At 39.2% G+C, this 72,089-nt stretch overlaps 1 protein-coding gene across 5 annotated transcripts; it reads left to right on the top strand.

Moving 5' to 3' along the window:
- The first annotated feature begins 30,817 nt into the window (after positions 1-30,817).
- On the top strand, positions 30,818-71,029 carry Cxhxorf66 (similar to human chromosome X open reading frame 66). Of its 5 annotated transcripts, XM_087600806.1 has the most exons (4): positions 30,826-30,966; positions 61,542-61,647; positions 66,753-66,906; positions 69,988-71,029. In XM_087600806.1, the coding sequence occupies exons 2-4, from the start codon at positions 61,617-61,619 to the stop codon at positions 70,925-70,927; spliced, it is 1,125 nt and encodes a 374-aa protein (XP_087456932.1). In that variant the 5' UTR covers positions 30,826-30,966; positions 61,542-61,616; the 3' UTR covers positions 70,928-71,029. The 5 variants fall into 5 exon arrangements, with proteins under 5 accessions (NP_001419948.1, NP_001419947.1, XP_087456932.1 ...); NM_001433019.1 differs by lacking the exon at positions 61,542-61,647 and having other exon boundaries at positions 30,818-30,966; positions 66,774-66,906; positions 69,988-71,026; NM_001433018.1 differs by lacking the exon at positions 61,542-61,647 and having other exon boundaries at positions 30,818-30,966; positions 69,988-71,026.
- Positions 71,030-72,089: the final 1,060 nt, after the last annotated feature.

The following is a 72,089-nucleotide window of genomic DNA, read 5'->3' as shown; positions in this document are numbered from 1 at the left end:
AGTTTCACAAAGGAAGAAACAAAAGGCTTATTCAAGGTCCTATAGTCTCTTAGCCTAAAAGGATTTTTAAAACACAGTGTCCTCTCTCCATATCCATCTCTCTACAGTAGAACAAATTTTAGACATTTTAAAGTATTTACCAGGTTTTCAGATCCCTATTACAAATGTTCAACAAAACAAGTAGTTCATTATTATCGTGAAGCCAATAAAATGTCCTAATTGTTAGCAGACATTGAAGAATAAACTGTAATTGTACTTGCATACTAAGGAATTATTTCTTTTTAGAATGTATTGAAATGCAGTTCACCCTTATATCATTTCTACAGATGCCTGAGAAAATGTTCACTTCATCTACACACTTACCAGGGAAAGAATCCTAATGATGCTTCAAAGACAGATTCCTAAGACATCATGCTCAGGAGTTACCATTGAAATCCCTCAACTGGTCTTTTCGAGAGCATTTCCTCAAGGCTGCTCTTATTCTAAAGAGGCATTTATTTTTCCATCAAGGTTCTCTCTCTTTTAATGAAGCACTGAAGCATAAGAAACCACTCTTAAAGTTCTTAATTTAGAAACTTGGAAAAGAAAGTTGCTGAATATGAATGTGGTGCTCTGAATTTGATCCAGGATCAAGGAAAACCATTCACTGAGCCAGGTTCACCTCAGTGACCCCAATTTCCCTCGTTCAAGTTTCCTTTCTTGCTCCATGTAACCCCTTTTCTTATATATATATATATATATATATATATATATATATATATATATATATATATATATATCCCATATCAACCATCAATCAAAAAAAGGCCCTACAAGTTTCTCACAGATCAACGTCACAGAGGCAGTTTCTCAACCGAGGGTCCCTCTTCCCAAGTGACTCTAGTTTGTGTCAAGTTGACAGAAGAAAGAAAAAAAGCTAACCAGCACTCTAGTTATTTTTATTAACTAGTTTTCACTTGTGCAGTATATGTCAGAAGTACTCTATAACAAATCAAGGAGTTAAATTATATTATTCCCCCTTTGTATGGGAAAAACTGAAACTGAAAGATATCTCAGCTTGTCTAAGCCAGAGCCTAGTTTCAAGCTAAGGTTTGACTCCAAAGCTAGGTTAATAGGTTCTCCATTGTACCAAATGGCCCGAGCGCCGTCCCTGGTAAATTTACATACTGACTGTTTATCTACACCAGACATGGCAGCCCTTGTGTCAGGGCTTCTCTTCTTTTCTACTTAGCACTCTCACTCCCTTCAGGAGTGCAGGAAGTCCATCAGGAGGCTAGCTCTCTGCTACCCCCTCCTGGTGTGACCTAGAACATATCCCAGTGTAGGTGGTACTAAAAGGTGGCACTGACCAACCAAGAGGACTTGTATTACATTTGACCCTCACAAAGATTTCCCAGACACTGAGGCTGATACCTATTTCAGACATCACACGTTTAAACAAGTTATCTCAAAATCACCCATTCTCTGTATTTTCCTCCATGGAAAATTAAATGATATAGTAGAAGAGTATTTGGACACTAAAAACAGTGAATAGTGGAAATTGTCTTCTTGTAAAACTTAAGACTGGATGAAAAGAATATAAAGGAAACTTGTTTGGGATCTAGATTCCATGCTGGCATTATATGAGGGAAAGCATTTTTTTAAACAAGTGCACCTACAGAACGTTGAGAATGACATCACCATTCTTACCCTTGAATAAGAGGAAAGGTTAGGATTGCAGGAGCCTTTACCAGGATGTTATGTTGGCTTGGCTTTTTTTTTTTTATTAACTTGAGTATTTCTTATATACATTTCGAGTGTTATTCCCTTTCCCGGTTTCCAGGCAAACATTCCCCTCCCCCCTCCCCTTCCTTATTCCCCTCCCCATCCTCCCCCCATTCCCGCCCTCCCCCCAACAATCTAGTTCACTGGGGGTTCAGTCTTAGCAGGACCCAGGGCTTCCCCTTCCACTGGTGCTCTTACTAGGATATTCATTGCTACCTATGAGGTCAGAGTCCAGGGTCAGTCCATGTATAGTCTTTAGGTAGTGACTTAGTCCCTGGAAGCTCTGGTTGCTTGGCATTGTTGTACATATGGGGTCTTGAGCCCCTTCAAGCTCTTCCAGTTCTTTCTCTGATCCCTTCAACGGGGGTCCTGTTCTCAGTTCAGTGGTTTGCTGCTGGCATTCGCCTCTGTGTTTGCTGTATTCTGGTTGTGTCTCTCAGGAGCGATCTACATCCGGCTCCTGTCGGCCTGCACTTCTTTGCTTCATCCATCTTGTCTAATTGGATGGCTGTATATGTATGGGCCACATGTGGGGCAGGCTCTGAATGGGTGTTCCTTCTGTGTCTGTTTTAATCTTTTTGGCTTGGCTTTTGTTTGTTTTATTTATTTTTATTTTTGGTCAACTTGACACAAACAAGAATCACTTGGAAGCAGAAACATCAATTAATGATTTACCTCTGTCAGACTGCCCAATAGACAAATCTATGGGATTATTTTGATGATTAATGTGAAAGGACCCAGCCCACTGTGGGTAGTGCCACTCCTGGGCAGGTGGGACTGGGCCGTAACAGTGAAGCCGAGCATGCCAGGAAGCAGTGATCCTCCGTGGGGTAACTTCAGTTCCTAGTCCCAAGTTCCTGATGGAGTTCCTGCCCTGACTTACCTTGGATGATGGATTGTGACTGGGAAAAGTAAGCTAAATTAATCCTTACTTTTCTAAATTGGTTTCTGTCAGTGCTTTAACACAGCAATAGAAATGAAACTAAAGCTGATACAACAGGTATTGCTCGGTAGGTTTGTTTGCTTTGCATAGCTATGACTTCCCAAGAGAATAGTGGAAAGGTATTCTTGTTTATTAGCATATACTAAAATTATCCATAATGGGTTTCATTATGATGCTTTATACATATATACATACTGTGATGATTTGTATATGCTTGGTTTAAGGATTGACACTATTAGAAGGTGTGGTTCTGTTGGAGTAGGTGTGTCACTGTGGGTATGGGCTTTAAGACCCTCATTCTAGCTGCCTGGAAGCCAGTGTTCTGCTAGCAGCCTTCAGATGAAGATGTAAAACTCTCAGCTCCTCCTGCACCATGTCTGCCTGGATGCTGCCATGTTCCCACTTTGATGATAATGAACTGAACCTCTGAACCTGTAAGCCAGCCCCAATTAAATGTTTTCCTTATAAGAGTTGTCTTAGTCATGGTGTTTGTTCACAACTGTAAAAGTTAAACTAAGACACATACATATGTAATGTGTTTGATCATATTAATCCCCCATTACCCTCCTATCCCTTACCACTTCTGCTGATGTGATTCATCTTCCCAAATGGTCCCTTTCTTCTACTTTCACCTCTCTCTGTCTCTCTCTGTCTCTGTCTCTCTGTCTCTCTGTCTCTGTTTCTGTCTCTGTGAGAGAGAGAGAGAGAGAGAGACAGAGAGAGACAGAGAGAGACAGAGAGAGAGAGCAACTTCAATTAAGGTTGCTTATAGAAGCATGGGCACCTTCCCAGTACCAACCCACTGTCCTGGTTAGACTTATTATCACCCTAATATATCCAAGAGTCACCTGGAAAGAGGAAGTATCAATTAAGGGATTTGAACAGATCAGATGGACCTGTGACCCTGTCTATGGTAAATTGCATTAATTGTGAATTGATAGAAGGCCCAGCCCACTGTGCGTATGTAGTGGGGGTGTTGCCACTTCTGGGCAGGTAGTCTTGGGTTATATAAGAAAGCTAACTGAGTATGAGCCAGAGTCAGAGATACAGTAAACAATGTTCCTCCGTGATCCCTGTCTCTGGTTCCTTCCTTGACTTTTATCAATGATGGAGGTGACCTGGAGGTGTAGGTCAAGATAAACCCTTTCCTCTCCAGGTAGCTTTTGTTCAGTTCTTTTGTTTTTATCACAAGTACACTAGGACAACCATGCAAGTTACTGTCTATTACTCCTCTTCCACCCCCCAAGAGACATTAACTGCCTAGAGACACTAAGGGAGGAACAGGGCCTCATCCCCTCTCTCCTTCATATGAATGTTGTGAAGTCTAATTTTATGCAGGTCATCATGACTGCTGAGTTTATGAAGACAATAGCCATGTCCTGTCAGAAAGACAGTACTCAACAATACTCTATTCCTTTCTCTGGCTCATACATTTTATTATAATTGTTATTAGTTTATTATCATTATCACTTGGCCAAGGTTTCTGTTCATAATCCTGAGCTACTCTTAGTCTTCAAAATGAAGTTCTTAGCACAGTTAGTCCTTTGGACAAAGCCAGGGAGTGTAGTAGAATCAAAGAGAGCCACCTTGGCTAGAAAAAAAAAAGTTACCTAAGACAGAATCTCTAAGCATCTATGTTCTCATTCCAACACTGTTCCTTTTTAGAAATGAGGTTTTGGGAAGCAAAAAGAGCAGGGGTAATATAATGATGAAGACCTACCAAACAATGGAAGCCATATGAATACTGCTTTTTGATTGAATGTAAAAAATGTGCTAATTAGAGTTGATGGACAAAGGAGAGGTACCATTAAGAAAGCAATGAGGTCTTAGAGAATTAAAAGCAGGTCACCTGGTTCAATGGTTATGTGATTTTTAAAAAATGCTTGTTTGAAAAGAAAAACATGAGTATATAATTTCTGAAGTTTTGTAATAATAGTGATAAGCACCTGGAAGAGTGCCTGGCAATCAGGAGATAGCCAGAACATGTTGTGTTAGGAAAGACAAAAGAGGAAAGAAAGGGAGCTAGTTTACAGTTTTGTCAGAAAATTTTTGCTTTTGTTTTTTGTATAATTCTTGTTCTGGTGGTTTTATTATGTTATTTTTATATAATTGTCATGCTATTCATGAAGACCTGGCTTCTCTCCCTAGCACCACAAAACTCTAGCTCTTGAGAGAGTCTCTTTCTCTCTATTTAGAAAAGATAAACAACCTGTTGAAGATCTCAAAACTAGAAAGAGTCAAAATAGAGACATGAATGCTGTGGGACAGGTCTAAACCCCATGCGGGTAATCTTTAGTGTTGTCTTACATAGTTACAAGTTGGTGTTTATAATGCAAGTACATTTTTAGGCAGATTTCCCCAATTCTCTGTTATGTGTCTGTCTGTCTGTCTGTCTGTATCTCTCTTTATTTCTCTCTGTGTGCCTCTGTTTCTGTTTCTGTCTCTGTCTCTCGTGCTCTCATATATGTGTGTTTTGTAGAAGATGAAACCCCAGTCCTTACACATGTCAGGCAGGCACTGTATCTTAGAGTAATATTCCGAAGTCAGATTCTCACTTTGTGGTTGAAGATGGATTTGAACTCTATTTTCTTGCCTCAGCCTCCCAAACAGTATGACTACAGGTATGTGCTACTATACCTGGCTGAAACTATCTTCAAATAAAAAATACATGCTTACAGTACACAGTGCAAAAGGAGACATAGTGAAACATGAGTGGAAAAACATTTCCACTCTTTTCCCCCAATCACCAGTGATTTGCCCAAGGATAATCATGGTTAACAATTGATCAATTTTATATCAAAATCTTTTATATAATCATGGTTTGACCATGTGGAATTTCATAATCTATATATACCTGACCCATATTATCGGCTTCTCTATTTTTTTAAAATTTCTTGTATAAAGCATTCTTCAAAACCGATTTCAAAGAAAATTTGACTTTAAAAAAACTCCTAGTTCATTTCAAATGCTGGTTCTTTTCAGATATCAATTGTTCAATTTGGCTAATCAAACTCAGTGATATTGTATATTCTAGTTCTTTTACATTTTGTATTATAATGCTGTAACTTCTTCATACAATAAGAAGAAACATCTGTCTGATGAAAAATGGACCATTATTATTCATCTTAAGCTATGAAGCATCGTTTAACAGCTCTAAACTAATGGCCATTACATCAAATAGGTTTTATTTTAATCATTATTTCTAATACATGTGAAATTAATATGAGTGTTTGTCATTACTGAGGCTAGCACGTAATTCCAGAAGAAGCAATTAATGTCTATCAGAAGTTTTCTGAAACATGATTATCAAATGCTCGACTAATGAATCATTTGCATATGTGAAATTATAACCTAAACATTAAGCACTATTGTAATAGGATGTAGTAGGTTTAAGAATGAAAAAAGAAATCTCAGATATTAAGTTATATACGTTGTCCATTTTCCTGCCATCTCAGAATTTATTCAGAGAGGAATTCATGCTCAAAACAACAGTTTAATTAACTCAGGGGTAGCACTTCTTGTTCTTTCCAGGAATTGAAATTTTCTGTTCTCTTATTTCATTTAGTTGCATAAAAAATGAAAGTAGTCTAGAAAACTACTGAGTCTCTCATGGTTAATTGTCAAATGCAATCTCTGTACAAAAAAGAAAAGGCCATCTATCTCCGAATATTTCTTGTAAATTCTCAACAAAGGGGCAAAGCATAATGCACTATATTTCCCTTGTAGTTTTGTTGCACCTTAGGGAGCATATGCTGCTCTTCTGAAATATGCAGACCCCCCCTCATTGTACAGGGCCTCTGTGAAAAGATTGAGGGTTCTACAAAATTAACATATGAATAGGCTACCATACCTCCCAAGAAGCCGTTGCATGCAGAGGGGGGGTGTCACAAAAGGAGGTGGTCCTTTCATTTTGCAGTTAATTAAAAGTAAGAGGACCTTTTCTGACCAATTTTCTTGGGGAGTTCAGAATTTGACCTGAAAATTTGAGTGCAGAAAATATCCATGTAAACTTCAGTTCTCCTTTATAACCAACCCAGTCAACTGAAGAAGGTAAATGCGTGATATCTTAAGAGTTTGATGGTATGGATACTAGGAACTGAAAGTTAATAAAGTTGGTAATCAGCACTCTTGCTAATTGGCTAATCTATTTGGGTCACTTCAGGAAAAATGCTTTGCCTGGAAGAGGTGAATGTTTAAGATTAAGTTATTATGAGTGTTCTACACTTGTTCAGATGGTGTGTCTAGGAATGTAGGATTAGGGGTAGAAACAGCTCACACTAAGAGGAAAAGTTGAGAGTGTGCAGCGTAATAGCTAGAATCTAAGCAGAGCTCAACCCTTAAGGACTTAAGTGTCCTTTCTTCTAGGAATCACTTCCCTTGACTTTGCAGCTGTATTAGATTGTCTCTTCTGTGTTATAATGTTACAAAAGTTTCAGCATTATTATATAAAAATTTGTCCACATTTTCCCATTCACTATAGTATGAAATTTCTGCATTGAAAAGCAATGCCAAGCTCACAACTCATGTGCAATAAGTATTTCGTATAATGAAAATTTCGGTGGATCTGAAGTTGCTGCTGTTGTCATAATGAAAGAGCTGGGTTAAGAGCTAGCTAGTTTCATGGGATAGGCTTCTTGTCCACAGAGCAGTCCATTTCTTACGCAAGGCTACCAAACACCATTTTGATTTAGATGGCGCTTTGTGCTAGATCTGTATTGTACAGCACAGGATTGCTGGCATTAGTGAAAAGACTAGACGGGAAACAGACAAAGTATGCAATCACATGAGAACATGTAGAGGAAACAAGGGTAAGAAGGGGTTCTCTCTGTATAAGGATGGGAGTGGACATGGGAGAGTCCATGAAAGCAAACCAAACAACAGGAGGCTGAAAATATGATCTCAGATGAAGGCCAACAAATTGGACCACAGACCAAAACTAATCCTGAGTCTGTATTTGTGTATACTTGCGATATAAAAGTGTTTTTACACCATTAAATAATTGTGTATCAGGCCTAAGAAAAATATGTTATAGTAGGTTTATAGTCCATAAAGTCTAAATTCTTTACTCTTTGACCTTTTTCAGAAAAAAAAAGCACTGAACAAGAATTAAATGAATAAAATAAAACAAAAGCAACCAAAATCACAGGTATCACAGATATATTCACACTTTATATACTCATGCACAAATACATACCACAACACACACACACACACACACACACACACACACACACACCCCTCTACACTGTAATAATGGAATGATGGAATGCCATTTTGTAAAGAGAAATGAGTACAGAAATGAGAAATATTGGGGCCCCATGATGTTTGTAAACAGAAATTAAATCACATGTATTCATTATCAGTCAAACCACATTAAACCAAGATACTTTTTGAAAGGCACTATTTCAGCATATATTTTTAAAGTGAATTTTTTTCTCCCCTCCAGCATCAGAAGGATGGGTGTCTTATCAAGCCTCTCCTGGAATCATTCTGCTTGCCCTTGGACCTTTACCTAATTATGAGAATTTTAGAGCTCCCGAGAAGAGACTGCATAATGTGAATATATTTGAAAGATAATAACTTTGATTTGATCTCATTCAGTGGTGTCCTTTGAAATACCACCATAGAATGCTTCTGAGATGGATGTTTTAAAGATTATCTCATCCAAGTCTCTACTTATCTCAGAGAAATGTCATAAAATTCTCAACAAATTTTAAACATAATTGTTTAAAAGAAACTATGCTTTAGAGAACCTTTAATGGGACAGAAGAGATTTCCTTCAAATGAACTAAAATAAATGAAAATATCTCCATAGTTTTTAAATTCCCAGAATTCAAGCTAGATGTTAAGGGAGGCAGCTCCATCTGCTGGGCATTAAACACACTAATAAGTGTGATTATTGATAAAGGGGCATCATATGTTAGGCTGCAACAGTTTTCATGCTCTATTCTAGGTATACACCCTTTTACAATATAGCTTTACCAAACATTTGCATAACAACAAAAAATGATGCTAGGCACTATAATAAGCACATGCAATTTGCCTTCCCAGGATACTTATCTTATTAATAGGTTTTCCTCTGTTTCTATGAGTATATGTCTCTTTTACCCAGATAAGGGTGTATGTGTATGGATATATATGTCAGTGATATGTCATATTTATTTTCCTAAACACTGTATAAAAAGATTTTTTCCTAAGCCATTTAAGAGTCATCATAGACATAATTTTATGTGCAATAATTTACTTGCTAAGTTTCAATTGTTGAACATGTATGCTACTTAATAATTTGGTTATTATAAGGAAAGTCATCTTTGCATAAATTTTATCAGGAAGTCAGCTTATTTCTCAGGGACTGGATTTAGTAAAAGTAGAACATTATGGGCCAAAGGATAATACTGTATTTTAGCTATTAAAGCTGACTTGTTTTCCCAGAAGACTGCATCAGTTTACTCTATTATCAATGTATGAATGGCCTTCTTAGGACACCATGGCTAAGAGAGAGTATTGTCCTGTCTCATCTTTGCTAATTAATAGGTGAAAATTGGGCTCTTGTTTCCATTACTGTTTTTGATTAGTAGTGCAGGTGAACATGTATTCATATGTTTATTAGCCATTCATAGTTCCTCTTTGGGGACTTATTCTCTTACTGTCATTTTCCCATTTAGAGTCTTTGTATTTTCTCATTATTTTGTGTCCTTTAGATCTTAAAGACACTATGTTTTCTCTCGTGTTTAAGTTAATATTTTCCTAGTTTATTTTTGCCTCGTGTAATATTTAAAATTTAGAAAAAAAATGTTTCACATAGTCAGCTATTTTAGGCTTCCTTTATTACTATTTTTCTTCTACTACCTTTTCTTAGTACTGTGGCAAAAATTCAAAGCTGGCAAACACTAGAAAAGGACTCAACCACTGAACTAAATCCCCCACCCCTCTCCCACAGCTTTTAATCACACAGACATGCAGCAAGTACTCGTACTTTTATGTTCTTAATTCAATATTTATATTTTTATCCATTTGGTATTCTCTTATAAAAATATAAGCTATCAGGATATGCTTTTAAATATTTCTGCTTATCGACTTGCTCTTCCCTATTTGATTGAAGTGTTAATTTATCATCAGCCTCTATTTTGCATAGCAGTGTCATTTATATTCTTCAGTAAGTTAGAGGACTTCCAGATTTGTTAGAAAGATCTAAATGCTCCCACAGCTAGTAAGTTGGAACAAACAAGAACTAAAACCCAATACTATGAGGAAAAAAGTAACACACCCAAAAGAATGATGAATAACTGTCAGCAGACCTCATAAACTTACATTTTTATACATAAAACACATGTGGCTATCCCACAACATAATCACAGGGTGATTACTCATCCTTATTGTAAACTATTTGTCCCTCTGGTTTTTAACCTCACCAGAGTTCTGCCATGAGAGTCAAAGAAACTGGATTCTGTTCAATTTGCTAGTGCTAAGCAGTTCTGTGTCCCTAGAAAAGTCAAATCCCCACAAGATTTCATTTCTTATCTATATAACAAAAAATTATGATCATAATAATTCTCTTCACATGGGTTTTTCAGTAAAATTAAAACAATTGAAATGGTCTTTTAAAAGTTCAAAATTCTACAGGATCTTATAGATTTCCCAGCTAACAGATGAAAAATTTTAGGTCATAAAAATGCCTAGTAAAATAAATATTTTAAAAAGTCATCAATCAAGAATACATGCCAGTAGCTCTTTGAAGCTCTAGAGGTAAACACAGGAGGATCAGGAGTTCAAGGACAGTGCTAGCTACACAGTGAATTCAAGACTAGCTTGGGCTACGGAGAACCTATCTACAAAAATAGCCAATAGGGCTGAAAAGATGAGCTCAAGGTTAAAACTACTTACTGTTCTTTCTAGTGGACCTGACTTCAGTTCCCAATGTCCAAGTCAAGTATCTCTCAGCCACTTGTAACTCAACCTCCGGGTGATCTGAACCACTCTTCTGGCCTTCAAAAGTAACTGTGTATCCGCGGGGCACTTGTGTGTGTGTGTGTGTGTGTGTGTGTGTGTGTGTGTGTGTGTGTGTGTGTATGTGTGTGTAATTAACATTTAAATTAAGCAAAAAGAATTTAAAAATATACTACACTCAGAATATTTTTAACTTGTTTTTATTTTTCATTATATAAAAATTTAAACACATTCAAAAGTGAGGAACACTAAACTCCATGATTAATAACCTAGGTTTAGTTATTAGCAGCTCTATGGTTTTTGTTTTCAATATTCTCCAACATTTTCATATTTCTATTTGAAAAAAATCAAAATACTATGTGAATATGATCCTTTCCTCTGCTGACAAAAATAATGGAGAATTTTTACTTGATACTGTCAAATTCTGAGGAAATGCTAAACCTTAAAACACGGAAATAGCCAGGGAGTGGTGGTGCATGTTTTTAATCTCAGCATTTGGCAGGCAGAAGCAGGGAAATCTCAGGGCGTCGGAGGCTAGCCTGGTCTACAGAATGAGTTTCAGTACACCAGGGCTACACAGAGAAACCATGTCTTGAAAAGCAAACAAACAAAAACAAAAATCTGAAAATATATAGACACATGCTGATATTTTGCAAGGTATTTCTTTTTATACTATTTCAGAAAATTACGTCTCCAGTCTCAATAATATATCAGTTTGCCAGTCCCCACCAAAGGCTATAAATTACAATTGTCTGTGGTGCAATGGTGGGTTCTAACTACACAGATAACAGGACAATGCTTTCATTTTTAGAATGATGGCATTTATAACACCAAATGCTTAAGTGGTTTACTACATCGGACCACTTATTTAGCTGTAGTTCTAAATATTGAGTAAGTTATTTCTGACAAAGTGAACAAAAGCAAGAATAATTAAAATTACCTTCTTCAAGAAGGAATGAAAGAGAAACAAAAAAAATTAATAAGAATAATCTGCTCTGTGGTGCCCACTAATAAAGTAGAAACGATTATCTCTATAAACCTGGGTCCTGTCATTTTCTCCTTGGCATCTGGTTTACAGAGCTCACTGACATCTGTCATCCACAGCTCGATGATATACATCCATTTACCTTGAGATTAGCAGAAACTAGTCTGGTTGTTACCTATAAATAGAACAGGCACCCTTTTTACACAAACTTTCTAGAATGAATCCTTATTCCTTCTATTTCTTGTTTCCATGATACCTCAACCAACTTTACTTCCTAAATAGCACCTGAAAGTTTTGCCTGTGTGACTACTTCCAAAACAATGGAAGAAAAGAATAAATACAGGTAGTAATAGAAGAGAAGTTAGAGAGACCATTCCCTAAGGGGGCAATGACATTAAGAAGACATGCAAATGAACTTGTATAAACTAAGGGAAATGTGACTAAATGAATAAAAATATGTTGTCACAAGAATCATAAACTAATTGTCAAAAACGTTGAATGCTATATACCAAAGGCTGATAGTGGTAGTAATTACTATGTCTAGCACTATTCGTGTTGTATTAGGCTCAGAGGTAAGCTTATTAACCTTCTTGGGTAAGTAATAGTATTATCCTCATTTAATGAATAAAGAAACTGGGCCTCAAAAAGGTGATATAATTTGTCCAAGGCTATAGAGATAAAGAGAGAGCTAGGATCCCAATCCAGATAATCTAACTGAAATTTCATATTCTTTTAAAAACACTTTCTGTACTTTAGAAATTTCCTACAATAGGCACATGTTACCTTTATTTTTAATCCTGTAGCATTCATCGTGCATAGAAATAATTTTGTCATTACATCATTAACTGTAGTTAATTACTATTTCTATTCAATCATCTGTATGTCACCTCAATTAGACTGTTAAGAGCCTGTGTCTCAGGGAGTGTCATGTTTTAATGCATATTATAGCTGCTCTGTGAATACTTCTTAAATGAATGGGCAATAGAGAGAAAAATGTATGAGTGTGAAGCAAAAGAATCACAAAATAAAGGTTCAGGGGAGTGATGAAAGAAATAAATGAGGAACAAAAATAGAGGCATAGAAACATATAATAATCAAGAACAGGAGATATACCGGAACCTAGGTAGCCAGATAAACACATAACTAAATCAGGGCAAATAAGACAGCAAGCTCACTATGTAGAACCTGTTTCAGTGAACTAGAAAAGTAGGATTGGAGCTAAACTGCATTAACAAAGACTAGTCACAGTGAGAATGGAGATGCTGAAAGATACAGTACCTTGAAAATTAAATAGAAAAATTGTGTCAAAGTACCTTGTAAGAGAGAGAAGTAGTGAAATTGCTTTCCTGGCAGAGCCTTTCCCTTCATCCAACAATTAGCCTGAGATACTTGAGAGCTCATCTCCATAAATTCAATAGGCAATTGGGGCCACTTTCTCTTCTGCGGCCAGATGCAGAAACAGAAATTACAGTCATTTCCTATATTGCAGAAATTAGCTGGCCAGTTGAAAGCCACCTGCACACATTAATTCACATCATCAGAGGTTGGCATCTAGAAGGATCTCTGTAACATACTTCACCCATATAGAGGCCAAGTTCACATAACTAAAGATTACATCTAAGTTGGAAGTTACGCCATACTGTGAGTTGATGGTCGTTTTGTGATTTCTGTTCCCTTAGCAGTTAAAGGATGGCAAATACCTTATCTTAAACTTTACACATACAAACATAAAATAAAACCTAAATATGGCTTCTAGCAAATATCGATAGTTCCCTGTGCCATCACTGTTCATTACCCGTCTAAGAAGTAATCGTTTTCCTACAATTTTATTTGTTCCCTCTGATTTCTACATTATACAACTAAATATGTCCCCCAGATTTATTTATTTAAAAATCGTAGGTATTTCCTCATGCTTACTGCCTTAATCAAGAATTGTGATAGACTTAGAAGTGTAAGGTCTGATGATGCAGTGAGAAGAAGCATGAGAAAATGATATTCTTGGCTACTGTAAAAGTTCCTCTTCATCCGGTTCACTTGTTTAGGATCAGGATTACAATACAAGTCCATCTTCCTTAGCACATCAGTGTGGTATCATGCAAGGTTCAGGGCTTGTTGGGGCCATTTTTTCTATAGCAATCTGCACAGCACCTCTAGTACTATGACAGCTATCCAGCAGGTAAAGAGTTTCCTAGTCAGTTAAAAACTGACTTTTCTAGGTGCTACATCTAAGAGTATAGTGTCTTCTGTTAGAGAGTATTACCATGCATTTAGGAGGGGTTACCAGGGGCAATGACAGTAGTTTGTGTTTCTCTGTAGGCCTTTGGGGCCTCCCTGACCAATAAAGGCAGAAAGAACTACAATGCCTTACATCATGGTTTTCATTTAATAACTCATATCTTCTAGAAGGACCACTATCTACCCAAGAAGAGTAGCTCCTCCATTTTTAATTTATATTTTGAAATTCTTTTACTAACTTGTTCATTTCCACAAGGATTTCCCATACGTCCTCAGTTTTCATTAACATATTGGACTGGAGAATCAGTGTTATCCTACATAGCAACCTCCTCAGAGGAGGATATTCTAGTTTCCTTTTGTCTTGAAGGGCTAATTCCCTCAGATTGGAGTAGAGAGTTCATGGGAAGCAATACTACTAGAAGCAGGAAAGTGACTGCATCTGGTCAAGAACAGAAGGAGAAAAAAAAAAAACCAAGGAAAAGGGGTTTATCCAAATTTAGAGACTCAGTGTTCTTGTCTACTCCCATTTGGTCTCAGAAAGTAAGCAGGGTCCAGGCTGATTAGTACTTGGATGAGAGGCTCAGTGTCCTCAACTTTGCATAATATCCACACATGTCTTCGTTCCAAATGAAGAGATCTGACTTTTTTTCCCAATTAGCACAGTCATAGTATCCTCACAGTAGATAGTTTTTAAGGCCAGGAGTCTAATCTGTCCTGCAATTCCTCTAGTTACAAAATGAGATTCTACATTTCATTTTCAGCAATCTCATCCTTGTGGATATAGGAAATAAGTTTCTTCTTCAGGGCTTTTAGGTCATTATTGACACTTCAGCTAAGAACCAAATCCTTAAAGTGTTTTTAACTTTAATTATTTTGTCCAGGAACATTAAGAATAACTAATGAGCTCTGGCTCTTGCTTTCCTGCTCCTGCTTTGTCCTCTCATATCTCTCTCTCTCTCTCTCTCTCTCTCTCTCTCTCTCTCTCTCTCTCTCTCTCACACACACACACACACACACACACAATACACACACACTCTTTCTCTCTCTCTAACTCTCTCTCTCTCTCTCTCTCTGCCTTTCTCTCTTTCTCTGTCTATACTACCCTCTCAACTCCCCTCCCCATGCCCTAACTAAACTCTATTCTATACTAAAAAATGTATAACTAGCAAGCCTCAATATAATCATAAAAGTTCCAAAAATATCTTCAAATCTAATCAACTAGCTCCTTCCTTCCTTTCCTATTGAATTTTGGATTTTTTGCAATGGGATCTGTCTATGAAGATCTGTATGGACCGGCGGATCCCGGCCCGCAGCATACCACGGATCCCGGCCCGCAGCAGCTCTCTGCTCCCAGACACCGTGGGAAAGAGACCTCACCACCTGGTCAGGTGAGCACTCCTGAGGCTGCAGAGCGGAAGAGACCACCAACACTGCCCACCCCTGCCCACATCCCTGGCCCAAGAGGAAACTGTATAAGGCCTCTGGGCTCCCGTGGGGGAGGGCCCAGGAGCGGCAGGACCCCTGCCTGAGACACCCCCGGAACCTGAAGGAAACAGACCGGATAAACAGTTCTCTGCACCCAAATCCCGTGGGAGGGAGAGCTAAACCTTCAGAGAGGCAGACAAGCCTGGGAAACCAGAACAGACTGCTCTCTGTACATACATCTCGGACGCCAGAGGAAAACACCAAAGGCCATCTGGAACCCTGGTGCACTGAAGCTCCCGGAAGGGGCAGCACAGGTCTTCCTGGTTGCTGCCACCGCAGAGAGCCCGAGGGCAGCACCCGACGAGCAAACTTGAGCCTTGGGACCACAGGTAAGACCAACTTTTCAGCTGCAAGAAAGCTGCCTGGTGAACTCAAGACACAGGCCCACAGGAACAGCTGAAGACCTGTAGAGAGGAAAAACTACACGCCCGAAAGCAGAACACTCTGTCCCCATAACTGACTGAAAGAGAGGAAAACAGGTCTACAGCACTCCTGACACACAGGCTTATAGGACAGTCTAGCCACTGTCAGAAATAGCAGAACAAAGTAACACTAGAGATAATCTGATGGCGAGAGGCAAGCACAGGAACCCAAGCAACAGAAACCAAGACTACTTGGCATCATCGGAGCCCAATTCTCCCACCAAAACAAACATGGAATATCCAAACACACCAGAAAAGCAAGATCTAGTTTCAAAATCATATTTGATCATGATGCTGGAGGACTTCAAGAAAGACGTGAAGAACTCCCTTAGGGAAACACAGGAAAACATTAATAAACAAGTAGAAGCCTACAGAGAGGAATCGCAAAAATCCCTGAAAGAATCGCAAAAATCCCTGAAAGAATTCCAGGAAAACACAATGAAACAGTTGAAGGAATTAAAAATGGAAATAGAAGCAATCAAGAAAGAACACATGGAAACAACCCTGGATATAGAAAACCAAAAGAAGAGACAAGGAGCTGTAGATACGAGCCTCACCAACAGAATTCAAGAGATGGAAGAGAGAATCTCAGGAGCAGAAGATTCCATAGAAATCATTGACTCAACTGTCAAAGATAATGTAAAGCGGAAAAAGCTACTGGTCCAAAACATACAGGAAATCCAGGACTCAATGAGAAGATCAAACCTAAGGATAATAGGTATAGAAGAGAGTGAAGACTCCCAGCTCAAAGGACCAGTAAATATCTTCAACAAAATCATAGAAGAAAACTTCCCTAACCTAAAAAAAGAGATACCCATAGGCATACAAGAAGCCTACAGAACTCCAAATAGATTGGACCAGAAAAGAAACACCTCCCGTCACATAATAGTCAAAACACCAAACGCACAAAATAAAGAAAGAATATTAAAAGCAGTAAGGGAAAAAGGTCAAGTAACATATAAAGGCAGACCTATCAGAATCACACCAGACTTCTCGCCAGAAACTATGAAGGCCAGAAGATCCTGGACTGATGTCATACAGACCCTAAGAGAACACAAATGCCAGCCCAGGTTACTGTATCCTGCAAAACTATCAATTAACATAGATGGAGAAACCAAGATATTCCATGACAAAACCAAATTTACACAATATCTTTCTACAAATCCAGCACTACAAAGGATAATAAATGGTAAAGCCCAACATAAGGAGGCAAGCTATACCCTAGAAGAAGCAAGAAACTAATCGTCTTGGCAACAAAACAAAGAGAATGAAAGCACACAAACATAATCTCACATCCAAATATGAATATAACGGGAAGCAATAATCACTATTCCTTAATATCTCTCAACATCAATGGCCTCAACTCCCCAATAAAAAGACATAGATTAACAAACTGGATACGCAACGAGGACCCTGCATTCTGCTGCCTACAGGAAACACACCTCAGAGACAAAGACAGACATTACCTCAGAGTGAAAGGCTGGAAAACAATTTTCCAAGCAAATGGTCAGAAGAAGCAAGCTGGAGTAGCCATTCTAATATCAAATAAAATCAATTTTCAATTAAAAGTCATCAAAAAAGATAAGGAAGGACACTTCATATTCATCAAAGGAAAAATCCACCAAGATGAACTCTCAATCCTAAATATCTATGCCCCAAATACAAGGGCACCTACATATGTAAAAGAAACCTTACTAAAGCTCAAAACACACATTGCACCTCACACAATAATAGTGGGAGATTTCAACACCCCACTCTCATCAATGGACAGATCATGGAAACAGAAATTAAACAGTGATGTCGACAGACTAAGAGAAGTCATGAGCCAAATGGACTTAACGGATATTTATAGAACATTCTATCCTAAAGCAAAAGGATATACCTTCTTCTCAGCTCCTCATGGTGCTTTCTCCAAAATTGACCATATAATTGGTCAAAAAACGGGCCTCAACAGGTACAGAAAGATAGAAATAATCCCATGCGTGCTATCGGACCACCACGGCCTAAAACTGGTCTTCAATAAAAATAAGGGAAGAATGCCCACATATACGTGGAAATTGAACAATGCTCTACTCAATGATAACCTGGTCAAGGAAGAAATAAAGAAAGAAATTAAAAACTTTTTAGAATTTAATGAAAATGAAGGTACAACCTACCCAAACTTATGGGACACAATGAAAGCTGTGCTAAGAGGAAAACTCATAGCGCTGTGTGCCTGCAGAAAGAAACAGGAAAGAGCATATGTCAGCAGCTTGACAGCACACCTAAAAGCTCTAGAACAAAAAGAAGCAAATACACCCAGGAGGAGTAGAAGGCAGGAAATAATCAAACTCAGAGCTGAAATCAACCAAGTAGAAACAAAAAGGACCATAGAAAGAATCAACAGAACCAAAAGTTGGTTCTTTGAGAAAATCAACAAGATAGATAAACCCTTAGCCAGACTAACGAGAGGACACAGAGAGTGCGTCCAAATTAACAAAATCAGAAATGAAAAGGGAGACATAACTACAGATTCAGAGGAAATTCAAAAAATCATCAGATCTTACTATAAAAACCTATATTCAACAAAACTTGAAAATCTTCAGGAAATGGACAATTTCCTAGACAGATACCAGGTACCGAAGTTAAATCAGGAACAGATAACCCAGTTAAACAACCCCATAACTCCTAAGGAAATAGAAGCAGTCATTAAAGGTCTCCCAACCAAAAAGAGCCCAGGTCCAGACAGGTTTAGTGCAGAATTCTATCATACCTTCATAGAAGACCTCATACCAATATTATCCAAACTATTCCACAAACTTGAAACAGATGGATCACTACCGAATACCTTCTACTAAGCCACAATTACTCTTATACCTAAACCACACAAAGACACAACAAAGAAAGAGAACTTCAGACCAATTTCCCTTATGAATATCGACGCAAAAATACTCAACGAAATTCTGGCAAACCGAATCCAAAAGCACATCAAAACAATCATCCACCATGACCAAGTAGGCTTCATCCCAGGCATGCAGGGATGGTTTAATATACGGAAAACCATCAACGTGATCCATTATATAAACAAACTGAAAGAACAAAACCACATGATCATTTCATTAGACGCTGAGAAAGCATTTGACAAAATTCAACACCCCTTCATGATAAAAGTCCTGGAAAGAATAGGAATTCAAGGCCCATACCTAAACATAGTAAAAGCCATATACAGCAAACCAGTTGCTAACATTAAACTAAATGGAGAGAAACTTGAAGCAATCCCACTAAAATCAGGGACTAGACAAGGCTGCCCACTCTCTCCCTACTTATTCAATATAGTTCTTGAAGTTCTACCCAGAGCAATCAGACAACAAAAAGAGGTCAAGGGGATACAGATCGGAAAAGAAGAAGTCAAAATATCACTAATTGCAAATGACATGATAGTATATTTAAGTGATCCCAAAAGTTCCACCAGAGAACTACTAAAGCTGATAAACAACTTCAGCAAAGTGTCCGGGTATAAAATTAACTCAAATAAATCAGTTGCCTTCCTCTATACAAAAGAAAAACAAGCCGAGAAAGAAATTAGGGAAACGACACCCTTCATAATAGACCCAAATAATATAAAGTACCTCGGTGTGACTTTAACAAAGCAAGTAAAAGATCTGTACAATAAGAATTTCAAGACACTGAAGAAGGAAATTGAAGAAGACCTCAGAAGATGGAAAGATCTCCCATGCTCATGGATTGGCAGGATTAATATAGTAAAAATGGCCATTTTACCAAAAGCAATCTACAGATTCAATGCAATCCCCATCAAAATACCAATCCAATTCTTCAAAGAGTTAGACAGAACAATTTGCAAATTCATCTGGAATAACAAAAAACCCAGGATAGCTAAAGCTATCCTCAACAATAAAAGGACTTCAGGGGGAATCACTATCCCTGAACTCAAGCAGTATTACAGAGCAATAGTGATAAAAACTGCATGGTATTGGTACAGAGACAGACAGATAGACCAATGGAATAGAATTGAAGACGCAGAAATGAACCCACACACCTATGGTCACTTGATTTTTGACAAAGGAGCCAAAACCATCCAATGGAAAAAAGATAGCATTTTCAGCAAATGGTGCTGGTTCAACTGGAGGGCAACATGTAGAAGAATGCAGATCGATCCATGCTTATCACCCTGTACAAAGCTTAAGTCGAAGTGGATCAAGGACCTCCACATCAAACCAGACACACTCAAACTAATAGAAGAAAAACTAGGGAAGCATCTGGAACACATGGGCACTGGAAAAAAATTCCTAAACAAAACACCAATGGCTTATGCTCTAAGATCAAGAATCGACAAATGGGATCTCATATAACGGCAAAGCTTCTGTAAGGCAAAGGACACTGTGGTTAGGACAAAACGGCAACCAACAGATTGGGAAAAGATCTTTACCAATCCTACAACAGATAGAGGCCTTATATCCAAAATATACAAAGAACCCAAGAAGTTAGACCACAGGGAAACAAATAACCCTATTAAAAATGGGGTTCAGAGCTAAACAAAGAATTCACAGCTGAGGAATGCCGAATGGCTGAGAAACACCTAAAGAAATGTTCAACATCTTTAGTCATAAGGGAAATGCAAATCAAAACAACCCTGAGATTTCACCTCACACCAGTGAGAATGGCTAAGATCAAAAACTCAGGGGACAACAGATGCTGGCGAGGATGTGGAGAAAGAGGAACACTCCTCCATTGTTGGTGGGATTGCAAACTGGTACAACCATTCTGGAAATCAGTCTGGAGGATCCTCAGAAAATTGGACATTGAAGTGCCTGAGGATCCAGCTATACCTCTCTTGGGCATATACCCAAAAGATGCCCCAACATATAAAAAAGACACGTGCTCCACTATGTTCATTGCAGCCTTATTTATAATAGCCAGAAGCTGGAAAGAACCCAGATGCCCTTCAACAGAGGAATGGATACAGAAAATGTGGTACATCTACACAATGAAATATTACTCAGCTATCAAAAACAACGACTTTATGAAATTCGTAGGCAAATGGTTGGAACTGGAAAACATCCTAAGTGAGCTAACCCAATCACAGAAAGACATACATGGTATGCACTCATTGATAAGTGGCTATTAGCCCAAATGCTTGAATTACCCTAGATGCCTAGAACAAATGAAACTCAAGACGGATGATCAAAATGTGAATGCTTCACTCCTTCTTTAAAAGGGGAACAAGAATACCCTTGGCAGGGAATAGAGAGGCAAAGATTAAAACAGAGACTGAAGAAACACCCATTCAGAGCCTGCCCCACATTTGGCCATACATATACAGCCACCCAATTAGACAAGATGGATGAAGCAAAGAAGTGCAGACCGACAGGAGCCGGATGTAGATCTCTCCTGAGAGACACAGCCAGAATACAGCAAATACAGAGGCGAATGCCAGCAGCAAACCACTGAACTGAGAATAGGACCCCCGTTGAAGGAATCAGAGAAAGAACTGGAAGAGCTTGAAGGGGCTCGAGACCCCATATGTACAACAATGCCAAGCAACCAGAGCTTCCAGGGACTAAGCCACTACCTAAAGACTATACATGGACTGACCCTGGACTCTGACCCCATAGGTAGCAATGAATATCCTAGTAAGAGCACCAGTGGAAGGGGAAGCCCTGGGTCCTGCTAAGACTGAACCCCCAGTGAACTAGACTGGTGGGGGGAGGGCGGCAATGGGGGGAGGGTTGGGAGGGGAACACCCATAAGGAAGGGGATGGGGGAGGGGGATGTTTGCCCGGATACCGGGAAAGGGAATAACACTCGAAATGTATATAAGAAATACTCAAGTTAATAAAAAGAAAAAAAGATCTGTATGACCTAAATCTTACAATGTAATCTATGCTAGCCTTTAACTAAACTCTATCTTTCCTGCCTCAGTTTCCTGAGTACTAGGATTACAGGTGTGCACCACGTGATTTTCATAAGTGGGATTTTTTTGGTTGTTTGGTTTGGTTTGTATGTTTGTTTGGCTTGGTTTGTATGTTTGTTTAGTTTGGTGATTGCATTGCAATTTTCACTGAAGTATCCCATCTCCATCAGTAAGCTGTTTCCTCCATTCCCAGCACCTTTAAATCTAATAAGGATAAAGAGCCAACTCCAGAAACCAAACAAGTTCATAAAATGCGTCCTTAAAATTTTGTTGCTCTAGGTATGGCTGTGAGACCTGCAAATAAAGGCCAGTACCAGGGCTGCTGTGGTGGGATAGGGAGAGTTAGTGGCTGAGTATTCTCAACCTGTGTGACCTTGGGCTGGAAAGAGTTCAAGATGACCAATGAAGAACTTCTCCCCAAAAAGATCCATCTAAGTGAAACAGAGCTTATGACATGAGATGAGTTAATTCTCAGATGGAAACAACATGAAACACGTTCAAGGAAAAGTCTATAGATGATGTCCACTCAAATCATGTGACTGGCTTAAAGGAATATGAAAAAAGAACCTAAGTCAGCACCATCAGCTATCTGTACAATGGCACAACATTCTTATTGACTGGTTACCAATCACGGAAGTGCATCCAGCAAGTCTAGCAGCGGAGTGTGGCCCAGCTGAGGTCAGCAATGGTAGGCCCAGCAATCAGCTTGTTTCCCTACAGCTAAAATGTGAACTGGACCCCAGACTAAAGACAAACTGGAAGAAAGCACGAATGAACTAAGTGCCTAAAAGTTTGTTTACACCTGATAGGTAAACAAAGCATCCTCCCTAGGCCAGACTTCCATGACAGTCCTACCTTGAAAAGGGCTCCGTTGGAACAGCCAAGTACTGTTTTCACACCAAGACTCGAACTTTTTGAACCAAAAGAGTCACAAGTCGCATTCTTTTTTTTTTTTTTTTTTTGTTCTTTTTTTCGGAGCTGGGGACGGAACCCAGGGCCTTGCGCTTCCTAGGCAAGTGCTCTACCACTGAGCTAAATCCCCAGCCCACCACACGTCTTACACTGCCCAGCTTGTAATGGTGACTGTCAAACTTACCAATGAACCTTGGGCTTCAGCTTCTTTCTCTTTTTGCTTCAGGTGCCAGTGGACCTATTCCAAAAAAGGAACCACCTCTGAAAAGTTCCACTTCTGGGACACATAGATGCTTCAGAAATGTTTCTGCTTGAAGAAAAGAGAGGGAGAAGCAGAAGTCTTAAGTCTGTAGCGCACTGTGTCTTCAGATAGTTTGTAGGATTAAAAACCTAGAAATTTTAAATCATGAACTTTTAAAATACTGAGCATGTAAAATTGAAATATGTATAGCTCTTAATAGTGACTTTGAGACACTGCACATCAGTTATGCCAATAGACTGTGGACTTCATGATGCATCATAACCCAAATCAGGTAAATTTGACTTTTAAAGGGTTTACATACTAAGAACCAACTTTCAATAGCCATGCAACAATCACGGCCTAGCTATCAATATAGGTAGTGCATAGATTTCTCCTATTGTCTCCGAGCTCTGTATTACATAATGGAGCCTTAAATCTAGGTGGTCTCTATCAATGGTTTTGCTCTTCGATGGTTGTAGGAACTAAATAACCTCGACTGTGCTAATGTGAATGTGTGCTCTTAAACTTTAGACTGAAACTGCTTGGGGCATTAGAAGCATTCATCTGAAAACCACATTGTATAAAGTATTGACTAGGAAGAGACGTACTCCATTATCCAGTAAGCCATTTCTTTCATCAGGCACATGTTAAACAGCATTGTCTTTGCTGTTAAATGGGGGATGTGTTCTTTCATTGTTTGGGGGCCTTTTGTATTGAATTCTTGATATTGAGTTAAATGTGCCTTGAAATATTTGTTCTTTTTTTCCTATTCTCCATTTTATTAAATTTTATTTTATTTTTTAATTGCAAACAGATTTTCTTTCATACAATATATTCTGAATATGGTTGCTCCTCTCCCAACACTTTCCAAACCTTCTATACCTCCCTACATCTCCAAATCCACATCCTTTCCTGCTTTCTCATTTGAAAACAAAGACATCAGTAAGGAACATTGAAAGGAAGGGAGGCAAGGAGGGACGAAGGGAAGAAGATAATAAAATTAAATAAAAGCAAATAAACCTGAATAGGACAAAACAAACAAACAAACAGAACAACAAAGAGCCAAAGAAAAGGCACAGGAAACAGAGACACAGGGACAGATACAAACATACACAAATCAGAAACATAACAATAAACAAAAAAAAACTGTAGTATAAGACAAAAAAAAAAGTCCAAAAATACCATTAAGTCCATTTTCTGTTGGACATGGGGCCTAACCTTAAGAGTGGTTTGTTTCAGGCTGGAGAGATGGCTCAGAGGTTAAGAGCCCCGACTGCTCTTCCAGAGGTCCTGAGTTCAAATCCCACCAACCACATGGTGGCTCACAACCATCTGTAAAGAGATCCGATGCCCTCTTCTGATGTGTCTGAAGACAGCTACAGTGTACTTATATGTAATAAATGAATGAATCTTTAAAAAAAAAAGAGTGGTTTGTTTCCCCAGTGAACCTCCCTTGGTGAAAACTAAATTTTCATGTGCTAGTGGTTATCAGTTGAAGAGAGCATCTGGGTTAGGGATGGGGGCTTCTGTCCACTTCCCCTCTCCAAGCTGGGACCCACCAGATGGAACCTGTGTAGGCCCTGTGCATGCTGTCATAGTCTCTACGTTCATGTGTGCATCGATTGTGCTATATTTAGGCCTCATTTCCCTGTCCTTCTCCATCCCCTCTGACTCTTCCAGTCTTTCTCCCTCCTCTTTCATAGGGTTCTCTGAGCCCCAACAGGAATTCTGGGAACTTAGGACCAGTTGTTCCAAGCTCTCTCACACTCTGAACCTTGTCCAGCTCTGGGTCTCTGTATTTGTTCCCATCCACTGAAGGAGGAAGCTCTCTGATGATGACTGAGCAAGATACTGAGCTATGCATCTGGCAAAATGCCTTTAGGAATCATTTTGTTGATAACACAATAGTAATATTTGATTTTCTAAGGTGATCAAAGCTTTGACTTAAGGTCTTTCCTCTCTTCTATTTTAAGTACCTGGTATGTCAGCAACACTTCTTCTGTATGTGTCGGATATTCATCTTTGTTTTTCACTTTGTGATATTCTTCAAGATTCCTATTTTAATGGCGCCCTCTTCTGTCAGCACAGCAAAGTCCAGATACCTAGTCCTCTCTTTTTGTCTTTTATGACAGAGGTTAATAAATTTTATTAATATTTCCAACAAAAGAAACATTTTGTTTCTCTTTACTCGTTGTCTTATTATTTCCTATTCTGTTTGCTTTTGCTCTTATTCTTCCCATTTGTGCTCCTTTTTGTGTGTTTTCTTGTATTGTGTTCTCTCTCCCGCCAAAAGCATGGAAGGTTTAACCTAGATTCACATGTTTGGCAACTGCTCTGCCACTGATCTGGATCCCAAACCTTATGGTCCTCTTTTCTCTATGTGGACACTGAATTTGGCTCTCCACTGTAGTTGGTCTTTACTACTTTGTGGGTTTTTCTTGTTCCCATCCTTTATCTCCTTGGCTTCACTACCTATCACTAGATAGGAAAGAAAGGAGAGAGGGTAAACAGAGATCGACATTTCTGAATTTAATGTCTTTCTTCTTGTTTCTTTGAACAGGACCACTAAGAAACTGCAACCAACCTCCCTGAATGACCAACAACCACCTACTTCACCTCTCCAGGTATGTATGTATATATATATATATATGTATATATATACATATATTCATATATATATACATATATATGAATGAAAAGTTCCCAGAATTCCAAATGTCACGCAATTGCAGAAACTATCTGCAGCTGGCAAAACCATGTGTCTGTTAGAACGCAAGGTAAATCATGGTCAGCTTCTGCAGACAGTCTGAAGCAGCCCCATATCCCATACCTTGAATTAAAATGAAAGCACATTCTTACATGATATTTCTGTGTTTTTAAAGAAACCAAATTCCCAAATTCTCACTACACTCCCCCACCCCATTTTCCACCGAGTTTACCTTTACCTCCTCATAAACCATCTATTTCGAACATTGTGCCTTCAAATGACGCACTTTTAAGTCTCTTTCGTGTGTGTGCACGTGCATGTGCATGCCTATGCATGTATGTGTGTTGACCCATCTACATGTTTGTTTGTGTTTGTTTTTTTATTAGATATTTTTTATTTACATTTCAAGTGTTATCCCCTTTCCCAGTTTCCTGTCCATAACCTGTCCCCTCCCACTTCTGAGCGTGCTCCCCTTTTCAATTGGATGACTTCTGACTTTCCAGTAGTGGTTTTATATATGTAGGCCCATTGGCTATTACTTATCTCTTCTGTTTTCCCTTTACCACAAAGTCATGTAATAAGGTAAGGAACATGAGCAGTAATACACTGTAATTTGTTATTGTTTCTCCTTTTGCTCAGATGCATTTTGAAGTTGGGCTATTCTATCTCTTCAAGTTACTATAAGGGCACCACTTTCTATACTTTCCCTTTTATCTTCTTGTTGCTCTGGATTACTTTTGGGAAAAAAAGCTTGGAAGATCTTGTAGTCCCAGCTGCCACTGTTACCTACTACCCAGGGTTTCCCAATCACTCACAACTCTAAAATTAGAAACCTGTTCCATCCCAGCATTTATAAATACAATCTGCTTTGTTTATATAATGTTAAAGGACACCAACAGACATAGGTAACATGGTAGGGAAAATATCTCATGAGGCCTCAACCCTAGACAAACTAACCACTGGAAAACTGTGGAATAATTTTTGTTCTCTTTTATTTTTTGAAGGGGTTTTGACAATTGTGTTCACAGCCTTCACCGCGCAGCCGTCGCTCTCTAATGCCAGTGCCGCCTCATGCTGCTGAGCTCCAGGAGAAGAAGGGGAGTAAGTAAGGAGGTGCCCATACCATGGCCAGTACAAAGCAGACTTCCCGCAAATCACTGGTAAAGCACCCAGGAAACAAGTGGCTACAAAAGAAGCTAGCAAGAGTGCGCCCTCTATTGGAGAGGTGAAGAAATCTCATCGTTACAGGCCTGGTACTGTGACAGTGGGTGAAATCAGAAGCTATCAGAAGTCTATTGGTCCTGCCAAGGTTGGACCCCCAGTTCAGGGGAATGTGGGGGTGAGGTAAGGAGGGGATGGGGGGAACATCCTTATGTGGGAGGGGGAGGGGAGGCGGAGAGGATAAGGGGCTTATGGACAGGAAACTGGGAAAGGGAATAACATTTGAAATGTAAATAAAGAAATATATCCAATAAAAAAACAAAAGTCCACTGAACTTCTAATTCGCAAGTTCCCCTTTCAGAGTCTGGTGTGAGAAATTGCTCAGGACTTCAAAACAGATCTGAGCTTGCAGGTGCTTTGCGGGAGACAAGTGAAGCCTGTCTGGTTCGCCTTTTTGAAGATACCAACCTGTGTGCTATCCATGCCAAATGTGTAACAATTTGTCAAAAGATACCCAGCTAGCATGCCACATATGCGAGGGAAAACATTTCATTCTCAAAAAAATAAATTTTTTCTTTTCCTCTTCTTCCTGTTGTCAGCAGTTCTGAATGTTAGATATTTTTCCATGGGGTCAAAGGTACTAAGTCTATGATTGCGAGTGGAAACATAGGGGACAGAATCAGATACTGGAAGTTTCTCCACGTTCATTTGTATGTGAATTTTTAATACATATTCAAGATGTAAAGCATTAATGCAAGCAAAATGTTCCAGTGAACACATTTCAACACTTCAACTTTATAACAATTACAAATAAACCTGTTAAACTTTTCTGGACAACACAAGCATTTGGGTGTTTTTTAAAAATAAGCAAATTTCTTATTGAGGACAACTAAATTGTGTTTGTAGTATTTTTATCTTACAGTAGATTCCATCCATTCACTGGACTTTTCTAACACAGTTGTCCTACATGCAAGTACATGCTTTTAATGTTGTCTGTCTTCTGTGCTGCTCCTGTAAGTTTGCTATTAAAATATATTAAACTATTTTTTTAAAAAGGGTTTTGAAATTACCCTTGGCTGATCTTGAGCTCACTATCCTCATCCCTTTTACTGTCAAGTACTTACGAGTGTGGTCACCATGTCTGGAGTTTTTGTAACAGTTTGGCAGCATCTTTAATACTTATAGTGGCGATATATTGCTGCATAAAGAATGACCACAATTCCACAGGCCGAAAGAGCCAGTATTTCTTATCTCACTATTTATATAGGTCAAATATCTAGGCCATGCAGAGCTCGAGTCTTCCTATTCAGAATCTCTCATGAGACTGATATCAAAGTGTTTAGCAGAACCGGGTTCTACAGTTCTGAAGGATGGCTGAGGAAAGAATGGCATGCAGGCTAAGATTCAGTTCCTTGTAGTCTGTGAAACCAAAGGTCTAAGTGTCTATACAGCGCATTGTAGACCTCAGTAAGATCCTCGCCCTGCATCTTCAACATAGCATCTTAAGCCAATAAGGTATACGTTGGGCTCAATAGACAGGAGTTGTCATATCTTATAAGCTAATCAAAGACGTTATAGCCTATCATCTGAATCATAGTGTGTTTAAATTAAGGTGATTAATTTAACTTTATTTACTTGCAGAATTGACATATTTCTCGTCTCACCTGTAATTACTGGAATTACATCTTAGCTATTTCCTAACTTAACTGTTATCTTCTCAATATATGCCCACATTGCCTGTATAATGGCAGTATTAATATAAATAATGATAATAGCCTAACATTTGTATAATGCTTTCTAGTTCAGAAACCACATTCTATTGGTGTTAAATATAAAGATTAATTACATGTCAGAAATATGTAAAATGACTAGAAGTAATCCCTATAATCATATCATCCAGTTAAGTGTTTGTTAATAGTGTTTGTCATTTGCTTCAACTTTCTTTTTTCCCCTAATAATATGTTAAAGGAGCTAGCTGAGGATTTAACTCAGTGGAAGAGCTTTTATATAACATGCATAAAGTTCTGGGCTTACAAGCAACAGAAAGAGAGACTTAAAGACAAGGGCAGAAAGATAATCAACAAAAATGAATAAAATTGCAATTATGAAACATTATTTGTCATCCTAACTAAAAGAAAAAATGTAAAAGATTAGAGGCTGGGAAGATGGCTCAGCCAGGAAAATGTTTGCTACAGAAGCATGAAGACATGAATCCTGATCCCCAGCACCGATGTAGGAAACCCAGCACAGTGGCTCCTGACTGTACTCCCAGTACTGGGAAGGTGCTAAGAGGAGAATTCATAGAGCTAATTAGTTTTGCCAAATTAGTGAGTTCCATATTCAGTGATGGATTCTGTCTCCAAAAAATAATGTGGAGAGTAATACAGGAAGACACCTAACATCAACCTCTCGTCTCCACGTACACATTAACACAAATGTGTATGCACCCACACATGAACATGTACACCACAAAAATGTTTTTAAAAGAGAATATGTGTCGTGGTGGTGCACAACTTTAATCCCAGCACTCAGGAGGCAGAGGCAGGTGGATCTCTGAGTTTGAAGCCACCCTGGCCTACAGAGTGACTTCCAGGACAGCCAGAGCTACACAGAGATATCTTGTCTTGAAAAACCAAAAATCAAGGAGAATGAATTATACTTGTGTATTATATATACTACATAATATAAAGTATATATCAGTTATATCCAATTGTGTGTGACTACACACCCACATGCTGCCTTTATAATGGCAGTATTAATATAAGTAATAATAACTTAACATTTATATAATACACACACACAAACCTGTAACCCTCACAGTTTGGAATCTCAGTGAGTTCACAACCTACAGGCAAGAAGGGTTCCATCCACATAACTCATGTGGAACAACACAGGTTTTCCACCTGCCTGCACCAACACTTAGAGGAGAGAAGGTAAAAGATGCTAGCAGGAGGGGTATGGAGCAGCCATATGAGGGTCTAGCCTGCTCAGCATGGGTTCTAAGCTCACAGTGGTGGTGGTGGTGGGGGGGGAATCATATAGCCAGAGTTATGCTCTGAGAAGGACCAAGCTAAGAGGCTTTACCTAAAATTCTGTATACTTTTCTGCTATCATCCCAAGACCATAAGACTTGGGTTCACATGGCGATTGGGTCCTGTAGCCATCACACAGCATAGTCTTCTACTTCTCCATGTCCTGGCCAGGCCTGCAGGTCCAGGATAAATGGCACCCATACCCAAGTCAGGGCATAGGGAATGTCACTGAGAGCAAATGTACCTCCTTTACATACCCATGGTGACACTGCTGGGGGCATTTGTAAGCATTAACTCTGATGCCATCCCCCAAGCTCTGACATAGCTTTTTCAAGGGACTTATGCGGTACACACAGTCATGAATGTACATGTATCCATTTTAAGGATGTATAACCTAAAGCAATGTGTAGCCAATCACACCCACAGCTGAAACCAATCATGGATACTAGGCTGAACTAACAGCTAAGAGATGCTGTTGAACTCACTGGGCCTTTGAGCTCTCACAGATCAGAGCACAGACAGAGTCCGTAAGTAGGTGACCTGAAGGGAAAACAAGTGAGAAAAGGAACCAGGGGTCCAGAATGAGTGTGGTGGTACTGGAGGGAGGAAGGAAGAGCTTAGAGGAGACCAGGGAGGGTCTATGAGAAAGCAAGGAAGTAGCAATATAAAAGGGGCCGTGTGTGGTGACACAGAAAATATGGATATAGCTTTGGATCTTAACACTGTGAATGGCCGTTAATAAAGTAAGGCACCGCTGTGACGCCGGAGACTCGTGGTCAGGTCTACAAATGTCCTGGGTAGAGTTGCAAGTCTTGAGATTAAGCATTGAAGGGGTAGGGCTGAGGAAGAGCTTGGCTGGGCTGTGAGCAGCTAGTAGGAGTTTGGAGTGTGAGTTGGTGCAATACAGAATCTACCAGGAAGTAGGGCAGAGTACTGACCGGGGCGGTCTGGCCATTGGAATACCAGGGTAGGCATGAGCGCTGAGGAGGAGTTGGGGCTCCTAAACGAATTCTGACCGGGTGGATACGAACATAAACATTCTAGAGTGCAGCTGAGTTGTGACGCTTGTAATGTGGGCAGAGCCTTGGATCCTGACAGCGTGATTAACAGTAACACTGGTACGGGGCCTGGCTACAGGAAGAGTTAGAATAGGATGCAAATTCTAACCTAAGTGAGCAGGACCACTAGAATATATCAGGACGTGGCTGAGCGGCTTGTGAGGTATGAAGAGCTTTTAATTCTGTCATTTTTGTGCGTATTTTCTTAGATGTAAATATAAATACTATTAATGTTTAACTCGGTGGCACAGTGCTTGCCTGAGTAGGTCCCTGGATTAGAACTCGAGCACTGAAAATAAATCTACACTAAAATAGTAGCAAACTGAATTCAGTAACTTCTCAAAAGAGTTTTACATCATGACCAACTGAGTTTAACCCTAGAATGTAACGATATTTATGAAAATCGTGTGTGTGTGTGTGTGTGTGTGTGTGTGTGTGTGTGTGTGTGAAATTTTCTACTTACTATCATACTAGTTGCATGGTTCAAGTATTAAAGGGGCATAGTTGTGTGTTCATTGCTTTTCTCATTACTATGACAAATTCTCTGACAGAATCAATTTAAGAGAGGAAAGTCTTATTTGTACTAATGGTTTCAGAGAGATTTTCAGTCCATGGTGGTGGGAGAGACATGGCCACGGAACAGATCCATCTATGGCAGAGGAACCATGCAGCTTTCTCACATCCCAGCAAACAGCAAGCAGGAAATACTGCTGGAACCAAGGAGAATATGACTTTCAAGGACCTTATTCTAGTACCTACTTCCACAAATCAGGCCACCTCCTACAGTCTCCTCCAACCCTCATAAGCCAAATTGAATGCTTTCTTTTTGAAGCTACCTTGATCATGGTGTTTGCCATAGCAGTAGAAAAGTAACTAAGACAATTTTTATCTAAAATCAGGAACAAGAAAAAGATACACACTTTCACCATCTATAGTCAACAATTTATTAGAAGTCTTAACCAAAGTAATCAGACAAGAAAAGAAATAAAAGTTTTCCAAATTAGAAGGGAAATGTAAGAGTATCTATGTACATAAATCTTACACACATAGACCACCACAACCATACCTATTAGAAGTGATTATGCTGGCATGTTTAAATTCCCGGATGCTCAAAATGCTGAAGCAAGAGGATCACTTCTGCTCAGGAGTTCAAAGCCAGAATGAACAACTAGAAAACCTCATTAAAAAATAAAACTATTAGATCTAAAAGACTAAATTAAATTACAGGATATAAAATAAACACACCAAAATCAGTTCCAATTGTTAGATATCATCAATGAGTAATTCAAAAAGGAAATTGAGAAAAATGCTTCTATTAGCACTAAAAAGAATAAACTACTTGGGAATAAGTCAAAACAAAAGGTAAAAAAGGTTTGTATATTGAGAATTATATAAAACATTTCTGAAATGAAGTGGAAAAATAGCTCATGTTCATATATTGAAATGCATAATTATTAAATGATTACCAAAGGAATTTAAAGATTTAAGGCAAATTCTATCAAAACCCCCAGTGGTCTTTTTTCATAAATAGAAACACTCATTTAAAAATTTCATATACCTCTAAAAAGCTTAAACAACCAAAAAATCGCAATACAATCTTGATAAGAACAAACTTCCCATACTCACAGTTCTACTTTCAATACTTCAAAGCTGGAATAATCCAAAAACTGTAGAGCTGTCATAAGTACAGATATAAAGACCAATGAAGAGCCTCACAATAAATAGCCTAAAAGCGTTCTCTCAATAATTATTTCTCTATGGAGGGAAGGGAGTGGCATGAAGTTCACACTCACAGGATTCAGCTCCATTTCATGTCCTGGAGCCCCTTTAGTACTCGAACCATATATTTTATATTTTTCTCAGCTTACTATGCCTTTTTAAAATGCTCTTCATGAGGCTTAAACAAAAAACAAAGTCTATGATGGGCATTTTTGAGACTTCCTTTGTCAATGCAATTAATTTGAGTCTCTTTACCTTAGCCTCACGCAGATTCTTCAGAAAAGGACAAAGAGTAGCCATGTTCTTCACCAAAATAATATAAAAACTGCCTCTAGTCCACATACTGAAGATCTTCTTCACTGAAACCATTGGGCCTGCCCAATTCAAATCTTATTCCTACTAGGATAGCCCATTAAGCCCCATTTAAAGCACTCCGCTGCTTTCCAAATCCAAAGTCCCCGAAGTCTACATTCTTCCAGAAAAAAGCATGGTCAGGCCTATCACAGCAGTATCCACATTGTCATGCTTTTATAACGTATCTGTTCTATAGAAAAATATATTTCTAATGAGTTATTAAAAATCCATGCCTCAACATTTTCAGAAACTATTAAGGTTGGATGAATACTGATAAAGAACATTTTTAAAATACTCTTATAACAGACTACATGTCAAATCATAATCCTCTGGACAGTGATATTGGTTTACTTCCTCCCTCTTCTAAAAATTTGCTCAGACACGTCCAGGATTAAGGATGACTGAAACTTTTGATATATACTGCTGGGAAAAGAACAAAATAGTTTTATTTAAATGTATTTGCTTTGGGCTGGAGAGATGGTTCACTAGTTAAGAGCACTGACTGCCCTTACAGAGGTCTTGAGTTCAATTCCCAGCAACCACATGGTGGATCACAACCATTTGTAATGGGATCCGGTGCCCTCTTCTGTTGTGTCTGAAGACAGTGACAGTGTAGTCACACATACAAAATAAATTTTAAAAGTCCGCCAAGCAACCAGAGCTTCCAGGGACTAAACCACTACCGAAAGACTATACATGGACTGACCCAGGGCTCTAACTGCATATGTAGCAGAAAATAGCCTTGTTGGGGCACCAGTGGAAGGGGAAGCCCTGGGTCCTGCCCAGGTTGGACTTCCAGTGCAGGGGAATATGTGGGGGGCAGAGGGGGGTGGATGGGGGAATACCCATATGGGGGAGGGGGAGTTTATGGACAGGAAACTGGGAAAGGGAATAACATTTGAAATGTAAGTAAGGAAATATATCTAATAAAAATGTCTATTTTAAAAGTTTAAAAAATTAAAAAGTATTTGCTTTACAATAGCTAAATGGTAATTACTTTAGGCAGACAAAAAGCTAAACCTACAAACAGTCCATTTGATCAATTTCGAGTTGCAAAGCACAACAGTTTCACATACTTCATGATATATAGGGAAAAAGTGAATTCACTACACAGAGTACATGGTGGTTTGAGTAAGAAGAGAGTAGGGGTGGCTTCATTGGATGAAGTGTGTCACTGAGGTTGGTCTTTGGGGTTTGAAAAGCCCAAGCCAGGCCCGGGTTCTCTGTAACTATGGATCAGGATGTAACTGTCAGCTACTGCCCCAGTGCCTGTCTGCATACTACAGTGCTTCTTGACATTGTGATAATGGACTAAACCTCCCAAACTGTAAGCAAGCCCCAATTAAATTCCGTACTTTGAGTATGTAGGGAACAGCCACTCAGCTTTCCTCAATGTTCTACCTTATTAGGCATATCCATTTATGATTTCATTTTATTTCCTTTGCTAAATTACCAGCAATATCTGTACTTTAGCAATTAATTGAGCTTATTGGACATGTCTTCATCCTACCTAGATAACAATGACCTTTTGTTTCTCCTCCCCAGTCCTTGCTTCGACTACCATCCATCATTCTTCCATGTGGATTCTAAACCCATAGAAAATCTGCCTGTCTCTATTTGGGTTACTCCTCACATGCTGTGGCTAACAGTCACCCTAGGTAGTAATTATATACAGTGTAGTAGTCACAGTGTTTATTTTCTATCTCCCAGGATTGCTGCCCCTGATTTCTTGATGTGTTGTACCATGAAATTGTTATTGCCAATATTTTATAATAAATAATGTAAAAAATAGCAGACAAAATATTGGCAATAGCACTGTATGATTTTGCTGCACCTTACTTAGAAGCTGAAGTCCAGAAGAGAGCATGTGTAGGTTTACATATATGTATGTTCGTGATGGAACCCTCACTCCAGCTAAGTATTCATCCTCCACTGAATCACACTCTCAGGCCCTAATGTGTACCTTTATACTATTTATGAATCCCTTGCACTTTAAATGTGCTTTTGGAGTCTATCTGGGGAGTTGGCTTTGTGGCACTACAAAATTAGAATCGGAAAGTTCCTTGATGTTTGTCAAATATTGGGGGAAGGGTGTTGTATAAGCTAATGATCAATGAGCCCAGATTCTGTGAGAGAATTTCAAGGCAATATCTTGGAACTACACATGAAGCAACTTTCCAAACGGCATATAGTGTCTGAGAGACAGTTACCTAGCATTGCAGGAGAACAGATTTAGAATAGTGATCCACGTGAGGAGTGGTAACTCTTCAGACCATAGCTTCCTTGTTTTAAGCTGCGCAATGGTTTGCAGCTAAAAACCTGGCATTCAGAAGGAGACAGAATTCGAACTAACTTGTGGATTTCAGTGGGCTAGTATGGTTAATTCCCAATTCTCTGATTAATAATAATAATAATAATAATAATAATGATGATGATGATGATGTATGTTTTTTTGCAAGAACTCTTTCCTTGAAAATACATAAATAATGTCTGGCAGCTCCTTATAAGATCCTAATAGCAAACCAAAGTATGATTCCTCCAAGCTAGGACATCAGAGTTTATTGCAGAGCACTCTTTTTTTTTTTTAATCTTTATTAACTTGAGTATTTCTTATTTACATTTTGATTGTTATTCCCTTTCCCGGTTTCCGGGCCAACATCCCCCTAGCCCCTCCCCCTCCCCTTCTCTATGGGCTTCCCCTCCCCATCCTCCCCCCATTACCACCCTCCCCCCAACAATCACGTTCACTGGGGGTTCAGTCTTGGCAGGACCAAGGGCTTCCCCTTCCACTGGTGCTCTTACTAGGCTATTCATTGCTACCTATGAGGTCAGAGTCCAGGGTCAGTCCATGTATAGTCTTTAGGTAGTGGCTTAGTCCCTGGAAGCTCTGGTTGCTTGGCATTGTTGTTCATAAGGGGTCTCGAGCCCCTTCAAGCTCTTCCAGTTCCTTCTCTGATTCCTTCAACGGGGGTCCTATTCTCAGTTCAGTGGTTTGCTGCTGGCATACGCCTATGTATTTATTGCAGAGCACTCTTACAGAGCATGGGTTGGCTACAGAAGTGTGGATGAGTCCAAAGAAGCCTCAGGCAATGTCTTGTCTTCACCCAGGATACGTGGCAGTTTCCTTGTAGCTGTAAAATTAGCCAATCCCCTTCTGTTCACCTTCTCCAGTACTTCTTGAGACCCCTTGGGCTGCAAACAATTAGGTCAGAATTGCATATCAATGGCTAGGAGGAGTGACTGGAAGTCAGATGAAGGTCCAATAGTCCCTATGACTTCATCCTACAAGGAAATGTCAGCACTCTACTGACCCTATCATGATGGGCTCTTGTAAACAGGCACAGCTGATCTTATGAAGATAGTGGATGTTTTGCTCAGAGGACTGTGTTTTACAATAGGCTTTGTAGCTTTGAAGCATTGAAGATGTTTATCTTCATAACATGCTTTGGAAGGAGATGAGTACCATTTGCCTGATTTGACAGATTAAAGCTTCAAATACTTAAATTACCTACAAAAGTTTATACTGCTAACAAGCAAAAGAGCAGAAATTTGACCTGAGAACCATGTGATCACGAAGTCAAAACTTCAGTGACCATCTGTGCCACAGTAAAGTGAAGGTCTATTTTAATGGAATTCTATACCCCACGTTGGTGAATCCAAACAGGGCAGCATGAGGCCATTTTGTGTACAGGAATGTATGAATAATGAAGGACTGAGGTAAGACTAGAATGTATGAATAAAAAATGAGGTAAGAAGAGGTGTTTCTGTTTATCTGCTCTGGATAACAAACACTGGCCTAATATTAACAGTTTAGAACAACACCTGTTTTACTATCTTACGTTGTTCTCCTGTCTCTGCTGGAACTAAAGGCATGTGCCATCATGCCAGATTCTTCTAACCTTTTCTAACAGTTTCTACAAGGTCGTTTCAGCTTTGCTTAATACAATATCTCCCTTAGTTAGGGTTGCTGGTGCTTTGATGAAATACCATGGCTAAAAGCATAGTTCATTTCACTCACAATTCCACATTCATCATCAAAAGCAGTAAGTACAGGAACCTGGAGGCAGGAGCTGATTCAAAGGCCACAGAGAGATGATGTTTACTGGCTTGCTCATCCTGCTTTCTTCCAGAACCCAGGATTACCAGCCCATGGATGGTATTACTCACAGTGGGCTGAGCCCTCCCACTCACCTGTAGTTAAGAAATCACTCACTAATCAATCCCTAACTAAGAAAATGTCCTACAGGCTTATCTACAGTCCCATCTTCTAGAGGCATTTTTCTTTTTCTTTTTCTTTTCTTTTTCTTATTTATTTATTTATTTATTTATTTATTTATTTATTTATTTATTTATTTATTTTGGAGGCTCCCTTCTCTCAGATGACTTTAGCTTGTATCAGGTTGACATAAAAATTAGCCAGCACAATAACTTAGAGCTGCATTGCCTTTTACCTACTCATCAAGGGTTCATTTGGCTTCCACTTCCACATTGCTGTCCATCAGTGAAAAAAGTCAGGACAGGAACTCAAACAGGACAGGAACCTGGAGGCAGGAGCTGATGTGGAGGCCATGGAGGGTACCGCTTACTGAGTTCCTTCTCATAGCCTACCTTCTTATAGAACCCAGGACCAGCACCACCCACAATAGCCACCCTCCTCCATTGATCACTAGTTGAGAAAATAGAGGTCATGGAGGTATTTCCCCTCTGAAGACTCTAGCTTGTGTGTCAAGTTCACACACACACACACACACACACACACACACACACACACACAGCCAGTAGAACTTCTGTCTTAGTTAAGGTTTTATTGCAATGAAGAGACACCACAACCAAGGCAACTCTTATAAACAACAAGACTTAATTGGGTCTGGCTTACATTTTCAGAAATTGAGTCCATTATCATCATGGTGGAAAGCGTGGCAGAGTGTGAGCAAACAGTGCGCTGGGGGAGCTGAGAGTTCTACATCCTGATCCAGCAGGCAGCAGCACGGCACTTTTCCTCACTGAGCCCACACTGAATGGAGCCTGAGCATAGGAGACCTCAAAGCCCACCTACACAGTGACACACTCCCTCCAACAAGGCTACACCTCCTAATAGTGCCACTCCCTATGACCAAGCATGCAAACATGCAAATCTACTGTGGGTCATTCCTATTTAAACAACACACTTCCTTCTTTCTTTTTGTTTGTTTAAGAGATAGGATTTTATCCCTTATCCCAAACTAGCCCTGAGTGATGGGATTGCGAAACTGAGCTACCATGCCTTGACTTTTGTTTCATTTCATTTCTTTAGCTTTGTTACAAAGTCTTGCTAGGTAGGCCAGTTAACCCTGAATTCATGATCCTTCGGCTTTAGCCTCCCAAGTACTGGAATTAGAATCGTGTGCCACTATGTTAAGCCATCTTTTTTTATTTTTATATTTTGGTTCTCTATCATTGCATAATAAACCACCCTAAAACTACCCTAGACCAATCACCATTCAATCATCTCACATGGCTCTGTGGGTTTATTGAACTGAATTTTAAAATTCATTTATTTTTATTTTATATACATCAGTGTTTCGCCTGCGTGCATGTCTGAATGAGAGTGTCAGATCCCATGGAACTAGACTTACAAACAGTTACAAGCTGCCATGTGGGAGCTGGTCCTCTGGAAGAGCAGCCAGTGCTTTAAACTACAAAACCATCCCTCCAGCCCCTTAACAAAGTGTTATTTCCTACAGGTCTCCAATGCAATTGCAATCACATGATAACAACATGATAAATAGGATTGGCTTTGAGTATCTGCATATAACCTATGCACACCCTCCTTCACATTTTAAATATCTCTGGATTAATTGTAATACTGATTACATTGTAAATAGTATGGAATAATTATTATATTGCTATATTAGGGGAATGATTACCAAAAGAGAAGTCTGTAATATTCAGTAAGATGCAATTCCCTTCCCCCACCAAAAATAAATTGTCTGCAATTGGTTAAATCTTATTTAGAGAAAAATCAGAATCTGACAGCTCTTTAATGAGTAAGGCTGAAACTGATCCAACATACTTTCCATAGCACTCTGTTGGTTACCACCACGACATGACAGTCTATATTTAGTGAGGACAGGTATTGTACAAGAGCACACAGAACAGTTAGCAGCATGGTTCACTGGGAGCCGTCCTCAGAATCTAACTACCATAGATATCTAAAAGCAAATTTACTTACCTCATGAATACTAAAACACAGACTCAGAAAGATAGATAGTGGTCTTTTTCATTTCCTAAGTTTTACAAATGGGTGTTTACGTGAGGGTGAATGAGTATAAAGGTCAAGAAACTAGAAGAGAACTCATGAAAGACCATCTATGACCTACCACAAGTTGTGTTCATGGACACTAAGAGCAGTACTGTATGTAACAGTGAAAACCTAGCAGCAGGCTGGGGTCCACCATCAGAAGAAAAGGGTGAGTACATTCATTTTGTAGGATCCTGTATGTCAGTGAGAAGGATTACATTATACACAAGGATAAATAAAACAAGCTGTAAGAGAAACATAAAAGTATATTCTTGTTTCCTTTTCCCATTTTGTCCTACAGATGAGACCATGGGACCCAGAACCCATCCATGGTAAACCTAGTGATCCGCCACCTGCTACACTCCCAGCCCATCATTCTTATAGAGACACCTGCTTCAGAGACAAAATCTTAATAAAATAAAGGGAATGAGTCAGGTATAATGTGGCACACACCCATAATCTCTGCCCACAGGAAGTGGAATAGGAAAGATGAGTTCAGGGGTAGCCTGAACTACATGAGAACCTGTTAGAAGAAAGAAAGGAGGTAGATATGAGGCAGGGGGCAGAGCAAGGTGGAAGAGGAGGAGGAGGAAGAAGAGACGGTGGAAAGAGTAGGGAAGGGAATGGACAGGAGGGGAAAAGAGGGGAGGAGAGGGGATGGAGTCAAGTGAATAAGAAAGCAAGTCAAGAGAGGAGTTAACTCAGGCCAAGGAAAAGGGAGTGTCACAAGTCAGGAGCACACAAAGAAACTCCATGGCATTAGTAGTATCATTAAGTTAGTGGAAGGGTTCACAAATATTCAGTTTATTATTCACACACACACATACATACACACACACATGCATGCATACATTATTTATATTCTTTCATACATATACTTCACTAATGAAATTTTTATTTTACATTTCTAGTTTATAGTACTAGTTTATTTTTCCCATCTCCTATCTCTTCCACTGACAAGCACTATGAACTTGGGCAAGAACTGTGAGAAGATCCTGCCTGGCATCTAGTGGTGCTAAACAAATCCTAGCACCACTGGTGAGCATTGCATTTGGATTATGAAATCCTACAGCATGAATTGATTGGGAAAAGAGGAAGAAAAGGCTGTCTTCTTTCGTTTGTTTGTTTGTTTGTTTGTTTGTTTGTTTGTTTGAGGCAAGGCCCCTTCTAGTTCCGGCTGTCCTTAACCTTACATTTTTCTGTCCTTCCTGCACACTATTGCTAAGATTGGGTTACAGGTCTGCACCACCAAGCCCACTTTACTGGGTGCTGGGGTCATTGAATCCAGGGTTTTGCCCATACTAACCCCTATCTGTCATTTCTGATTTCAGACTCATGTTTTCTGTGTCCTGCCCACTTCTCCCCTACTCCTACAAGGAAAAAAACTGTCTTATTTTTAAAGGTCCCCCTACAGCTGTCCTGAAACTCACTATGTAAAGAAGGTTGGCCTCCAACTCATGGAGACTCGCCTTTGTCTGCTGGGATTAAAGGCATGCACCACTACTCTAAAAAAGGCTCTAAGCCCCTTTTAAACGACAGCTTCCACCATTATTCCCTTGGTGTTTATGCAACTTGTCCACATGATGGCAGACTAGGCAAAGAGTTGTGAAATGGATACTGGCCTGTGAGGAGCTCCTTTTAATGGGTGGTCAAAACCTTATAGAAATCAACCTATTACAGGTTCGTTAATGCAGCCACTAAATAAATTGAGATTGAACCACAAATTCTTGCTTCTCTGCATGTGCATAATATCAACTAGAGCACATTAAGAAGTACATAATAAAACATAATTTCTATGACTATAGATACGTCCTATAGTTTTTCACTCCTGAAACAGTGTGCTGTGGTGTGCGTGTGCGTGTGCGTGTGCGTGTGTGTGTGTGTGTGTGTGTGTGTGTGTGTGTGTGTGTAGAGGGGGAAGGAGGGAGTGGGAGAGACACCCTTGAGAGGATGCACACATAAACATGTAGATTTAACCTCAGCCGTCTTCAGCAGAATGTTCTTTCCTAAAGACGTGGGCCTAGGGATTATAATCTTTAGACCAATCTTAGTGACCCGCTTTTTATCCAATGACATGAATTTATGGCTTGGGGACTCCTGTGGTGTTATCCAGGTTTTTTTACATACAAACCACAAGAATTTACACTAGGCAGGATCAAAGAGTACAGAACTTAATTCCTATGACTGAAACAAATCAGGAATATATTGATGCATGTAATGAAATCACCAACAGGGGCAGCAATGCAAACAGCCACGGGAACAAAAGGGACTACAACCTCAGGGACTTCTCGGACTTTGACCTTTCTGCTTTTCTTTATGCCAGTTTTCTTCCAACTTAGCTTATACCTAAGAACAAGAACAGCTTTGGTTTCAGTCTTCCTAGACTTATTGTCACCCAAATTAGAGAAACCTTTTAAACTAAGTGGCTTGAAGTTTTGGGGAGACGACTTCTGATTATTCTCTTCTGAGTCACATACTGAACTATGGACCAACCATTATGTTCAGAGACAGGAAACAATTATTAGTGACCTAGTTTGAGCCACCTGCCTACTCTTGTAGCAAAAATGGGAGCACACTGTGATTGTTAGGTTTTTTTTTTTCAGCACTACTTGATTGGGATAAAAGGAAGTAATTTTTCCTCTTTGCCTGCTTTTGGGATTCTTTGCCTCCCACTGGGTTGCCTTGTCCAACCGTGATATGAAGTTATGCACCTAGTCCTATTGTAACTTGTAATACCATGTTTGGTTGCCATCCCTGGGAGGCCTGCTCTTTTCTAAAGGGAAATGGAAGAGGAGTGGTTCTGGGGCATAACAGAGGTGTGAGAGTGGAGTGAGGGAAGAGAAGGGAGTGGAAACTATGGTCAGGATGCAATAGATGAGAAAATGGATGGATGGATGGATGGATGGATGGATGGATGGATGGATGGATGGATGGATGGACGGACGGACAGATGGATGGGTGGGTGGGTGGACAGATGGACAGATGAAAAGATAGATTTTTAAAAAGAAGTCACTTTTCAAAATAAAATTCCTGTTTTAAGCAGATAAAATAACTCATCATGTCTATGAAAGGGGATAGCATAAGGTTCCACATGTAAGTTATCTATACGTTTATGATCACATTATTATGTTGTCTTAGTCTGAAATCTTAGTAATTTCATGTCAATTCTCTTTGTACTTCACTGAAATGTATATGAAACTATGTCCCATGCTCTGCACACCATCTTTACCGGGGTGGTAAGAGGATAAAGAAATGAAAGGCACGTTGACTTAGGAAAGCTGAGAAAGGGTGAACTAGGCTCTCTCATGGAGATGCCACAATATCTTGGAAGCTCAGTGTGCTTATTAGAGATTTGAGAAGGGAAGAATGGTTATTACACTAAGCTAAGTAAGGAGGCAGGGTTTACATGCATAAAACAAGGAGGCAGAATTATATACAGTGGAACAGGGAGGTAGCTTTAGCTAATATTAGCAGGAGCAGCCTCTATAGGAGAGCAGTCTCCAGGTCATAAACATCTAATGGTAGAAAGCTACAGCAGCTAATGTTTTGTATACACTGTCAGGATTCACACTTAGACCCTAGGAAGGCTTTGCCACCCCTCTGAGCCACATCCAGATAAGGCTTTGCCACTTCCATGGGGTGAGATATTGGTCCTTGACATTTTCGTGCCCATGTCAACAATGTACTCAGGACTTCATTTGCTCTCTACGGCTGTGCATCTGTAAGTCCCTAAACCTCTACCTTTTTTTTGTTTTGTAAAGGCTAATACTAGACTTGATCAGCCACCATTAACATTATGTCTTGAGCTCTTTTGTCATCTTTTCTGGCCCCAATCTTTTCAGTCCCTGATTCCCGCTTTTATTGCCATAGGTGATGTCTGGTGGCTATATTTCCTTACAAAGAATCAGAAATAGATATCTGAAGGCCTATTTAATCACCCTGCCATTCAATTGTCCTTTCTATAGTGATGACTCTAAAATGTCTGGAATATGTCACTGATTCTCTAAGATGACCATGACACCCAACAACAATAGCTATTTTTTGTGATGTATATGATCTTGTGCATACTAAATAAATGCTCTCTGACCTACATCCCCACATCCCCAGCCCCAAAGCTAAGATTTCTTTGTTGTTTCTTATGTGATGGATACCATACTAAGTTTCATACATGAATAATTTAACTTTGTTTTTATGTTTTTATTTAGAAGCTTCTATTATTTTCCCCTTCAAAAATGACAGCATAAAATACAGAAACATTAATGTCCCCAAAAGTCATCAAACTCATAAAATTGCCATGTAACCTTCATGATATGCATCTTCCGAAATTTTCCATGATCTCAGACTAGAATTCTGTCCTCGTTCAAAAATAATTTTCTATATTCCACACTACCAATTCCTTAGCTGCAAGCATGCTGCTTTGTGTCTCTGTGGATGTGATCATTGTAAGTATGTGATATAAGTGGAGTCACAGCATCTGATTTTTCTGTTACTGTAATAGCTTTAAGGTTCATTGACATTCTTCTCTAAAGTTCGATAGCGTTTTATTGAATGAATGTAACCTATTTCATTATCCATGTAACCACTGATAAACACTTATTTGAGTATTTCTACCTTTTGGCTATTATGAGAACTACTACTATGACCATCAGAGTATGCATAGTTATGAACAAAAAGAATACTGAAAACAATACCACACAAATATCCCATTTATATGTAGCATGCATGTGTGTTCATCTTGTACATACATGGATATTCAAGTTAGAGTCCAAAAGTGATTTTGGAGGGCTGGAGATATGGCACAGTAATTAAGAGCACATGCTTCTCTTGTGAAGGTCCTGAATTTGGATTCCAGCAGCTGCACTGGGTTGCTCACAACCACCTGTAACTCCAGCTCCAAGGGACACCTCTGACCTCCATGGACACTTGAACTCACATGTACATACCTACACACACTCACACATAATTTAAATAAATATCTTTTCAACAGGATCTAAGTGATGTACATCAAATATTTGAGTCATTATCTCTAGAAGGAGAATAGAGTGGGGAAGGAAATGAGTATATTAATTTTATTACTCCTATGTTGTTTTTGTATTTTTCCCAGTAAAAGAATAGAATGATATCTATCTTAAGAAATTTTAAAATGCAGTAAAATAATGATGGTGATTTTTGGCATCTGCAGACTGAGAGTAAAATATATTTAAAGAATTTCTCAAAAGGTCAGAATACAAGGGACACAAGAAACTGGAAATGACTGTGTGAGTTGAAATTTTTTATAAAGTGGACATATTATTTTCTAATTAAAAATACCTAATTAGAAGAATGTAGCCAGATGTGGTGGCTCTTGGCTGTAATCACAATACTAAGGAATCTGTGGTAAGAGGATTACAAGTTAGAGAATGCCCTGGGCTATAGTATGCGTTCAGAGTCTACATAATAAGACCCTGTTTCAAACAAATACAGTCAGCTCGGAGTAGCAGTACATAGCAAGCTCCAGGCAAAGCAGGACTACATAGCAAAACCTTGTCTCAAACTAACAACAAAAATCAAATAGGAAAAGTTTGAAGGCTCTCGATAACAATGTAATGTCAATTGAGGACCAGAGAGGGGCAGTAGAGAGCCATGAGGATGCAGTGACAGAACCGTGATTAGGGTAAAACTTCGAATTCTCAGGATAAAAGTATTGTTATCTTCAGGGTAAAGGTGCTGATAAGACACTGTGAACAAAACAACCAAATATAAAATACAAAATTAAAGATCACCAACTGCTCAGCTCTGGAGAACCAAGGGAGAGAAATCTGCATCAGATATCACTAAGAAACATGCAACAGTGACCAGATAATCTTAAAAGATTCATAGGTGTCTGGAGCCCATGGGTCTATTTAGAAACCTCCAGCTGAGCCACCGAATCCTGCATTTTACTTGCTATTGCTATAATAAAATAGCCTTGCAGACCAAAGATGTATGGCTGGGATTAGGGTAAGTACAGGTTCAAGATAATCTTTAAGATGTGTGATACGGTGCTGGAGAAATGTCTCAGCAGTTACGAGTGTTTGCTGCTCTTCCAGAGAATTACAGTGTAGTTCCCAAAACTTACATGGAGTCTCATAAATGCCTATAACTCAAGCCTCAGGGTATCCTACGCCCTCTTCTGAACACACAAGCAGGTGCGCACACACACACGATATTCCTGGAATGTTTGCACTTTTATTTTTTACAGTACTTCATTAAAATATCATTTATCTTAACAAATCAGTTGGTAGACATCCCTTAAATTATGTGCACTAGTTAAGCATCTCACTAGGACTAACCCTAATCCTGGTAACAATAAATTAATAACAACAGACAATGTAAAGCAAAACTTGAAGCTAGAAAATGCATGTGATAACAGATGCGGTGGCTCATGCAAGTAATGCTAGCAATCAGGGCTGAGACGGAAGGATCACTGTGAATCTGAGGCCAGCCTGGACTACAAAGCGAGTTCCAGGCCAGCTTGTGCTACAGAATCATACCATGCAAAATATCCTTTATTCACCTGATATAATTGTCGTCTCAGCAGGCTTACTGCTGAATAAACTCACCCTTTCTAGTTTTTTTTTCTTTCTCTGAACTCTGGCTATCTGGATCAACTCAAATGTTCTGGCCCAAACTGCTCTCCACACTGATTGACTCAATCTGACTTCTCTCAGGTTATCACTGAGTTGCTCTGCTTGGCCTCAAACTAACTCTGGCAATTTGTTCTAATCTTCTGGCTTCTTCTTATTCTCTGCCTTCACCTGCCTTTACTGTATGAACCGAAGGGAACTCAACTCAACTCCATTGCACTGCCTGCTGTGCTGACTGGATTAACTGAACTCTCATCAGACCAATTTCTACTTTATAGGCACCAGCAAAGGATAAATGCAGGTTCTATTTTCCAACGGATAGTTTCCCCTTTCATTTGCTCATAGTTCTTCCATTTTCCAGAGTTCAGTTCCAGTATCATTTACACAATGTAATTGGCCCTAGACCTCCTTAATAAAACCAAAGCTGCTATTCTCAGCTCTACTAGCACCCTTAACCCACAAGTGTTTCCCCCCAACACAACTCTCTCTACCATTGAAGCCTCCAGAACACAGAAGTCCTGCTTGTGAATTGAGTACTACCAATTCATGATGACACAACTCAAAATAACAAGAGCAAATCCATTTGAGTGCATGCATTCTGCTTCCCCATTGCCACATATCTGTAATGTATAGCCACCTCTCCAAGAGAAAGATCTTACATACAGACCTCCCTTGTCTGTATGGTGATACAGAAACCAGGGCAGGCAAAAATAGTCTAAACAAAGAGAGGCCATGTAATGTGCTATGCAAGGTAACTCCTGATATCTCTGTTTTAGGAGCTTGGGCTCAGAGCCCTGAGATGAGTCAGCTCTTTGAATAGTTATATGCTGGTCCATTAGTCATACACTGACAGAATGTGGTTTTCAGAGAAAACTCCTCAGCAAATTGAATGCTCTCTTATACAGTAGCTCTGATTAACGTCTGTTTCCCAAGTAGGATTAATTATGATTAATTTCTTAATGAATATATCACCTAGCATAGAAATAGCTTTATCGTTAAAGAAAATAATCTTCTCATTATCCAGAGAAAGGCACAGTTCCTATCATAACACATCTGATAGTTTCTTTAGTTTCTCCATTTCCTACAGTGTGCTTCCAGCCTTCCTTACTGGCCTCAGACCTCTCCCCTACCTCCTTGAAAAATGTCTTGTACTTTTCCATTGCACAATCCCATTTTGTGCATATATGACATTTTTCTCTGTCCATTTTTCTGTTGTTAGATGCCAAGGTTGGTTCCGTAACACAATTATTGTGAAAAGAATGTTCAATAAATATTGTTGTGAAAGTATCCCTTTGCAATACGTTCCTGACCTTGGGACCCTTCAGGTAAATACATAATAGTGGGACAGCTAGGATATGACAGGGTTATATCTTCAAAGTAAATTATATGCTTACATAAAAATGGCTTTTTGGGGGCTTACTGTACGAGGTCATAAAAAAGAGCAATATCTTGGTTATTTGGATTCTGTAAGAAGTTAAGAAAGGTAATCCTTCAGAACAACTAATTTCAACTTTATAATTCAAATGCAATATACATTTATGATGTCTTAGAACAAAAATTTCTACCCATTCATTTAGGTTTTTATTGTAGTATTTTTATGCTTTTGCCTTCTTATCTCTCAGTGTTGATAGTGTCTGAGTTAATGTTTAAATGTCAACTACATAGCATCCCTCTTTTCCCTAAGGTCAATTTCTTTTTTTTTTATTTCATCCACCAGAATTTTACTTCATTTCATGATTAAATTCTTTTCTATGTATACCCCACTAAATTGATTTGGCAGAAAATACTGTGATAATTTTGGTTGGAAAAATAATTGTGATAATTAAAAAGTATTCAGTTCTCTTTTTAAAAAATTAAATATTGATAGTATTTGAGTTTCAAATATAGTATACATCCATGAATAACATGTAGGTACCGATTTAAAGAAAGCTAAATAAATTTGATCTTGTCTGTAGGAAAAGCAAGCTGCATGGGCCATGGGGTGCGAGCAAGTAAGCTGCAGTCTTCCATGTTGTTTGCTTTAGTTTCTTAGGGTCCATGATTCACTGAAGAATGATAAACCAGGATCGGATAGCATGCAAAAGCAAGGAGCATTTATTCTGCAGAATTTCCTGCATGCAGGGGTCTTCCCATTCAGGAATGGAGACACCTAGTGGGCTTGCAGGCACAGCTTTTATTGTCAGGGGTGTCTCAGCTTGATTGGTCAGCTCTATCTCTAGGGGTCTGACTAATTCTACAATTCGTTAGGCTCGGGAGATCTACCTATTCATTCTAGCTACTTACTCTTACTTCAGGCCAGATGGTAAGGTGTCCTAAGATTGGCTTCCAGTGGCTGTGGTTGGCTGACCACAGGCTCCCAAATCTGGCTTCTCCTTTCTAGGAAACAGAGACTTAGGCCTAGTTTCCAAAACTGTTAGTTTGCAACCTGTCATGGAGTCAGCCTAGCTCTGAGATTAGTCCCTTCAAGTTCCTGCCTTGAATTTATTGGACTGTGACTCTTAAGCCCAGATAAACCCTTTCCTCCTCCAAGTTTGTTTCGATCAGTGTTTTATCACAACAATAGAGAAGCAAACTAGAGAAACATTCTCCATAACTGAGTACTAAATATCTGTTGTTTAGGAAGCCCCTATATTGTTTTGGCATGGCACTTCAAACTAAGACAGTCCCTTTCCTACCTAACAATTCTATCTTGCCACTGTTTCCAGTCAAACTTGAAAGATGGTACAGATATAGATATAGATATAGACAGGTATAGATAGATATAGATATAGATATAGATATACAGATATAGATAGATATAGATATAGATATAGATATAGATATAGATATAGATATAGATATAGATATAGATATAGATATATACGAGCTGTGGTGGTTTAAATGAGAAACATCTCCCACCGGTTCAGGTATTTGAGCATTTGTTTCCAAGTTAATTGTGATATTTGAAGGCCATTATGGAACACTTATGAAGTAAAGTTGTCCTTGAGCAAGTACATCATGGGAAGTAGGTTTTGAAAGTTTATTTATCGCCTACCCTTAAGTTTGTTCACTCTGCTTTATGTTTATGGTTGAAGAAATGGTGTCTCAGGTTCCTGTTCCCACAGCCTATATCCATGCCCCACCACTAACCCGGCATTCTGGCTTCTTTTTATGGAATTGTAAGTAAAAATAAATTGAAGAGCTGGCGCCTGAACCTCGCTGACCCCGACCCACATCTCCCTGCTCCCAAACCCCGTGGGAGAGAGAGCTCATCACCCAGACGGGGGGGGGGGGACTTCTGAGACTGCAGGGCAGGAGAGACCACCACTCCTGCATACCTTTGCCCACATCCCTGGCCCAAGAGGAAATTGTATAGGGCCTCGGGGAACAGGAAGATAGGGGCACTCAAGCTGCAGGAGCCCTGAGGTCCAGAGTGCGCAGAGATCTGGACGGACCCAGTCAAATAGCTTCCTGCACCCAAATCCTGTGGGAGGGAGAGCTAGACCTTCAGAGGGGCAGACACTCCTGGGAAGTCAGAGGAGACTACTCTCTGCCCACATTTCTGACTCTAGATGAAAATGCCTAGCGACATCTGGGTCCTCTGTGCACAGGGACCCTGGAGAAGGAGGGGCAGGCCCTTCTGGTTGCTGCCCTCATGGAGACCTGAAACCCAGCCCTGAGGAGCGACTTCAGGCCCAAGACCAGAGGTAAAACCAACTTTTCTGCTCCAAGTGACCTGCCTGGTGGACTCAGGACACAGGCCCACAGGAACAACTGAAAGCCAGTAGACAGGAAAAACTACATGCCCAAAAGCAGAACACTCTGTCCCCATAACTGGCTGAAAGAAAACAGGAAAACAGGTCTACAGCACGCCTGACACACAGGCTTATAGGACAGTCTAGCCACTGTCAGAAATAGCAGAACAAAGTAAAACTAGAGATAATCTAATGGCAAGAGGCAAATGCAGAAACCCAAGCAACAGAAACCAAGACTACATCGCAACCTCAGAGCCCAATTCTCCCACCAAAGCAAACACTGAATATCCAAACACACCAGAAAAGCAAGATCTAGATTTAAAATCACATTTGATCATGATGATGGAGGACTTCAAGAAAGACGTGAAGAACTCCCTTAGAGAAACACAGGAAAACATTAATAAACAAGTAGAAGCCTACAGAGAGGAATCACAAAAATCCCTGAAAGAATTCCAGGAAAACATAAATAAACAAGTAGAAGCCTATAGAGAGGAATCACAAAAATCCCTGAAAGAATTCCAGGAAAACACAATCAAACAGTTGAAGGAATTAAAAATGGAAATAGAAGCAATCAAGAAAGAACACATGGAAACAACCCTGGATATAGAAAACCAAAAGAAGAGACAAGGAGCTGTAGATACGAGCTTCACCAACAGAATACAAGAGATGGAAGAGAAAATCTCAGGAGCAGAAGATTCCATAGAAATCATTAACTCAACTGTCAAAGATAATGTAAAGCAGAAAAAGCTACTGGTCCAAAACATACAGGAAATCCAGGACTCAATGAGAAGATCAAACCTAAGGATAATAGGTATAAAAGAGAGTGAAGACTCCCAGCTCAAAGGACCAGTAAATATCTTCAACAAAATCATAGAAGAAAACTTCCCTAACCTAAAAAAAGAGATACCCATAGACATACAAGAAGCCTACAGAACTCCAAATAGATTGGACCAGAAAAGAAACACCTCCCGTCACATAATAGTCAAAACACCAAACGCACAAAATAAAGAAAGAATATTAAAAGCAGTAAGGGAAAAAGGTCAAGTAACATATAAAGGCAGACCTAACAGAATCACACCAGACTTCTCGCCAGAAACTATGAAGGCCAGAAGATCCTGGACTGATGTCATACAGACCCTAAGAGAACACAAATGCCAGCCCAGGTTACTGTATCCAGCAAAACTCTCAATTAACATTGATGGAGAAACCAAGATATTTCATGACAAAACCAAATTTACACAATATCTTTCTACAAATCCAGCACTACAAAGGATAATAAATGGTAAAGCCCAACATAAGGAGGCAAGCTATACCCTAGAAGAAGCAAGAAACTAATCGTCTTGGCAACAAAACAAAGAGAAAAAAGCACACAAACATAACCTCATATCCAAATATGAATATAACAGGAAGCAATAATCACTATTCCTTAATATCTCTCAACATCAATGGCCTCAACTCCCCAATAAAAAGAAATAGATTGACAAACTGGATACGCAACAAGGACCCTGCATTCTGCTGCCTACAGGAAACACATCTCAGAGACAAAGACAGACACTACCTCAGAGTGAAAGGCTGGAAAACAACTTTCCAAGCAAATGGTCAGAAGAAGCAAGCTGGAGTAGCCATTCTAATATCAAATAAAATCAATTTTCAACTAAAAGTCATCAAAAAAGATAAGGAAGGACACTTCATATTCATCAAAGGAAAAATCCACCAAGATGAACTCTCAATCCTAAATATCTATGCCCCAAATACAAGGGCACCTACATATGTAAAAGAAACCTTACTAAAGCTCAAAACACACATTGTACCTCACACAATAATAGTAGGAGATTTCAACACCCCACTCTCATCAATGGACAGATCATGGAAACAGAAATTAAACAGAGACGTAGACAGACTAAGAGAAGTCATGAGCCAAATGGACCTAACAGATATTTATAGAACGTTCTACCCTAAAGCAAAAGGATATACCTTCTTCTCAGCTCCTCATGGTACTTTCTCCAAAATTGACCATATAATTGGTCAAAAAACAGGCCTCAACAGGTACAGAAAGATAGAAATAATCCCATGCATGCTATCAGACCACCACGGCCTAAAACTGGTCTTCAATAACAATAAGGGAAGAATGCCCACATATACGTGGAAGTTGAACAATGCTCTACTCAATGATAACCTGGTCAAGGAAGAAATAAAGAAAGAAATTAAAGACTTCTTAGAATTTAATGAAAATGAAGGTACAACATACCCAAACTTATGGGACACAATGAAAGCTGTGCTAAGAGGAAAACTCATAGCGCTGAGTGCCTGCAGAAAGAAACAGGAAAGAGCATATATCAGCAGCTTGACAGCACACCTAAAAGCTCTAGAACAAAAAGAAGCAAATACACCCAGGAGGAGTAGAAGGCAGGAAATAATCAAACTCAGAGCTGAAATCAACCAAGTAGAAACAAAAAGGACCATAGAAAGAATCAACAGAACCAAAAGCTGGTTCTTTGAGAAAATCAACAAGATAGATAAACCCTTAGCCAGACTAAGGGGAGGACACAGAGAGTGTGTCCAAATTAACAAAATCAGAAATGAAAAAGGAGACATAACTACAGATTCAGAGGAAATTCAAAAAATCATCAGATCTTACTATAAAAGCCTATATTCAACAAAACTTGAAAATCTGCAGGAAATGGACAATTTCCGAGACAGATACCAGGTACCGAAGTTAAATCAGGAACAGATAAACCAGTAAAACAACCCCATAATTCCTAAGGAAATAGAAGCACTCATTAAAGGTCTCCTAACCAAAAAGGGCCCAGGTCCAGATGGGTTCAGTGTAGAATTCTACCAGACCTTCATAGAAGAACTCATACCAATACTATCCAAAGTATTCCACAAAATTGAAACAGACGGAGGGCTATGGAATTCCTTCTATGAAGCCAAAATTACTCTTATACCTAAACCACACAAAGATCCAACAAAGAAAGAGAACTTCAGACCAATTTGCCTTATGAATATCGACGCAAAAATACTCAATAAAATTCTTGCAAACCGAATCCAAGAGCACATCAAAACAATCATCCACCATGATCCAGTAGGCTTCATCCCAGGCCTGCAGGGATGGTTTAATATACGGAAAACCATCAACGTAATCCATTATATAAAAAAACTGAAAGAACAAAACCACACGATCATTTCATTAGATGCTGAGAAAGCATTTGACAAAATTCAACACCACTTCATGATAAAGGTCCTGGAAAGAATAGGAATTCAAGGCCCATAACTTAACACAGTAAAAGTCATATACAGCAAACCAGTTGCTAACATTAAACTAAATGGAGAGAAACTTGAAGCAATCCCACTAAAATCAGGGACTAGGCAAGGCTGCCTACTTTCTCCCTACTTATTCAATATAGTTCTTGAAGTTCTACCCAGAGCAATCAGACAACAAAAGGAGATCAAAGGAATACAAATTGGAAAGGAAGAAGTCAAAATATCACTATTTGCAGATGATATGATAGTATATTTAAGTGATCCCAAAAGTTCCACCAGAGAACTACTAAAGCTGATAAACACCTTCAGCAAAGTGTCTGGGTATAAAATTAACTCAAATAAATCAGTAGCCTTCCTCTACACAAAAAGGAAACAAACAGAGAAAGAAATTAGGGAAACGACACCTTTGATAATAGTCCCAAATAATATAAAATACCTCGGTGTGACTTTAACCAAGCAAGTAAAAGATCTGTATGAAAAGAACTTCAAGCCTCTGAAGAAAGAAATTGAAGAAGATCTAGAGAAGATGGAAAGATCTCCCATGCTCATGGATTGGCAGGATTAATATAGTAAAAATGGCCATGTTACCAAAAGCTATCTACAGATTCAATGCAATCCCCATCCAAAATACCAATCCAATTCTTCAAAGAGTTAGACAGAACAATTTGCAAATTCATCTGGAATAACAAAAAACCCAGGATAGCTAAAACTATCCTCAACAATAAAAGGACTTCAGGGGGAATCACTATCCCTGAACTCAAGCAGTATTACAGAGCAATAGTGATAAAAACTGTATGGTATTGGTACAGAGACTGAGAGATAGACCAGTGAAGTAGAATTGAAGACCCAGAAATGAACCCACACACCTATGGTCACTTGATTTTTGACAAAGGAGTCAAAACTATCCAATGGAAAAAAGATAGCATTTTCAGCAAATGGTGCTGGTTCAACTGGAGGTCAGCATGTAGAAGAATGCAGTTCGATCCATGCTTATCACCCTGTACATAGCTAAAGTCCAAGTGGATCAAGGACCTCCACATCAAAGCAGACACACTCAAACTAATAGAAGAAAAACTAGGGAAGCATCTGGAACACATGGGCACTGGAAAAAATTTCCTGAACAAAACACCAATGGTTTATGCTATACTAAGATCAAGAATCGAGAAATGGAATCTCATAAAACTACAAAGCTTCTCTAAGGCAAAGGACAATGTTGTTAGGACAAAACGACAACCAACAGATTGGGAAAAGATCTTTACCAGTCCTACAACTGATAGAGGGCTTATATCCAAAATATACAAAGAACTCAAGAAGTTAGACTGCAGGGAGACAAATTACCCTATTAAAAAATGGGGTTCAGAGCTAAACAAAGAATTCACAGCTGAGGAATGCCGAATGGCTGAGAAACACCTAAAGAAATGTTCAACATCTTTAGTCATAAGGGAAATGCAAATCAAAACAACCCTGAGATTTCACCTCACACCAGTGAGAATGGCTAAGATCAAAAACTCAGGTGACAGCAGATGCTGGCGAGGATGCGGAGAAAGAGGAGCACTCCTCCATTGTTGGTGGGATTGCAGACTGGTACAACCATTCTGGAAATCAGTCTGGAGGATCCTCAGAGAATTGGACATTGCACTACCTGAGGACCCAGCTATTCCTCTCTTGGGCATATACCCAAAAGATGCTCCAACATACAACAAAGATACGTGCTCCATTATGTTCATAGCAGCCTTATTTATAATAGCCAGAAGCTGGAAAAAACCCAGATGCCCTTCAACAGAGGAATGGATACAGAAAATGTGGTACATCTACACAATGGAATATTACTCAGCTATCAAAAACAATGACTTTATGAAAATCATAGGCAAATGCATGGAACTGGAAAATATCCTGAGTGAGGGAACCCAATCACAAAATACACTCATGATATGCATTCACTGATAAGTGGCTATTAGCCCAAATGCTCGAATTATCCTAGGTGCACAGAACACATGAAACTCAAGAAAGATGTGGATGCTTCACTCCTTCTTTAAAGGGGGAACAAGAATACCCTTTGGAGGGAATAGGGAGGCAAAGTTTAGAACAGAGGCTGAAAGAACACCCATTCAGAGCCTGCCCCACATGTGGCCCATACATATACAGCCACCAAACTAGATAAGATGGATGAAGCAAAGAAGTGCAGGCCAACAGGAGCCGGATGTAGATCTCTCCTGAGAGACACAGCCAGAATACAGCAAATACAGAGGCGAATGCCAGCAGCAAACCACTGAACTGAGAACGGGACCCCTGGTTGAAGGAATCAGAGAAAGAACTGAAAGAGCTTGAAGGGGCTTGAGATCCCATATGAACAGCAGTGCCAAGCAACCAGAGCTTCCAGGGACTAAGCCACTATCCAAAGACTATACATGGACTGACCCTGGGCTCCAACTGCATAGGTAGCAATAAATAGCCTAATAAGGGCACCAGTGGAAGGGGAAGCCCTTGGTCCTGCCAAGGCCGGACCCCCAGTGAACGGGATTGTTGGGGGAGGGCAGTAATGGGGGGAGGATGGGGAGGGGAACACCCATAGAGAAGGGGAGGGAGAGGGGTTAGGGGGATGTTGGCCTGGAAACTTGGGAAAGGATAACATTTGAAATGTAAATAAGAAATACCCAATTTGGGGTTGGGGATTTAGCTCAGTGGTAGAGCGCTTGCCTAGGAAGTGCAAGGCCCTGGGTTCGGTCCCCAGCTCCGAAAAAAAAGAACCAAAAAAAAAAAAAAAAAGAAATACCCAATTTAATAAAGATGGAAAAAAAAGAAAATATATTCAACCATGAGTTGCTTTTGGTCATGGTGTTTTATCACAGCAATAGAAAAATAACTAAGGAACAAACTCCTATCTCTTTCTCGGCTCTCAATCACTCTGAAACCCGCTGAGCTCTGCTTTCTGACTCCACTGCTCCAATGAATATTTTGGGCATTTCATTTGCTTTCCTGGATCAGCCTCTTTTTATCCAAAGTCTAAATACACAGATTCTCGGAATTTGGTCTTGGGCATTCTCCTTTATCTTTCTCTCTCTCTCGGTTGTTCCTATCCACTTCTACAAACTTGAATTAGCATCTAGATTAAGTTTCTGACATAGATCTGTGAATAGAATTTGCATATAAACAGTAGATAAAAACATAATTTTTTGCCAGGCATTGGTGTCACATTGAATCCCAGCCCTCTGGAGTCAGAGGTAGGTGAATTTCTAAGTCTGAGGCCAGCCTGGTCTGGAGAGTAAATTCCATGATAGCCAGGGTTACACAGACAAAGCCTGTTTTGAAAAACCAAGATCAAACCAACCGAACAAAACCAACCATACTTTGTGTGTGTGTGTGTGTGTGTGTGTGTGTGTGTGTGTGTGTGTGTGTGTGTGTATGGGTATATATTGTAACCATGTATGTGCAGGCCTGAAGTCAACCATAGTTGACTTTCATCAAGTACTGTCTTTCATGTCAATCATCACATGGTTTCTTGAGACAGGGTCTCTCATTGTCCTGGAGGTCGCCAATTCGTCTAGGCTGGCTGGACAGTGAGCCTCAGAGATCCATTTGTCCCTATCTCCTTGGCACTGGTATTACAAGGCAATCATTCCCAGTTTTTGCTTAAAGGGTTACTAGGGATCTAATGTAGATCCTGTGGTTATGCTGCAAGCACTTTATTGACCCATCTTCAAGGATAAAAATGTTAACTTTTATATTTAGTAATCATTAGTGAACAGCTAATATTTCTTTAAATTATTATTATAGAGAACAAGTCAATATATATGACTTCATCATTAATAGAAATCACAAATATTTCAATATATTGTAGTTGTTGCTGATAGATTAAAATAATATTGATACTTATTTCAGCTTGTAGGTATTATTAGATTTACCCTCAGATCTCTTTATTTAATTAATTAACAAATACATATGTTACTACATCACAATATCTCTATTTGATAATAGTATCTCAGCATGATTTCTGTTCTTTATAGTCCTTTCACTTGATTCATTTTTAAATATTATTCTGAGAAAAGGCCCATAGGCTTCCCAGCCTTCTAAGAGCACAAAGAATGTCAGGAAGCCCTCTTCCAGATGCTGATGACCTGACTAGATCATGGACATCTGTATTTGAATATCTCATGGAAATCTCAAACAAAACTTCAGATGGAACTTAGCTCTTCTTCCAATCTCATTCACTTCAGATCTCACTTCCTGGCTTCTCTATTTAATGAGAGGGATAAATTGCCCACATCTACATCCTGAGCACCTCTAAGATTCCTTTCCATCATCCCACCAGTAATTCAGAGGAAAAATACAAGACTTTAGCTTCTTCAACATTTCTCAGATTCATCCATTTTTCTTTATTCTCAACACCTCAGTTTTGGTAATCGTGTTCTCTTTCTTTCTAAATAGTCTCCCTACAGAGTGACTTCCTTCCTGGTGCACACTTTCCAAACACTGTTAGAATGATCATTTCAACATATGTTACTTAACATGAAGATAGTCACTTTACATTATCATACTTGTGTACCCTACATGGTATAAGTTACTTGAGTACAAGGACTTGTACTTTGGTAATTTAGAGATCTAGAGCATTAATCTTGGTGTCTGGTACATAAAAATACTCTGTAAATGGTGTTAATATGAACTCAAGTTACTACATCTATAGTAAAGATCCTGCAGACTGCTTGACCTTGGCTAAATAGTCTTATGACTATACATACATGGAATGTTGTAGGTAGACAGACAAATTTAGTCACTGTTATCCTCTATTTTCAATGTTTTAATTAATTAAATGTAAATTTTGACAATTTCATGCATGGTTAAATCTATTCTGATTACCCTTACTCCCTGTGCTGACTAGTTGTTGTTTTGTTGTTGCTGTTGTTGTTATTGTTGTTGTTGTTGTTGTTTTTACTTGACACAAGCTACAGGCATCTGAGAAAAGGAAACCTAAATTAAAAAAATGTTTCCATAATATCCGGCTGTATAAAATTTTCTTAATTAGTTATTAATGTGGAAGGTCTCAGCTCACTGTGGGTAGTACCATCCCTGGCTTGGTGGTCCTGGTTGCCCTAAGAAAACAAGCTAGTAAGCAGCATACCCCCATGGCTGTTTCAGTTCCTGCTTTCAGACTCTTGGCTTGAATTTCTTCCCTCACTTACCTTCATGATGGACTGGGATATAGAATGTAAACTAAAATAAACCCTTTCCTCCCCAAATTATTTTTGGTCATGGTATTTTATCACAGCAAAAGAAACCCTAATTAAGAAATCACTCCCTTTATTTCTCTCTACCATATAGTTGTCGGTATTGGTGAATGTTTAGGAATTGTTTTTGACGGGACCTTACTGTTTCACCAGCTGACTTTAAATGCATGAGTTTCCTGCCTTTGCTTCCAAATGCTAGAATTATAAGAATGTAGCTCCAAGCATGATTCTTTAATCCATTTTAATAGTTATTTACAGGCTAAAGAGATTGCTCAGCAATTAAAGTGCACACTGCTCTTGCAGACGACCCAAGTTAAGTTCCCAGAAGCCACCCTGAACAATTTATAACCATTTGTAATTCCAGCTCCAGGGAAATCTGCTGTCTCTGACCTCCAAATGTCATATGTTTTTAATACACATATTTAATCATAATTAACTCTAAAACTCTCAACTTTTTCTGATATCAACGCTAGAGTTTCTTCTAACTTCAGGTTGCAAATAAGTAAAATTTAACATATAATTCATCCAAACGTAAATTTTCTCTATAACTCTGACTGTGTAAAACCAAATTTATATTCTTTCAAAATACAATGCTGGTGGAAAAGACATTATTCTTCTAAACAGAAAAACCTGGGGCATAAAGGGAAGATGTAGCTTTCAAAAAGTTCATAGATCAATGTTTCTTAAAATTTGGCTATTCATGACCCCTTTCTAGATAAAAATTTTTTACACAAATCTAGGTGTAAAAGTATCTAAATCAAGTATATAGGTATAAATCAAAGATATATTGATAATAAATTAGAGTGAAATTTACTTCGAAAATTTTCTTGTTATACATAAAACATTTTATTCTGAGCCAAATATGAACGATCATGCCCCAAGAATTCATTATTCTAGTTTTCCAGAATAGCTTGTCCTACCATGTAACAGATTACAGGACCTTTTACTCTGTAAAGGAAATATGAGAGGAAATACAGGAAGAGTGGGGGAGCAGGGACTGAAGGGAAGGTCATCCAGAGACTGCCCCACCTGGAGATCCATCCCATATACAGACACCAAACCCAGTCACTATTGCTGATGCCAAGAAGTGTATGCTGACAGGAGCCTGATACAGCTGTCTCCTGAGAGGCTCTGCCACAGCCTGACAAATACAGAAGCAGATGCTCCCAGAAAACCATTGGACTGAGAATGGAGACCCCAATGGAGAAGTTAGAGAAAAGACTTAAGAGCTGAAGGGGTTCACAACGCCATAGGAAGAAAAACAATATCAACCAACCACATCCCACGGAGCTCCCAGGGACTAATCCACCAACCAAAGAATACACTTAGACAGACCAATGGCTCCAGCTGCATATGTAGCAGAGGATGGCCTTGTCTGGCATCAATAGGAGGAGAAGCCCTTGGTCCTGTGAAGGCTTGTTTCCCCAGTGTAGGGAAATGCCAGGGTGTTGAGGTGGGAGTGGGTGTGTGGGAGTGGCAGCATCTTCATAGAAGCACGGGGACAGGGAGGGAAGATGGGAGAGTGGGGAAAGGGAGTAACATTTGAAATGTAAATATATAAAAATATCCAATAAATACCCCCCAAAATGAAAAAAAAATACATGACTGGAAGAATGAAATATAATCATGTTTTCTCTCAGCTATGCAATATAAACTTAAATTTTATGCGTGTTATATGTATGTCAGTATACTAATTGTTTTTTGTAAACTTTACGAAAGCCTAGATATATCTGGGAACAAGGAATCTTAACTGAGAATATGCCTCTAGAAGATTGTCATGTAGCAAATCTGTGGAGTATTTTCTTGAGTAATGATTCACATGGGAGGGCCTTGCTGATTGTGGGTAGGTACCACCCTAGTCAGATGGTCCTGAATTTTATAAGAAAGATGTATGAGCAAGCCATGGTCAAGAAACTACTATGAAGTGTTCATCCATGGCTTCTGCTTCAGTTTCTGCTTCCAGGTTCTTCCCTTGGGTTCCTGCCCTAACTTTCTTTAATCATAGACTGTGATGTGTAACTGTAAAATTAAATAAATCATTTCCTCCCCATGTTGCTTTTGGTCATGGTGTTTTATCACAGCAATAGAAATCCTAACTGAGATGGTAGAACATGAAACTAGAAAAATGATTTCAGGGGTTGGGGATTTAGCTCAGCAATAGAGCGCTTGCCTAGCGAGCGCAAAGCCCTGGGTTCGGTCCTCAGCTCCGGAAAAAAAATTACTCTCTCTCTCTCTCTCTCTCTCTCTCTCTCTCTCTCTCTCTCTCTCTCTCTCTCTCTCTCTCTCTGTGTGTGTGTGTGTGTGTGTGTGTGTGTGTGTGTGTGTGTGTGTGTGTGTAGCATGCAAAGAAAGTGAGCATCCTTCTTAAATGTCCTCTGTATAGGCTGAAGCAGAAGGTGTGATCCAGATTAAATGTGGATCTTCCCATCTCCAAAGATCCGGATTAGAAGTGTGTTTTCATACTTGAAATGACTTAATTAAGAAAAACAAACCCCTCACAAGTGTATCCAGCTGCTTTCATTTTAGTTAATTCTAGATGTAGTCAAGTTGACAACCAGGAATAGTCATCAATCTTGGTTTTAGGGTCAGTGGGTACTAGAGTTTTGTCAAACGTAGCACTATATTCCAAGGGATATATATGGTTATATATAACATATATAATAAATGGTTATGATATATATAAATATGTATAATAAATAAGATAGTAAATGGGTCTTAAAAGTGGTTCAGGATAACCTGAGGTAATTCTGACTCCTTATTCCCAATATTCTCTCTCTCTACCATCATACGGTTCTACTCAACCAAGGTCAAGTCTGAAAAATTAATTTTGATAAAGCATCTTCAGAACTTCAATTTATAGCTCCATAATATATTCTACAGGACTACTAGGGTCCCCACTTCTGGATTCACCAGAATTGCAGTCTCTTCTCTATACCTCTGAATAACCCACTCAAAAAGTCCTTCTATGAAGGAGTCAACTCACTATTCATTTGCTAAACCCCACCTCGCACCTTTTTCTCTGTGTCTCTGGACTTGCTGAAAACAAGGTGATGGCCTTGGTTACTATTTGGATATAAAATGTCCCCCTACAGTCTTAATATTTTGAACACTTGGTTCCCAGCTTCTAGTGGTGTTTGAGAAGTTGTAGCACTTAAAGGAAATGCAGTGTAGCTGGCAAAGTGGATCACGGGGAAGCAAGCTTTGAATGTTATAGTTATTCCTGCTTCCTGGTTGGCTCATGTATCAAGTTCTCTCTGTGTCCTACTTGGACACACACACACACACACACACACACACACACACACACAGGCAAACAGGCACATTCATATATACATTTAGGTGGATGGGGCAGAGCCGAATGCCACCACTTTATTTCTTCTCTCTGGCCTTTTTATACCTTCTTAGACAAAGTTCTTTAGAAAAATTACCTTATATGTAAAATATTATACAAAAGAGGAGTCACAGAGGGTTGTTGATAGAAAATCCAACACAGTGTTTCATTCCATAAGCTCATTATAACTTCAAAGCAATAGTTTCACATGGCTTTGCTTTTATCATAGAGCACACGTGAAATGGAACTTACGGGTTCTTTGGAAAGTCATCTGTTTCAAATGGAGTTTTGCTGAGGCAAACACATGAAGGAACGTTTCACGGAAGCAGACACAGGTGAAAGGATGTTTTGCTAAAGCAAGCACATGAAAGGACACATGGTGAAGGATTCTTCACTAACAACACGCATGTATTGGTTCACCTTACAGTGCGTAGTTGAGCTCTATTTGTCGTAACTCCATGGAGAGAAACACCAAACACTTCTGGTGGTGTGCTGGCAGCTTCTTGCCACTTCCATGGTCCTGGGCCAATGGCTAGGGTGATATCAGCTGATACAGACTCACATGGAGTTTTGCTAAGACAGGCTCATGTACTGAGGTAAGACACGCGATGAGACAGACATGTGGAGGACACATGATATTTGGAGGGAGTATAAATAGGACTTAATGGACTGTGAGAGGGGCTTGCTGGCATAGCTAGCATTGCAATGCTTTTTGGTCCTCTTATCATCGCTGATCTCAAGTTCTTTGAGAAAGGCATGGCAAAGAACTTCTCCTGGCATCCCTTTTGGTCCTGATTCCTCCTGCTGACTCATGCTGAGGCCTGGCTGTCTCTACTAAGTTGTCCCAACACTGCTGATTCATGTTTGCTATCCCAACACTATTGAACTGGACTGCTTGTATATTTGTAAAGTGTATGCAAGTGGCTCTAGCTGCGGCTGCTGACCTGTGAACTGAACTGCTGATCTCCTGACAATGCAGATGGGATTTGCTCCAAAGCACAATTTCTAAACAGCTCTACTTCCCCTGTATCCTAATAACTTTTGTTTTACACTACCTCTGGTGGACAGTGGGCTAAAATGGAGGTTAAAGTATTTAAGAACCATTATCGTGAAAAGTGGATTTTGAAAGAATTATAGTTACACACACCTGTGGCTTCATCCTTAGCTCTGACCTAGTATGAATTTTTTCCTTGATCACAAATTTATCCCAAGACTATTTTTCATTTTATTATAGTTCTGAAAGCTCATTGTATTCCTTATTTTGCAGCCTCTACTTGCTATTCTATGAGGAGTGGGCACATTTATTCTTGATTCTGACATTATTACATCTTTCTGGCAAAACAGCTAAAACCATCTCCCAAAAACTTTCTTCATAAAATTATTTTAACCAAACTCAGAATTCTATAAAGTCATTAATTCATCTAAACAGCATTAATTTGTGAAAGTTCAACTTCATGTTGATCTGCAGGAAATTTACTCAATAGGTTGACCTGATGCCCAGGAACCACTAAGCTATGTAATGGTGATAGGAAAAGGCTTATCAGCATTAAGAATCTATCCTGATATTAGATGTCTGAAGGCCCTGCAGTTCAGGGTTTACCTACTGAACCATGCGGAAGGACGGGCCATCTCCAGAAAAGATCCTTGCATACCTTTAACCTCTCCTAGATGGCTCCTGACAGTAATTAATAGGGTTCACCTTTTGAGAATAAAAACACTGATGGTCTCTTTCTCAGTCATTCTTCTTTTGTATTGAAGAGTACAATATATACAAATAGCTCTGTGGCCCAACCTATATAATCTTAGATGTTCAATAGCCTTTCATCATTCTTTAGGTTCCACTTAGTAGTTCTCTTGATTGAATCATCTGATTAAATCTCTTCTTCACAAGGTGGGCGTGGTGACCCATGCCGTTAATCCTAGCACTCAGGAAAGAGGCAGAGGCAACCAGATCTCTGTGCATTCAAAGCCTTCACTATGAATGAGTTCCAAGATAGACAGCACTACATAGAAAGACCCTGTTTCAAATGAAAATAAATTCTGTTTCATGTCTACCTTAGTTTTTTTCCTGTAACTTTGATAAAATATTCTAGTAAAACCAATAGAAGGGGAAAAGAGCTTATTGAAACTCACAGTTTAATGTTATAGTCCACCATGCCAGGGAAGTCAAAGCAGCAGGAATCTTATGTGATCACATCTACCATCAAAAAGAAAAAAACACAGAATGAGAAATGTGTGAATTCTAAAGCTCAGAACACTTTCTCTGTTTACATAGTCCAGAACCAGATTATTCTTGAAATGTCCAATGTACTTTCTTGGCCACAATTGCTGTAACTTTCAACATCAATTAATATAACCAAGGTAATTATCTCTCCGAGGCATGCTCAAAGGTCCATCTCCTAGATGATTCTAGAATGTGTCAAATTGACAACTAACACAATTTCTCACAACACCTCTATTAGTTATTTTTCTATTGTTATGACAAAACACCATGACCAAGGCAACTAATAAAAGAAATCATTCATTCCAATACAGGTGAGGTCACAGAGAAACGATGTCTCAAAAAAAATAGTGGGATGGGGAAGCATTTAACCTGGGCCTCCTGGTTCCAGAGGATGAGAACCCATGACCATCATGTCAGGGAACACAGCAGCAGGCAGGCAGGTATGACAAATAGTAGTAGCTGAGATCTCACATATGATCCACAAGTCAATCATTCTACCAACTAGGAATCAAGTATGCAAACATGTGCTCCTATAAGTCATTGTCACTTAAGCCAGTACACTATCTGTGATTAACAATCCTTTAATCTGCCTGACGGTGGTGCCATACCCCTTTAATCCCAGCACTGAGGAGGTAGAGGCAGGAGGATCTCTTGAGTTCAAAGACAACCTGGTTTATAGAGAACGTTCTAAGATGACCAGGGCTACACAGAAAAACCCTGTCTCGAAAAATCAAAGAAAAATCCTTTAATCTTGATTTTAATTAGACAAAATAAACGGTGGAAAGTCACTTGAGGGGCTGGAGCAATGATTCCAGAGACTAAGAGCACTGGCAACTTTTAAAGGGGATCTGGATTCAATTTGTAGCACCAACACGGTAGCTAACAACTGTCACTCCAGTTCCAGGGGATCTGACACTCTCTTCTTGTCCCTGTGTGTAGTACACAAGTCTGGTGCATGGACACACGTGCAGACAAAACATTCTTAAACAAAAAATGTAAATTTTGAAAAGTCACTTGATAATATCCCTGCCAAAACTTACTGCTTTTCCACGGTGAGATTATGTTGTCAGAGTCTGATGCAAAATGACAGTGATGTCACAAACCCCATGACCAGCCTGAAGCAAATAAGATACAGCAGTAACCTTAGCCAAAGAAACATTTCAGCCACACTCTGGCTATGAAGGTTCATATTTATGTCTTATTCTTGTCCATTTGGACAATAAATTGTTTAGATAGAAACCAAACTAACGAATCATCTACTGCTACTACTGCCAATACTACAGGTATGTGCCTAAGCTTAAAGTTTAAAAAATACTATTATGTTATTGATTTATTATAATATTAGGAATGCCAGGTTAAGAAAAACACTGTTATAATTGGTCTACTATTATGAGGTCTTTAAGAATTCTGAGTATAATAGCTGATATTTTCAGTTCTATGTTAAAATTCTAAACATAAAGAATACAGAATTACAAAAAAAGAATACAGAGTTACAGCACACACACACACACACACACACACACACACACACACACACACACACACATATACACACCCGAATTCCCTTTCACACGCAGTGTGCCAAAAAAACTAGACAAACTTATATGGATAAATCTACTGTAGGACGTAAGTACCAGGGTTTTGTTTTTATTTGGATTAGTTGTTGGAATCGAGTTCTCACTGTGTTCTTCAGGCTTACTATTTCAAGTCCTAATGATGGCCTAAAATGTCTCCTCATTCTTAGCCTCTGAAGTGGTTGTTCCTAGCACACCATTGAGAATAAGCATGGTTTCTTCTTATTCTGTCCTGTTTCCTATCACATAAATTCATTTAGAAAAACTTAAATTGACTCACCTATGCAAGCCTATGCTCAAAATTTTAGTTACTGCGATAATCCCCCATGAGTCAGAAGTAATACAAATAATACTATAGTGTAGCTAGAGATACAACTCACATTTGACATTTATAGCCAGGATGTGTTCAGGAAAGAAAATTACACTGGAGGGCTCAGTGGGTAATGTACTTACTGCACAAGTATGATGACTTGAATTCAGATCCCACATAAGGCTTGGCACATATAACCCCAGTGTTCCTACAGTGAGATAGGATATAGACTGGAGAATCCTGTAAACTCATGAATCTGATAGCTTGGGTATTCAGTGTAGCTATAAACAGAAGAGACCCTGTCTCGAGGTAGAAGACAGGCAATAACACCCAAGTTTGTCCTCTGACCTTCACATGTATACTGTGGCATGCACAGACAATTCCATACTTCACAAATGGTACATACACATGGGAGGTATGGGGGAGGCAGGAGGAGGTATAGAGGAAAACAACTAGTTTTCCTCTGACCTCCACAAGGACATGTATGGGCACTCACACTTGCATAGTCACATGTCCACATTCGCATACATTTATACACACACATACACACACACAAGAAAATTATAATGGATACCCATGTGTCCACATGCACATACACATGTACACAGACACATACACACATACACACACACACACAAAGAGGAAATTTATGATGGATACTCACATGTCCACCTGCATATACATGCACACACACACACACACACACAAAAATTATAATGGAAACATTTTTAAGCTTAAAAAAACCACTGAAGAGCTAGAGAGATGACTCACTGGTTAAGAGTTAAGAACATTTGTTGCTCTCACAGATCTAGTTTAGTTCCTGGCACTCATATGGTGATTTACAAGGAATTATAACTCCAGTTTCAAAGTATGTGACACTGTCTTCTAACTTCTGTCAGGTTCCAGGCATACAGGCATATGTTGAATATAAATATATGCAAGCAAACACTCACACACATTAGGCAAACACATATACATAAAGTAAACAAGTTTTTGGTTTTTCAAGACAGGGTTTCTCTGTGTAAAAGAGATACATTTAAAAATCATTGAGAAAGGGCTGGAGGGATGGCTCAGTGGTTAAGAGCACTGACTGCTCTTCTAGAAGTCCTGAGTTCAAATCCCAGCAACCACATGGTGGCTCACAGCCATCTGTAAAGAGATCTGATGTCCTCTTCTGGTGTGTCTGAAGACAGCTACAGTGTACTTATATATAATAAATTAATAAATAAATCTTTTTAAAAAAATCATTGAGAAAGAGACCTGACAAGCCAATTTCAAAGTGGAAGTAAACTAGTTTACTTAACACATTTTGTGATGGTACAATTTTTACAGTTGAAATCGTTGAATCAACAGGAGCAAAATTGGATGATTTTAGAAAACGCCTTCTCGGTTTCATAGTTGGAATTATGATCATAGCCTTCACCTTTACCTGTTTCTGTCTACTCCATTATAACTGTATGGTTGAGGAGGTCCAGTCACCAGGAGGGTAAGTTTTATGAACTTAAGGATGTAAAACCTGTGTGTGCATGTGTGTGGATGTGGGGAGTATGGTATAGGTGCACAGGTGTGTGCTTACATACAGAAACCAGAGGAAGATTTCAGGTGTGTCCTTCTCAATTACTTTCTGCTTTATTGTATTGAGACAAGGTATATCACTAAACCTAGAGGCAGGCTCACAGGCAGGATGGCCTAGCCATCTTCCTGTCTCTACCTCTTTCCCATGCATGGACATACATGGATAAGCTGCCATACACAGCTTTTTCCATGGATTGTAAGTGAAAGATCCATGAGGATGAAAGACAGACAAGGGACAAGCAACTCAAAAATAGTTCAAGCTTAAAAAATATTGTATTTTATATCTATGAGTGTTTGTCTGCATATACATACGTGCATCGTGTGTGTGCAGTACTCACAGACGCCAAAAGACTCTCAAATTCCTTGGAACTGGAATTAGAGCTAGTTGTAAGCCACAGTGTGAGTACTATTAACTAAATCCAGGTTCTTCACAAGAACTGCAAGTATTCTTAATCACTAAGGGATGTCTCCAGCCCCAATAATACAGGCTTTTATTTGGGAGAGGGGCATTCTTCAGAAGAAATCTCTTTTGTAAGAATGAGAGCCCATGGGTTGGAGAGATGGCTTAGCAGTTAAGAAAACCGGCTGATCTACAAGAGGTCCTGAGCTTGAGTCCCAGCACCTAATATAGCAGCCCACAAACACCTGTAACTCCATGTCTAGGGGCTCTATTGCCCTCTTCTGGCCTCCACAGGCACCAAGCACAGACATGGTACAAAGACTTATTTGCAAGCAAAACACACACACACACACACACACACACACACACACACACATAATTTAATTCTTTTTTAAATTACAGGTGAAAGAGCGTACAAAGACTTATTTGCAAGCAAAACACACACACACACATAATTTAATTCTTTTTTAAATTACAGGTGAAAGAGCTCACTGTTTGCTTACAATCTGGGGTAGTTGTGGGACAGAAAATGGTAGAGGGGATGATAAATTTTTTGTTGTTTAGTCAAGTATTGTTGTACACATGTTTAATCCTAGTACTTGGGAGTCAGAGGGAGGTAGATCTCTAGGAATTTGAGGTCAGCCTGATCTATATAGTGAGTTCCAGGGTGGCTAAGGCTACAAAATGAGACTCTTGTTTCAAAAAAAAAGTCACCAAATAACCATTTACAGCTCACAGCTGGTCATTCACAGGGTAACCAGTAAGCTATTTAAAGGATGTTAGGCGACTGATAAACATCTTTCATGGCCATCTCCTTACTACAGCTTGATAGAGAGAGGAAGGCAGGAATCTATAGAAGCAAGTTACTTCCATTCTGGAAATCTGATTATATTAGTTTCCAAAATTGTCACTATTCAGTCAACATGTCAGAGTTTTACAGAATGGCACAACTATGGATAACATTTCATGACTTGTTTTGATTATATAGGTGAAACGAGGGAATAGTTGTATTTTTTGTAAGAATCTTTTGCTGGACAGGGGCTGTATTGTCATCACAGGGCTTATGGAGGATAGGAAATTTTGGATGAGGAAGATGATGAAAAGAAAGGGTCATTGTTTCAATGCCCTCCAAGCCCACTAACATGGTCTTAACTACCTAACGTTCTCCCCTTAAGAGTTGAGACCCTAATCTGGTTTACAAAGACGGATTTCAAGTCCACTCTCTGTACTTTTGGGACTATATAAGAGCTGAGGATCTCCACCCTTGTCGACATTCACATATCAGAGATTAATCATCAAGGGGACCAAGTTAGATTGATATAAATTGTTGCAGGATCATCTGAGGATAGATGGACAATGAGACAGGGTGTTTGGCATGGTCTTGGTGCAGAAACAACAGTTGATGCTAATTATAGTTGCATCAAGTCTAGGAAATGGCCTTTTATTTTAGCCTTTTGTCTTATTTTCTGACTCTTACATACTTCTGGCCACCTCTTTCACAACATTCCCTTATTCTCAGAAGTGGTAGTATAAGTAACTTGCATGGAACTGGACTCACATCCATCACTTATTTTCTGCATTCTCCACTATTCATGGTAAAGAGAGGCTCCTTTGATTAAGGCTGAAGCTGCTTTTATGTGTATGTATACACATAGGTATTTAGAAAGCTGTATGCTACTATGTCAGTTTAATTAGTCATCAGAAGTACATTCCTCCTGTGTGTCTATTACTTCATCCTACCTGGGTCCTTAGTCAGTCTTACCGGTCCACTTCCCATCCCTCATATAGAAAATCTAGAATCCATTGAGAGAACAGTTAGTTGACCCCATTCCCTCAACAGTCAAGCTGCTGTTGTGTAGGTGGGTAGATCTACCTTTTCAAATTGTTTCTTTATACTCCCTTTATTCCAGTTAATCCTTCTGCATCCCACACAGTCATCTGCTCAATTCCCATTCAAACTGCCCTCCCTCTCCGTCTAAACATTTCCACTCACAGTATTATCCTTCCCTACCTTTTTTCTACCTTTATTCAATCCTAATCCTTCCTCCCTAAGGTGTATAAAACACACACACACACACACACACACACACACACACACACACACACACATGTTATTTCTTTCTTTCTTGAGTTTCAACCCACAAGATATAAAGTACTAAAGATAGGATTCTCATATGAGTGACATTTGTCCTTTTTATCCTGAGTTACATAGAAATACATCTATTTCCCCAGGCAATTTCATTTATTTTACATCTAAGTAATATTCGTGTGTGTGCGTGTGTGTGTGTGTGTGTGTGTACACGTACCATGTCTTTATTATTATTATTATTGACAACTTTGTGTCAGTCTATACACTGACAATAAGTACCTGATGCCTTTGAAATAGTAAAAATACTCTTTAAGGAAAGTTATGTATCATGAATTCATATACATGTGCAAAAAAAGTTCAGCTCTCAGCACACTGTAATTTTTAATTGTGTTTACTTTTCCTATATGAAAAAATCTACACTCTGAGCTAGCACCATATTTTCTGATGATAGTAATTGTACTTTTGGTTTTAAATTGTGACATCCCAAGTTTTCTGCATTTCAGGCTCAACAAAGAAAATATGGCAGCTATATCATCATGGGTGTCCAAAGTATCAGCATGTCAACCTGATATGATAACTGAGGACATTCTAGAAGCTCAACCTCTGCTATTCAATTCAGACCAACTATCTGGGCCCTCATGTCAAGAGAAACATCTCATATCAAACAATATAGTAAAATCAATTCAGCCTTCAAGTCTAGAAAAGTCATGCATACCATCCAATGTACAAAAAACCACAAAATACATAAATATAGAAAAGTCATCTACATCATGCAGTCCAAAACCTTCAAATAGACTGTTAGAGTCAAAAAGGTCAATTAAGTCATCAGACCCCAAAAGATTACATAAGTCATCTCACATGGAAAGGACATGTAAGAAACACAACATTAAAAAGTCACAGAAGATCACCCATGGCTATAAATTAGGTAACGTCAATTCATCCTGTTCAGATAAGCAAGTAACACCTTGGCTAGCTGTTCTGAAAACTTCAACTAAGCAAATCACACAATCATCTTCTTCAATCCCATGTAAGCAAAGCACATTCACCAAACCATGCAGAATAAGGAAACCCAACCTGCCATATGGACATTATGAGGTAAAAAGGCCAGCGAATAGAGGAAAAACTTTGTTTCCCAAGCCTACAGCAGCCAAAACTTGCCGACATTATAAGGAGAGATGCCTTGTGTGCAATACTTCTGGATTTCTTCTCAATGACCTTTCAGGGGCAGAGAAAAACCATGCTGGAAATATTTGTGGCTCAATGAAAATGAAGCCATGTCTCCACACTTTCTATGATACAGAATACAAGTACAATTATTATCAGAAGAGTGTGAGCAATGATACTATGAAAATGTATGATAGTGAAGACAGTAACGCAGAGATAGTCATTATTTGTGACACAAGTCAAGATGATATCACAAATAAAGGAACCTTCCGATATTAAGGACTTAAAACAAATTGATCTACATACACAATATCCACATGTAATCAGTATCAAGTAAAGAGCTATTTATCTCTAAGGTAATTAAATTCATGGCATTACAAATTATTGTTGTATTTATCATCGCATCTCATGGGAACAGAATTCATCTGGTATATCTTTTTTTAATTTAGTGTATCTTATTTAGATGTGGTCACTTGAATGGGAATTACATTCTACCTGCACATACAAATCTAGAACGAAAGTTTAGGATGGATATCCTGAACTGTTCTTTCTCTTGCATTAGCTCTTAACAAAAGGCCCAATTTGACATTATTTACTTATCTTTTATTTTTCAGTGCTGCAGCACTGAAACCTTGAGTATCTTGCGTGCTAGTCCAGTGGTCTACCGATGAACTTGGTCATCAATTAAATTTTTATGTTATGTGTATGGGTGTTTTGCCTCTATATAATGCTTGTGTACCACTCGTGTACCTAGTGCCCAAGGAGGCCAGAGGAGAGCACTGGATTCCCTGCAACTGGGAGTTACAGACAGTTATGTTCTACCACGTGCATACTGAGAATAGAGCATGGGTCCTGTGGAGAAGCACTCATCCACTGAGACAACTCTTCAGCCCCTAGACATATATTTTTTAATTTTTATTTTTAAAGTTGTGACCAAACATGAGACTGTACATTCTAGGTAAATATTTCACCAGAGAACTATATTCCCACTCCCTGAAGTAATTTTAATTTAATACATGGTGCTGGTAATGGACTCCAGAGTGTTGCACAATTTAGGCAAGTGCTCTGCCACTGAGCAACACGCCCAGCACTACTTTTTAATGTTTATGTGGAAACCTCATAGTCTTTCTCTCTGTGACATGGTGCCGGTTAGAAATTGTTCAGATCGAATACTTCTATTTGTCCCAACCTGGATGTGGTTGAAACTTAATGCTGCATATGATGGTTTGGAGACCTTCAGTCCTTGGGTGGCAATGCAATCATGAAAACAGTCACCAGGAATGAAAATAAGGATCCGAAGAGCTTTTGTCTCTGCCCTGTGAGACGATAGCACAAAAAAATCCCATCCACAACTTACAGAGTTGGTCCTCACAAGACATTTGCTGCTGCCTAAAGTTTGGACTTCTCAGACTTCACAACTCTGAGAAGTAAATTTGCTACT

Source organism: Rattus norvegicus, chromosome X, assembly GCF_021556685.1.
Source record: "Rattus norvegicus strain SHRSP/BbbUtx chromosome X, alternate assembly SHRSP_T2T, whole genome shotgun sequence".
In the NCBI taxonomy this organism is placed as follows: domain Eukaryota; kingdom Metazoa; phylum Chordata; class Mammalia; order Rodentia; family Muridae; genus Rattus; species Rattus norvegicus.
This window is presented reverse-complemented; position numbering and strand designations above follow the sequence as displayed.

What these genes read in the sequence shown, in the direction of transcription:
- Cxhxorf66 (NM_001433016.1), top strand. Translation starts at nt 64,714, where the DNA reads ATGAAGGTTCATATTTATGTCTTATTCTTGTCCATTTGGACAATAAAT. An exon ending in TACTACTGCCAATACTACAG is followed by an intron (nt 64,820 to 66,752) that starts GTATGTGCCTAA and finishes CAATTTTTACAG; the next exon opens with TTGAAATCGTTGAATCAACA. An exon ending in GAGGTCCAGTCACCAGGAGG is followed by an intron (nt 66,907 to 69,987) that starts GTAAGTTTTATG and finishes TCTGCATTTCAG; the next exon opens with GCTCAACAAAGAAAATATGG.